The following is a 71,887-nucleotide window of genomic DNA, read 5'->3' as shown; positions in this document are numbered from 1 at the left end:
GTAAAAAAATATAAAAAATAATTAAAATAAAAAAAAAGTAAAAAAAAAAAGAAAAAAACTTTAAAAATAAAAAAAAAAAGTAAAAACGTAAAAAAAAACTAAAAAACATAAAAAAGCAAACAAAATAAAAAAATAAAAAATATATATATAGAAATAAAGAAAAAGTAAAAAATAAATACAGAGTTTAAATAATAATAATAATAATAATAATAATAATATATTATTATGTATAGTTGGTTTTGTAACTAAGGGTAATATAGTAAAATATTAAACTAGGTTATTCATTAAAACCTTTAAACAAATAAGTTTTTGTTGCATTACCTAAATTGAACCAAACAACATTTGGTTATGTTTTATTCCCTATAATCTTGGTTATGTGATTACCTGGTAATCACATAACCAAGGTTATATATGATAACTTGAACCAAACATACCCTAAGATGTTTAATTGTAGGTGGTTTACCAAATTACAACTCATGAGGTGTTTTTCCTAGAAACCTATGTATTAATGTTCAATTTTGTACATAACAAGTCATATATATTGCTTCGGCCCATAAGTAGCTATGAAGTGAATATTCATTTAACATGCTCCTAGCGGCCTCTTGTAAAATCTTATTTTTCCTCTCAACAACTTCATTTTGTTATGGAGTCCTAGGAATGAAAAATTTATGTTTATAACCTTTTTCCATACACAAACTTGTGAACCTATCATTTTCAAATTCACCTCTATAATCACTTCTTATTTTGTTTATCTTGTGATTCTTTTCATTTTCTACCCTTTTATAAAAAGTAATCAAGGTATCTAAAGTTTGATCCTTATGTTTCAAAAAGAATACCCATGTATATCTAGTGTAATCTGATGGATCGAAAGCGCTAGAGGGGGGGTGAATAGCGCTCGTGGCTATTTTGTATGTTTATCGAAATCATAAAACACTCGAGTAAAAACGCAGCGGAAATGAAAGAAACACAAGAAGATGAACACAGTGGATTTACTTCGTTCGGAGCCTTGATCGACTCCTACTCGAAGGCCCGCGATCCTTGATCGCTTCCGGTGGGCAACAACTATAATTCGTAAAAGTTACAATCTGAATTACAATTAAAGCAATAAGTAAACTAATACCGACAACAACAGATCGAAGAGTCTGAGCTTTGGGTTGTCGACGTCGAGTAGTAGCACTTCAAGGTCGTCTCGTAGGCAGCACTTTACAAAAGAAAGCTTAGAAGATTGTTATTTTGAAGCTGCACCTCGACCCTCTTTTTATATGACATTCAGGGTGCCTGGACCCTTTCCGGGCGCCTGGAGTGTGACGTGGCCAACCAACCAGGATGCTCCACGTGGCAAAGTCGTACAGGGGATAAAACTTGGTCCCGGGCGCCCGGACCTCCCTTTTTCCAGCAGGTTCTTCACCTGCAAAACAAGGTTAGTCCGAGTAAAATACCCTGCAAGACAGCGTTAGAATCTGATAAAACATAGTAAAGAATAAACGACAGTCTTCGGACTGTCCGGGTTTGACTTCGGATTTCCTAACCGGAAACCCTAGGTCGACCCGACGCCTACTGTTCCCTCTATGGGGAACGCGTCCTCACCTACTCCTCTCAGGAGAGATTACCTGATGCCAGTCCGGTCCTCCAGACCGACTGGACTTTCCGCCTAGGGTTACCACCCCCTAGGACCTAGGGTTACCGCCCCCTAGGGTTTTTCTCCACCTAGGACCTAAGGTTACCGCCCCTTAGGGTTTTCCCTCACCTAGGGTTACCACCCCCTAGGACCTAAGGTTACCACCCCTTAGGGTTTTTCACCTGCCTAACCGCAGCTAGGACTTTCCTGAAACACTCATTAAACATGTTAGATCACACACTAACTTAACTTTGAATCCTTTGCCTTTATCAAAACTAAGGTTCGATCGTCGGATGCTTCCTGCACCAACAATCTCCCCCTTTTTGATAATGGCAACCGAAATTCAATGTTAAGTAAAAATATGCAGTTATATATAAGCACAAGAAACAAGATAGTCGTGATAGCAAAATAAGCATAAACATTGCTCCCCCTTAATACAAGCTCCCTTTAAAATAATTTCTCTACTCTTTCTTTGAATTTGAATTTCTATTTTTATTTCTTTTTTTGAATTTCTCTACTCTCCCCCTTTGCCATATATAAAAAATAAGCTAGTTTTGAAAAAAAAACTTGACTTTTCAATTTTTCAAACAAAATTTTCAACTTCAAGTTCAGAGTTTTTAAACAAAGTTTTCAACTTCAGAAATTTTTCAAACTAAATTTTCAAATTTAGAAATTTTATAACAAGATTCTCAACTTCAAAAATTTTCAAATTTAGAAATTTTCTAACAAGATTTTCAATTTCAACAATTTTCTTGAAAGAAAATAATCAGGTTTAAAGAAAATTTCCAAGGAAAAAAAAATTTAAAATTTTAAATAATACTGGTTTAGAAATTTTTAACTTAAAAGTAATACTTGAAAGTTTTAAATTTGGAGAAGATTTTTAAGAAAGCTGCTTAAGGAATGTTTTTGAAATGTATTTCAAAAATACTTAAGGCAAGGGAGAAGCGATAACCTTATTTCTTAACAGCTTGTTATTAAGTTTTAGTAAGGTATCAGAGCCTTAAAGTCCAAGCATGAGTAAAGATTTGTTTTGATCAGATATCAAATTCCTTAAGTACAGACATGCTTAAACTTATTATTTCCTTCACCAACTGTCTAACCGTTTAGCTACTTGCGGATTGCCTAGAGGGCAATAGTGTTCACTTGGTTAGTCAAGTCAAGTCAATTGATCCAGTTAGATTTGACTAAGGCTGGAAAACTTGATTTGATTACTGTTAATCACATATTTAACGCCCAGACTCATATTGATGCACAGAAATAAGCATTCTTGAGTCCAGGCTGTACCCTATGCATCTCACACCTTTCTATATTTTACAAACACAATCAAGGTGAACCTAGGTGTTTGTGAGATGCTCTGGCTGAGTCCTGGGGGAACATGATTTCTAGGGGGAAATCCTAGGCTAAATCCAACTTTTGAAAGTCTAGTAAAGTAGGGATTTTGTAAAATCAGTTTTGCCTAGAAGTTATAAAAAAAATGTGACTAAAAGACTAATCTATTAGATTAAGGTATAGTCAATCAAGCCTGAAGTAAATCAATCTATCAGATTAAAAAGTCGACATAGATAAAAGAGTCATAATAGAGCTGCTACAAGCTGTACTAGAGTCATAATAGAGCTACAGTAGAAGCTACTGAGATGATGAGGGAGGTGGTCCGGAACCCAGCGACCGGAGTAGTGTCAGGAGCTCAGTGTGATGAGCCCGATCGTCCTCTCGTAGATCTCGGCGTAGGTCGGAGAGCTCCTGACGTACGTCTCGTCGTAAGTCGGAGACCTCCTGTCGGACCTCTCGTCGAAGATCGGAGACCTCTCGCCGCATGGACTGATGAAACTCGGAGCTCTCGTGCTGGAGACTCGACATAGCCCTCTCTAGTCCGGAGACTCGATCAGCGAGAGTGCGGGGAGCTGGGTGTGGTGCTCGAGGTGGTGGTGGGGCTGGAGCAGCCTCCTCAGGAAATAGTGCCAACATGAACTCATCATGCTCCGCGTCCTCCGCCTGCTGGTGTTGTGCCCCCCTACGCCAGGACATGGTACCCTCATCGTCTATATGGATATTTGCTAGAGAAAAGTTCCTAGCTCCTATGATGTCAAACTCGGTCATGTGACGGATGTCACCTCCGGTGACATCAATGTGCAATGAGGACATGTAAGCTGTCATAGTAAGGCATATGGACTCGTCTGCTGGTCACGTATCCAGATGCGTAAATAATAGTGGAAAAGATGTGTAGGCTGATGTCTATGTCTAACCTATGACATATGGCATAGAGAAGAAAGGAGTGAAATTGACGCATCATCGCAATGTCGTGAGTGGTCAGCGGTAGAATGCAAAGTACTAGAACCCTATAAAGGGCGTAGTCCTGAATTCTAAGGTTAAGGGACCTAAACTGGGTCTCAGTGGGATCACGCTGGTCGTCAAAAAAATACGAATAGATCGTATCGAGGGTAATATGTGAGTAGGGATCTCCAAAAGGTAGTTCCCTAGGAGGATAGCATAAAAAGGTGCAGGGTGACTCTCGTAACCCTAGAAACTCACGAATGGTAGTGGGAGATAATGTGATATCCGTGCCAGCTGCTCTAGTGGTATAGGAGTAGTCGTCTACTTTCACGAGGTTGTTGTAAAATTCGGCACATAAACTTATGTTTACTGGGCTGGTGCACTCAACAAGGTTTCGCAACCTATAGTGGTTTATAGCCTCGGAGACTGGAATACAAGAGCGTAGAAAGAACGATCTATTTATACATTTGGTTCTAATGGCTATGTAATTAGTTGACATAAACTTGATCCTAAGCTCGTCGGTGGGAAACCTAGGGTCAATGCTAGGTGTAGAGGGCCCAGCTCCAGATTTTGAACGCTTCCTAAATTTCAAATTAATATTACACTAGGAAATAAACAAGTATTATAAGAAATAAAGTTTAGGAGGGGATAAAAATTTTACCGAGGAGCCATTGTAATAATTTTTAGAACTGACGACCTCGGTTGAGTCACGACTCCGTATCAACCGCGAAAAATTTTAATTTTGAAAGTCTTCACAGGTAAGCTAAGAAGCTTTAAGGAGGAAGACTTGGGTGCAAGGGTAAGGGGGCGCCTCCTGCCCCCTATATATAATTTTTTTTTTATGTTTTAATTAACTTAAAGATGCTTAAGTAAACTTGATGTTAAACATGTTTAATTGAGAATTATTTTAAATTAATTCAATTTTGAAATTGTTTAAGTTAATTTGCTTTGAAATTTAGTTTAAGTAATTTTGGAGGATTTTTTTTTTAAATTTTAATTTTGCTTAGTCATCTCACCCGATGTATGTTTTCAATCAGGGGCTCCTATTATTCTGTGAGATAAATTAGTTCAATTTATAGGATTTTGTTTAACTTTATGTTAGATTCGAGTTTAGCTTTGGGTTCAACAAGTAAGCATTCTTTGGATAAACTTCTAGGCTATGGTGAGTCACAAGGAGCTCATTAAAGTAACCATGCCTTCGAGGTTTCCCAAATAGTCCTACCCATTGAGCTTAATACTAAACCTTGGTCTAACTAGTTAGGATCCATTTAAGGGTAGCTTCGGTTAGTTCCACTTGGTCAAATGCACCAGGTCGAAGCCATATCTTCCTAGACATGCGATGCTCAAGTTTTCCCAACGTACTATCATCCAAAAATTTCACCAGTACTGTGCTTCAAGTTAAGCTTTAACCCTTTTTAATCTATCCTTATTTACCCATTTCGGGTAGATTAAGTTCGGTTACCCTGTCGGGTAAATAGATTTCGGAGTTGCCAGCTATTCTGGACCCTCCTTCTATTTGATTTTTGAATTTTAAATTTTAATTACGAATTTTGAATTAGAATTTTTAATTTAATTTCGAATTTTGAATTTTAGAATTTTGAATTTAATTTCGAATTTTGAATATAGAATTTTGAATTTAATTTCGAATTTTGAATTTTGAATTTAATTTCGAATTTAGAATTTTGAATTTGTTTTCGAATTTAATTTTGAGTTTAATTTTAAATTTTAATTTTTAATTTTGAATTTAAGAATTTTGAATTTAATTTCGAATTTAATTTTTAGTTGAATTTTGAATTTTAATTTTAAGTTTAATATTAATTTCAAATTTTTAAGTTTGATAATTAATTTTGAATTTTAATTATTTTAGCTCCCCCTGGATCATAGCCTCGATAAGGTCTATTGAGGTAATGTATTTGATCTTTAGGGACCCAATATTGTCCAAGTCCAACTTGATTGATCAGGTTGGATTTGGCAACCCATGCTTGGACCACTTTTCTATTTGATTTGTTTATTAAGGATAGGTAAGATTTATATTTCTTTTTATATGCTAGTCCAGTTCGATTGTAGATTGCCCTTTGTGTTCCAAGAATCAAGTCAAGATTCTTGGATCCTAAGGAAAATCGTTCTAGGGTAGTTTTTAAATCCTTTACTTGACTTTTCAAATTGGAATTCTCTTCCTCAAGTTTTTGGACTTGAGTTGAGGTTCCAATCTGAACTTGATCAGTTAAAGATTGGTTGTAATGCGTTTCTTTAAGAAGTGTTACCTCCTTCAGAAGCGCTTTAATTCGAATGTTGGACTTTGCTACTTTATGCATTAAATAATTGATTAAACTGTATAGACGACTTTTACTTACAGAGGGGTTCGGCCCTTCGGAAACGGATGCGGATCCGTGGCTTCTCTCGGACTCAGCTTCCGATTCGTCCTCACTTCCGGATCCGTTGTTGAAGTCCCGGGCTGTCAAGGCAAGAAAGTTCGTCTGTTCTTGTTCTTCGTCGTCGGATTCCTCGGAAGAAGACTCGTCCCATGTTGCCTTCAATGCCTTCTTTCTTTTGGGTTTCTTTGGATCCTTCTGGTTCGGGCAATTTGCCTTTATGTGACCCTTCTGATTGCACTCGTAGCAGGTCACTTCGAATTTAACCTTCGAGCTTGGCTGGGCTTCTTTAGACTGGATGACCTTTCTGAGATCCTTCTTGTTGAAGCTCTTCTTTTTGCAGAGCTTCTTAACTAAGTTGACTATCTCGATGGTAAATTCATCGTCGTCTTCTGAATCTGGTTCTTCTTCTGACTCAGGTTCGGTTCTCCGCTTGATTCTTGATTCACGAGATCTACCTGTTCCTGCAACCAAAGCCAACCCTTTCTCGGTCGGGCGTGCATTAGTCTGTTCGTGAAGTTCGAATTCTGCAAACAGTTCATCTAATTTAATGGTAGACAAGTCCTTGGAGACCTTGTAGGCATCTACCATGGATGCCCACAAGGTGTTCCTTGGAAAGGCGTTTAGAGAATACCTTATGATGTCATGATTGTCTACCTTCTGTCCAATCGCATGAAGACCATTGAGCAGATCTTGAATTCGGGCATGGAGTTGTGCAGCTGTCTCACCTTCCTGCAATTTGATGTTAAATAATTTATTAAAAATTAAGTCTCTTTTACTTACTTTGGTGTCGGATGTCCCTTCGTGAAGTTCAATTAGCTTCTCCCACAATTCTTTGGCGTTGTTGAAGGGGCCAACGCGGTTGAGTTCTTCCTTTGACAGGCCACACCGGAGGGTGCAGGTTGCCTTTGCATTAGCTTCCACTTTCTTGATCAAGGATGCATCCCAGTCCTCGTACGGTAGTGGTTTGCCGGTGGTGTCAGTTGCCAGTTTGAATCCGGTTTTGACAATCATCCAGACTTCAAAGTGAGTCTGGAGATATGCCTCCATCCGACCTTTCCAGTACCCGAAGTCGTCTCCGGTGAATAGTGGAGGGCGGGCAGTACTGTAACCTTCTTGAAGGGCCATTTCGGTTTTACCTAGAGCGAAAAATAACAAAAGAAATGTCCCAGGACTTGGTCCTGGATTAGTAGTGCGGTAATAAAAAATGGACCACGAACTCGGGTGTTGTTGCACCAATTCCGAGAAAAACCGATTCGAGGGAAAAAGAATTAGAATATAGCTATGAGGCTAAATTCTAATCGACCCCAAAAATTAAAAATACCACGAAAAATTATTTTGAATGGTGGTTGCACCGATTCAAAATGACCCTGCTCTGATACCAATTGATGGATCGAAAGCGCTAGAGGGGGGGGTGAATAGCGCTCGTGGCTATTTTGTACGTTTATCGAAATCGTAAAACAGTCGAGTAAAAACGCAGCGGAAATGAAAGAAACACAAGCAGATGAACACAGTGGATTTACTTCGTTCGGAGCCTTGATCGACTCCTACTCAAAGGCCCGCGATCCTTGATCGCTTCCGGTGGGCAACAACTATAATTCGTAAAAGTTACAATCTGAATTACAATTAAAGCAATAAGTAAACTAATACCGACAACAACAGATCGAAGAGTCTGAGCTTTGGGTTGTCAACGTCGAGTAGTAGCAATTCAAGGTCGTCTCGTAGGCAGCACTTCACAAAAGAAAGCTTAGAAGATTGTTATTTTGAAGCTGCACCTCGACCCTCTTTTTATATGACATTCAGGGCGCCTGGATCCTTTCCGGGCGCCTGGAGTGTGACGTGGCCAACCAACCAGGATGCTCCACGTGGCGAAGTCGTGCAGGGGATAAAACTTGGTCCCGGGCGCCCGGACCTCCCTTTTTCCAGCAGGTTCTTCACCTGCAAAACAAGGTTAGTCCGAGCAAAATACCCTGCAAGACAGCGTTAGAATCTGATAAAACATAGTAAAGAATAAACGACAGTCTTCAGACTGTCCGGGTCTGACTTCGGATTTCCTAACCAGAAACCCTAGGTCGACCCGACGCCTACTGTTCCCTCTACCGGGAACCCGTCCTCACCTACTCCTCTCAGGAGAGATTACCTGATGCTAGTTCGGTCCTCCAGACCGACTGAACTTTCCGCCTAGGGTTACCACCCCCTAGGACCTAGGGTTACCGCCCCCTAGGGTTTTTCTCCACCTAGGGTTACCACCCCCTAGGACCTAAGGTTACCGCCCCTTAGGGTTTTCCCTCACCTAGGGTTACCGCCCCCTAGGACCTAAGGTTACCACCCCTTAGGGTTTTTTACTTGCCTAACCGCAGCTAGGACTTTCCTGAAACACTCATTAAACATGTTAGGTCACACACTAACTTAACTTTGAATCCTTTGCCTTTATCAAAACTAAGGTTCGATCATCGGATGCTTCCTGCACCAACATAATCATCTACAATCACAAAGCAATACCTACTACCATTTAAATAAACATATCTACTACTATCAAACAAATCCATGTAAATGAATTCCAATGCATTTGAAGTACTTACAATATTTTTACCTTTATGGGTAGCTTTGATTTACTTACCCATTTGACATGCATAATATATTTTGTACTTTTGAGGTAAACTCAACTCTATAATCCAAAAACATAGTTGACTAACACTTAGAAGATTAAAAGTCATGCCTTTCACTAATAAAATCTTTTTATCACAAATTTTTCAGAAATTCTAATATCTCCAATTCCTATTACTTTTAATTCACCACTATTTCCAAAAGAAACGGTACCTGATCCGGGGATGACCTAGGGAGTACGCAGGGGGCCCACCTCCGAGGAAGTTCGGGGCTTCGGTAGGCGTCAAGGTCAGGGGGTCAACTAATTGACCAGCCGACCGAAAAGCTCTCTGATCCGGGGATGACCCAGGGAGTACGCAGGAGGGCCCACCTCTGAGGAAGTTCGGGGCTTCAGTAGGCGTCAAGGTCAGGGGGGTCAACTAATTGACCAGCCAACCAGAAAGCTCTCCATCGCCGATCGGCCGATAGAGTTCGGTGAGAGACGACCGAGCTTGCAGCGCACAAAGGAAAATGATACTCTAGCCGATCAGTCGCGACACACCGACCGAACCAGTCGAGGAGAGTCCGGTCAAACTAGTGGCCGAGAAACAAGAACAGTAGGGGCACGTGCCTACATCCTTTTGGGAGTTAGTGCCGCCGACGATCGGCGCAGATGGACAGAAAATCGAACGGCAAGACAGAGAATCGTACGGGAGAAGCTTCCGTCGCCGCTGCACAGATATGCCCGCCCCGTTATTGTAAGGTGTCAGGGACACCTTCTCGATGCTAACTTTTAGGGAAAGCTTGGGGAAGCATGTCCACTCGGGAAGTGTGCAATCTACTCATCGAGGCTCTATATAAGAAGGGAGATCGTCCTCCACGGAGGTACATAGAATACATCTCTGGAAGCTACTATTCATTACTTTCTTTTTGCTCCTATCTTCACTTGCCGATGTGTGACTTGGGCGTCGGAGGGCCGTCGTCGGGAACCCCCTCCCAGCTTGGCACTAACGACTTGTGGTTGCAGGAGCATAGGATCATCAGTGAAGACGAAGAACCACCTCAACGTTTCTTCCCCGCGGCCATCTCCTCAACTTTGGGGCAAGATCAAATTGGCGTCGTCTGTGGGAACTTCAACCTGAACCCGGAAGCAGAAGATGGAAGAAGTCGGACAACCTACGATCGTAACGCTGATGATAGAAGAATTGGAAAAGCTGATCCAGGTAGGAGTGACGAGGGTGATGGAGCAGCAGCAACGAGTTTTGGCCGAATGCCCGACACATGAGCCAGCCGTCTCAGGATCCGGCCAACCTAGAGATCAGGGTCGCAAGGCTAAACCCGTGGCCGACCAGGAGATCCGTAAAAAATCAAACACGTTCGGACCAACACCCAACGCGCCGATCCCCTTCCACCGAGCGTTCTTTCGGATGCCCTCGGAGGAAGGAGGCCGAGCCCGTCGAGACCGGGGCTCTTCGTCAGATGAGGCGCCCGAAAGGGATGCTCAGAAGGGAAAAGCGCCACGAGATGATGATTCGCCCGAGCGGGTCAACAATCAATTCTCGCGAGGAATTATTGAGGATCCCCTACCTCGCCATTACACCCCGTTGGCGATCGGAGAGTATAATGGGAGTGCTGACCCGGACGACCATTTGGCCAAGTTCGACAATGCGGCCACACTGCACCAATATACCGATGGGGTGAAGTGCGGGGTCTTCTTGACAACCCTATTAGGGCCTGCTCAGCGATGGTTCACCAGGCTGTCTATTGGGTCCATCCGTAGCTTCAAGGATTTTTGGGCTACCTTCCTACACCATTTTGCGAGCAGTTGCTGACATCAGAAGATGAGCGTCAACTTGTTCTCGATGAAGCAAGGCCCTTGAGAAACGCTCAGGACCTATATCCAGCGCTTTAACCAGGTGGCGATGGATATACAAGCAGTCTCCCCGGAGGTACTAGTGAACGCTTTCACACAGGGACTCGTAGAAGGCGAATTCTTTTGGTCACTCATCTGTAGGCCACCACGAGATTTCGCCCATCTGCAGAAGAAGGCCACGGAATATATCAACGTAGAGGAAGCACAGGCGGCCCGCAGAAAAGAAGCACCCGTCGAGCCCCACGCGCCATCCGAACGAAGGGTGCCCAGCAACCACCAACCCCTGCGCGGACCCCGGACCACAGGAGTACAACAGTATCCTGAGCCAAGGATGCATGCAGTGCATATGGAGGCTAATCTGCAGAAGAAGAGCAAAAAATGGACCCCAATGTTCTGTAAATTCCACCAGTCAGGAATGCACAACACCTGAGCTTCAAGGATTTTCGGGCTACCTTCCTGCAGCATTTTGCGAGCAGTCCCCGACATCAGAAGATGAGCGTCAACTTGTTCTCGATGAAGCAAGGCCCTCGAGAAACGCTCAGGACCTATATCCAGCACTTTAACCAGGTGGCGATGGATATACAAGCAGTCTCCCCGGAGGTACTAGTGAACGCTTTCACCCAGGGACTCATAGAAGGTGAATTCTTTTGGTCACTCATCCGTAGGCCACCACGAGATTTCGCCCATCTATAGAAGAAGGCCACGGAATATATCAACGTAGAGGAAGCACAGGCGGCCCGCAGAAAAGAAGCACCCGCCGAGCCCCACGCGCCATCCAAACGAAGGGTGCCCAGCAACCACCAACCCCTGCGTGGACCTCGGGCCACAGGAGTACAACAGTATCCCGAGCCAAGGATGCATGCAGTGCATATGGAGGCCAATCTGCAGAAGAAGAGCAAAAAATGGACCCCAATGTTCTGTAAATTCCACCAGTCAGGAATGCACAACACCTGGGAGTGCCGAGACGACCCTAATGTGCACCGACCAAAACTGGGGAATACTGACACCGGTCGCCCACCCCAGAGCAACGTCCCAAACGTAGAACCGAGCATAGGACCGATGCTCGGAAGGTGTGCGACCAACAAGGGCATCATCGGCGAGATCAGAGTCCTACTCACATTTCCACCGATCGGAATAGGCACCCTATACGAGAGGAAGAAAATAAAAGAAACGCCTCCCGCGGAGAAATCAGAATGATCTCAGGTGGCCTGACTGAAGGGCACTCCAACCGAGCTCGGAAGAGCCACGCTCGGTAGTTATCAATCTACGCGGTGGGTTGCAGTAAGGAGAAGGCGGAAGGGCCAGAGATCAGTTTCGACCCCAAGGACTTGGAGGGAGTGGAAGTCCCTCATGATGATGCACTGATCATCAAGGCAGTAATCGCCAACTACACCATCCGCCGGACTTTCGTCGACACGGGAAGTTCGGTAAATATTATTTTTAAGCAAGCATTTGATTTATTACAAATTGATCGAGCTGAGCTCCTACCCATGGCAACACCGCTATACGGTTTCACCGGCAACGAGGTCTTACCGATCGGGTAAGCGAGGTTAGTCATCTCGCTCGGAGAAGAGCCACTGGTTAGGACGCGCACCACGAATTTCATTGTGGTGGATGCGCCCTCAGCGTACAACATGATATTAGGCCGACCGACCCTTAACGAGTTTCGGGTAGTAGTGCCAACCTATTGCCAAAAAATTAAATTCCTTGTCGGGAAGCTGGTGGGCGAGGTCCGAGGGGACCAAGTGGCGGCCCGGCATTGCTACGTTGAAATGGTCAAGGAAGAAGCTAAAGTCGCCAGGAAATGCCCCCGGATGGAAGTGAACGTCATCAGGGAAAAGCCTCCTACACTGGTGTACGACGACAAGGAGGAGATACATATACACCCGAGTCGATCAGAAGCTACTACTTTTATAGCCTCTGATATGCTAGACCAGCAAAAGGGGGAGCTGATCGCCTGCCTGCGAAGGAACCATGACGTATTTGCTTGGTCGACGCACGAGCTGCCTGGAGTCGACCCGAGAGTGGCACAGCATGAACTGTACGTTCGGCCAGACGCTCGACCAGTCAAGCAAAGGAAGCACGACTTCAATGCCGAGCAGGATTTGATCATCCGAGCCGAGGTTGGCAAGCTGCTAGAGGCTGGACATATCAGGGAGATTCAATTTCCGACCTGGCTCGCCAATGTAGTGTTGGTCTCCAAGCCAGGTAATAAATGACGAGTATGTATCAACTTCAGAGACTTAAACAAGGCATGCCCCAAGGATTCCTACCCGTTACCACGGATCGACCAGATGGTGGACTCGACTGCCGGATGTGAGTTGATCTGCATGATTGATGTCTATCAAGGCTACCACCAGGTGCCACTCGCGCGTGAAGATTAGGAGAAGGTCAGCTTCGTCACTGCTGATGGGACGTTCTGCTACAAGGTCATGTCGTTCGGGCTAAAGAACGCTGGTGCCACCTATCAGAGGATGATGAACAAAGTGTTCCGAAAGCAGATCAGGAGAAATTTGGAGGTATATGTCGACGACATCCTCATTAAATCTCTCTGATCGGTCGATCTCTGTGTAGACATAGAAGAAACCTGCCGGACACTGATGACTTACGGGATCAAGCTCAACCCGACCAAGTGTTTGTTCGGTGCTAAGAGCGGGCGTTTTTTGGGCTATATCGTCACCGAGCGAGGAATTGAGGCGAATCCTGGCAAAGTAAAGGCGATCCAGGACATGCCACCGCCCCGTAATTTGAAAGAAGTGCATAGGCTGACCGGAAGAATCACGGCCCTATCAAGGTTCATCTCCAGGTTATCCGATCGGAGTCTGTCGTTCTTTAAGATATTACGACGGGCGACCAAGTTCCAATAGGACAATGAGTGTGATCGGGCCTTCGAGGTAGGGTTGACAATGGGTCGAGTTCGGGTCAGATTCTATATCCTCCGTCCCCATACCCATCGGGTATAGGATCTCCGATGGGTATACTCATACCCATTAAATGATCGGATATCTTCTATAGTTATAATTTTTCTTCTTTCTATCCAACTATTATCATTCAACAAAAATATATTAAAATTAACACCCTATTAAAAATTATATATATAATTTAAAAATAGATTAAACATCTATATAGTCTCCTCCTAATATCAACAAAAATAGTAAGTTAATTTTGGAAAAAGAAAATTTTCTTTAATATATGTATATATATTATTTAATCGGGTATTCGGGTCGAGTATCGGGTATTGATAATCCCTCCATACCCTCCTCCATTCGGGTCGGATGTCGGATCCTCCATCGGGTTCGGGTGAAATTGTCATCCCTACTTCGAGGAGCTTAAACAATATCTCAGCTCCCTGCCCATTCTGGCCAAACCAACTGTCGGGGAGCCGCTATGGATTTATCTATCATCCACTGAGTATGCGATCAGATTGGCGTTAGTTAAGCAAGAGGGGGGAGAACAGCAACCGGTGTATTTTCATGAGCCACATATTGAAAGATGTTGAGTCTCGCTATACTGGTCTCGAAAAGCTTGCTTATGCATTGATCCTCGCCGCTCGAAGGCTCCGACCTTATTTCCTGACCCACACCATAATTGTGATGATCAACAGCGCCTTGGGTAGAGTTTTGCTCAAACCCGAAGCCTTATGGAAGGTGTACGTGGATGGTTCGTCGGCTCGCCAAGGAAGTAAGATCGGTATATTACTCATCTCTCCTAGAGAGGACCGGGTGCAGTTATCCATTCGGCTGGATCACCGGGCCACCAACAACGAAGCTGAGTATGAAGTACTCATAGTTGGTCTGCAAGCTGCTCGACACGTTGAGGTCACCAAAGTACTCATACATTCAGATTCGCAGTTGACCGCGCAGTAGCTGAGCGGAACGTGTTGGTTGCTACTCGGAAAGCCTAGAGGTTCCACTGTACAAAAATTTTGTACAAAGGTCTAAACCTTTTCTTAGCTACCATGTGTTCTTTTAAATTAAATTTTGGATCGCCTGCGGAACTTAACACGTTTGATCCAAAACTTAATTTATTTGTTCTTTTAGGTTTTGACTTGGATCTCCTGCGGAACTTAACACGTTCGACCCAAATCACCTTAAGTTATTAATTTCATTAAATATTAATTTCCATAATCGGTTCCCAGTACTGACGTGGCGAGGCACATGGCCTTCTTGGATATGGGAGCAACCACCACCGACTAGACAAAACCTTTTATAGAAAGCTAATATTTAATTTCCTAAAATAACTTCAGGTTAACCGAAAAGAACAATCAAATCACAAGGAAAAGAAAAAACAAAAGAACACAACATCGAAAAACATATTCGAAATTCTAGAATCGTAAGCCTCTTGTATTTGGTATTATTTCCAAAAATAACTAGTATGATGCGGAAAGAAAAATTACTAGTTATACCTTTTAGAAAGACCTCTTGATCTTCTACCGTATTCCTCTTCTAACCTCGGACATTGTGTGGGCAACGATCTTCCGAGATGAGAAACCACCAACCACCTTCTTCTCCTCCTAGCTAGGTTCGGCCACAAAAGGTTAACCAAGGATGAAGAACAAAACACCAACCAAGCTCCAAGAGATGCTAGCTTTCTCTCCTTCTTCTTCTTCTTCTTCTCCAAGTAGTATCCGGCCGCCACAAGAGCTCCAAGCCTTTGAGAGTTTCGGCCACCACAAAGAGGAAGAGAGGAAAAGGATGGCCGGCCACTCCAAGGAATAAAAGAGGGAGAGAAATAATAGAGGTTGTCTCATGAAGGCACCCTCACCCCTTCTTTTATATTCCTTGGCCTAGGCAAATTAGAAAATTTATTTACAATAAAATTTCCTCAATTCCCTTGACATGATTTAATTGAGAAAAATAAAATAAAATTTTCCCAATTAATCTCTAATGGCCGGCCACATCAAACAAATAAATTAGACAAGTTTTAATCAACAAATTAAAACTTCCTAATTTGTTTCCGAAAATTTTAAAAATAAAATTTCTCTTCAAAAATCTCTTCATGGTTGATAAAAGGAAATTTCTATAATTTTAATTTAACAACATGTGAATAATTTTTTAAAGAGAAAATAAAATATCTCACCAATCTACAAATAAGGAAAGAGATTTAATCTCTTTCTTTAATCTTTTGTAGATCTTTTACAAGAGAGATATTTTAATTTTAATTCTCTTTAATAAATTATATCTTCCACATAATAAAAATTAAAATTAAAATTCCTTTTTAATTTAATTTGGTCGGCCCCTCTAGCTTGGGTTCAAGCTAGGGCCGGCCACCCCAATTTATACCTAGGACGGCCCTAGCTTGGTTCCCAAGCTAGATTGGCCGGCCCCCTATTGGTGGGTATAGAAGGTGGGTATAGGCGGGTATAGTACTCTATAAATAAGAGGCTACGATAGGGACCGAGAGGAGGAATTGGTTTTGGTCTCCCGATAAAATTAAGCATCCCGTGTTCGCCCCGAACACACAACTTAATTTTATCAATAATAATTCATTCCACTAGAGAACTATTATTGAACTACCGCACCAATCCCAAATTACATTTTTGGGCTCCTTCTTATTATGAGTGTGTTAGTCTCCCCGTGTTTAAGATATCGAATGTCCACTAATTAAGTGAGTTACTGACAACTCATTTAATTAATATCTTAGTCCAAGAGTAGTACCATTCAACCTTATCATCATGTCGGACTAAGTCCACCTGCAGGGTTTAACATGACAATCCTTATAAGCTCCTCTTGAGGACATTATCAACCTAGTATCTCTAGGACATAGTTTCCTTCTATAATCAACAACACACACTATAAGTGATATCATTTCCCAACTTATCGGGTTTATTGATTCATCGAACTAAATCTCACCCATTGATAAATTAAAGAAATAAATATCAAATATATGTGCTTGTTATTATATTAGGATTAAGAGCACACACTTCCATAATAACTAAGGTCTTTGTTCCTTTATAAAGTCAGTATAAAAGAAATGACCTCAAATGGTCCTACTCAATACACTCTGAGTGTACTAGTGTAATTATATAGTCAAGATAAACTAATACCTAATTACACTACGACATTCTAATGGTTTGTTTCTTTCCATTTTGGTCGTGAGCTACTGTTTATAATTTATAAGGTACTGATAACATTATCTTCTTCATGTGACACCACATACTATGTTATCTACAATATAAATTAATTGAACAACTACAACTAAATGTAGACAATTTGACCAAATGTGATTCTTTATTCATAATGAATGTTTACAAAGCTTAGGCTTTCAGTATACACTCCAACAATCTCCCACTTATACTAATGACTAAGCTGTCATATCTTCTACCATACATCTGATTCTTATTCCCTCCACATGCCGATCAAAAGCTTTCGCCGGAAGGGCCTTAGTGAAAGGCTCTGCCAGGTTATCTGCTGATGCAATCTTGGCGATGACAACTTCTCCTCGCTTCACGATATCTCGTATCAGGTGGTACTTGCGCTCTATATGTTTACTTGCCTTATGAGCTCGTGGTTCCTTCGAGTTTGCAACTGCACCGCTATTATCACAATAAATTGTGATAATTTTGGGCAAACCAGGAATCACATCTAAGTCAATTAGAAAGTTCCTGAGCCATACTGCTTCTTTAGCTGCCTCAGAGGCTGCTACATACTCAGCTTCCATGGTTGAGTCCGATACGCATTTCTGCTTAACACTCCTCCATGAAATGGCTCCACCTCCTAAAGTAAACACATAGCCTGATGTAGACTTACTCTTGTCCCTATCTGATTGGAAATCTGAATCCGTGTAACCCACAGGGAGCAAATCGTCTGCTTGGTAAATTAACATATAATCTCTAGTCCTTCTCAGGTACTTTAATATATGCTTTACCGCAGTCCAATGTCCTTGTCCAGGGTTACTCTGATATCCGCTGACCATGCCCACGGCAAAACAAATATCAGGTCTCGTACATAGCATTGCATACATAAGGCTTCCTATAGCCGAAGCATAAGGAACTGCTTTCATGTCTTCTATCTCCTTTGATGTCTTCGGAGACATCTCTTTAGATAGAGCTATTTCATGCCTAAAAGGTAAGAAACCTTTCTTGGAATCCTGCATACTAAAACGAGCAAGGATTGTATCTATATATGAAGCTTGGGACAGACACAACATTCTTTTCTTGCGATCCCTTATCACTTTGATCCCAAGAATGTGTGCACACTCTCCTAAGTCCTTCATATCAAATTGTTTGGACAACCATACCCTTACGTCTGATAATACCTTGACATTGTTGCCAATTAACAAAATATCATCTACGTATAGTACAAGAAATACCACCACGTTTCCGTTACACTTCTTGTATACACAAGACTCATCCGAACACTGAATAAATCCATACGACTGGATTACTTCATTAAACCGGATGTTCCAAGACCTTGAAACTTGCTTCAATCCATAAATGGACCGATTGAGCTTGCACACTAGATGCTCTTTGCCTTTTTCAATAAACCATTCTGGTTGCTTCATATGGATGTTCTCTTCAAGACTTCCATTAAGGAAAGCTGTCTTGACATCCATTTGCCAAATCTCGTAATCCATATGAGCAGCAATGGATAAGAGTATCCGGATAGACTTAAGCATGGCTACCGGTGAAAAGGTTTCCTCATAATCGATTCCCTCTTTCTGAGTGTATCCTTTCGCAACAAGCCTAGCTTTGAAGGTTTCTACCTTCCCGTCTGTCCCTCTTTTCCTTTTGTAGATCCACTTGCATCCAACGACTTTTACACCATCAGGTAGTTCTACAAGCTCCCAGACCTTATTAGAGTACATAGACTCTATTTCAGAATTCATTGCCTTTTGCCAAGATGCTGCATCTATATCTTGGAGTGCTTCGTCATATGTTCGTGGATCAGGTTCATGTTTACCCGGGATCAAGTCCGAAGACCCTCCCAAAAACATGAATCTTTCAGGCTGCCTTACAACCCTCCCACTACGACGAGGCACTGTCTGTGGTTGTGTATCATGTGTGACACGTGTTGCAGTCTCTTGTGGTACTTCATCTTGTACTGTTGGTACTGAAGTAGACGTGTCCTCTCTAAGTTCTTCTAAAACAACTTTGCTACTGGGCTTGTGATCCATTATATAGTCTTCTTCTAAAAACTGGGCATTGGTGCTAACAATGACCTTATGGTCTTTAGGACTATAAAGTAAACCACCTTTCGTTCCTTTGGGATATCCTACAAACACGCGAACTTCTGTACGGGATTCTAACTTATCAGCATCTGGTTTCAGCACATGTGCTGGACTACCCCAAATCCGAATATGTCTTAGACTGGGTTTTCGCCCATTCCACAATTCTATGGGAGTAGAAGAAACTGATTTAGAAGGTACTAAGTTCAGAACATACATCGTTTCCGAGCATATCCCCAAAACGAATTTGGTAATTCAATAACTCATCATCAATCTAACCATCTCCATAAGAGTCCTATTCCTTCGCTCTGCTACACCATTCCATTGGGGTGTTCCAGGTGCGAACAATTGGGATTGAATCCCTTCGATAAGTAATTCCTAAACTCTCCTAAGAGGTATTCGCCACCACGATCGTCAGTAGTGTCTTGATACTTTACCTAGTCGTTTTCCACATCACCTTGTATTCTTTGAACTTATCAAAGCACTCGGACTTATGCGCATTAGGTAAATGTATCCATATCTTGAATAATCGTCTATGAAAGAGACAAAATATTCAAAACCTCCTCTTGCCTGGACATACATAGGACCACACAAATCAGAGTGAACCAACTCTAACACTTCTTTGGCTCTATACCCCTTGGCCTTGAACGGCCTCTTGGTCATTTTACCTTCCAAGCAAGATTCACAAGTTGGAAAATTTTCCAACTCTAATGAACCCAAAAGTCCATCGGCTATAAGCCTCTGAATCCTACTTAAGTTAATATGACCAAGCCTTAGATGCCAAAGATATGCTTGGTTCATTTCCGAAGGTTCTTTTCTTTTATTTGAGTTAGAAGATGAGTTATAAATTTCCATGTTTTGCTTTGTGGAAGAAATTAGATTTAAAGTATACAAATTGCCAATTAATGTACCATAACAGATAATCACTTTATTTCTCTTAATAACTACATCGTTACTGAAAAAAACTGAATATCCATCTAAAAACAGTTTAGAAACTGAAATTAAATTCTTTCTAAAATTGGGTACATAAAGACAATTTCTTAAAACCAAATTTCTATTTCTATTAAAAGATAAGTAGACGTCTCCCACTGCAACAGCTGCCACCTTGGTAGCATTGCCCATGTAGACGGTAATTTCTCCTTCAGATAGTCGTCGGGTTTCCTGGAACCCCTGCAAGGAATTGCAGACATGATCAGTGGCTCCCGTATCTACACACCATGTGCTGGTAGATAACACCGCTAAACATGTTTCAACAACTAGAGCATGAGATATACCTTTGTTTTGGTTCCTACGAGGACAGCCCGCCTTCCAATGTCCTGCCTGCTTGCAGATGAAGCACTTGCCCTTCGGCTTCTTCACTCCAGCTTTAAATCCCGTACTCTGAGACTTATTCATTTTCTTTGCTGAACCGACTTGTTTCTTCTTCTTCTTTCCTCTCGGCTTAGAAGTAGAACCATTTTCAGCATAGTGAATTTGAGCATTGTGACGAAATAATCCTTCTGCTGCCTGAAGTTCTGTCAGTAGTTCCGCCAATGAATATACCCTTTTATTCATATTGTAATTCAGGCGGAATTGCTCAAAACTTCTAGGCAGTGTTTGGAGGATCATATCGATCTGGGTTTCCCCATCAATTTCTCCTCCAAGGATCTGTATCTCGTTCAGATAAGCCATCATCTTTAGGATATGATCCCTCACAGGAGTACCCTCTTGCATGGTGGCTGTCATTATCTTTCTCATGGCTTCTTGTCTAGAAGCCCTATCCTGATGACCAAAGAGTTCCTTGAGATTGTTCATAATATCATAAGCTGTTGGTAAGTCTTGATGCTGATGTTGCAATACATTTGACATTGAAGCCAAAATGTAACACCGCGCCATCTCATCTGCTTTTACCCATTTCCTATGATATTCAATCTCCTCTTGGGTAGATTCACCAGTAGGTGCTTCAGGGCAAGGCTCAGTCAGTACAAATTTATAGCTTTCAGCAGTAAGAACAATGTCCAGGTTCCTTTTCCAATCTATGTAATTAGGTCCAGTAAGTCTATTCTGTTGAAGTATGATGGACAGTGGATTGAAAGTCATCCTAAGAATCACAAATAACTTTTGATCAGAACTCTAAATTTAGAATAATATTGATTCCTCAAATAATACTATTTTAAATTAACCAACACCTCAAAACACCGTGAATTTTGTATGCCACGTTAGTGTGGATGTATACAAATTCAACATTTGTAAAAGGAGGGTTTTATCCCATTAATTTTATTATCTTGTCAACCTAACTTTTTGACAAATAAAATTAATAGTTGGTGTCTTTTGGTCACACAAATAATAGCAGTGACTCCGATGGGGAGGATACTATTAGATGTGTCTAAGTGTATACCATTACTTGACACTAAGTCCATTAATAAGATTATGCCCCTTCCGTTGGGGAAGATCACACGCTCTTAATTAACTTCCTATAGTCATCCAAAAATGGAAGTCTGTTCTAGTGATCCACAAACAAGCTCATCCGTTATGGAGGAAGGCACTCAGATCCAAGCTTGTTTGCATCACTTACAAACCAGTAATGGAGACCATGGGATTTATTTAAAAATCCCTCTCCCACTTAGTTATTTATAAATGAGGAATTTTAACTATGCTAGCCTACTAAACATGTAAACTAACATATACACACAGCATAATATAAAAGAATAAATAGAAAATCTAATTTTCAACTATTATGGCTTTTATATTTAGTTGTTCTCCGTGTGTTGTCATCCCAAGCTGCTGCCATATTTGGCCACCGCCACTGGGTCTAGCTGTCGCATCCATCTTGCTCCTAGTTCCGCTGCGCCTCTGGTCCTTAGAAGGTTCCACGCTTTGCAAGATTTGATCCGCAACATAAATAGAATTTTACATTTTTGATCCTATATTCCATAAAAGGAATGTACATGTATCTAGATCAAAAATAAAATCCTAATAAAACTAAATACAGCTCCTGCTGTATTTTAATACAATCATGCACACACATATAAATGCCCTTGACATGTCCAAGAGTCCAGTCACACACATAATAACTAAAAGTCATAATAGTTGGATCCTGCATCCACAAAGTTAGCACAACCTACTATTAACCTGACTAAATTATGTATAACATGTGCATAATTAAACTAATACCAAATACACAGAGGCAAAACCCTAGCTCTGATACCAATTGTTGGTTGCTATTCGGAAAGCCTAGAGGTTCCACTGTACAAAAATTTTGTACAAAGGTCTGAACCTTTTCCTAGCTACCATGTGTTCTTTTAAATTAAATTTTGGATCGCCTGCGGAACTTAACACGTTTGATCCAAAACTTAATCTATTTGTTCTTTTAGGTTTTGACTTAGATCTACTGCGGAACTTAACACGTTCGACCCAAATCACCTTAAGTTATTAATTCCATTAAATATTAATTTCCATAATCGGTTCCCAGTACTGACGTGGTGAGGCACATGACCTTCTTGGATATGGGAGCAACCACCACCGACTAGACAAAATCTTTTATAGAAAGCTAATATTTAATTTCCTAAAATAACTTTAGGTTAACCGAAAAAAACAATCAAATCACAAGGAAAAGAAAAAATAAAAGAACACAACATCGAAAAACATATTCGAAATTCTAGAATCGTAAGCCTCTTGTATTTGGTATTATTTCCAAAAATAACTAGTATGATGCAGAAAGAAAAATTACTAGTTATACCTTTTAGAAAGACCTCTTGATCTTCTACCGTATTCCTCTTCTAACCTCAGACGTTGTGTGGGCAACGATCTTCCGAGATGAGAAACCACCAACCACCTTCTTCTCCTCCTAGCTAGGTTCGGCCACAAAAGGTTAACCAAGGATGAAGAACAAAACACCAACCAAGCTCCAAGAGATGCTAGCTTTCTCTCCTTCTTCTTCTTCTTCTTCTCCAAGTAGTATCCGGCCGCCACAAGAGCTCCAAGCCTTTGAGAGTTTCGGCCACCACAAAGAGGAAGAGAGGAAAAGGATGGCCGGCCACTCCAAGGAATAAAAGAGGGAGAGAAATAATAGAGGTTGTCTCATGAAGGCACCCTCACCCCTTCTTTTATATTCCTTGGCCTAGGCAAATTAGAAAATTTATTTACAATAAAATTTCCTCAATTCCCTTGACATGATTTAATTGAGAAAAATAAAATAAAATTTTCCCAATTAATCTCTAATGGCCGGCCACATCAAACAAATAAATTAGACAAGTTTTAATCAACAAATTAAAACTTCCTAATTTGTTTCCGAAAATTTTAAAAATAAAATTTCTCTTCAAAAATCTCTTCATGGTTGATAAAAGGAAATTTCTATAATTTTAATTTAACAACATGTGAATAATTTTTTAAAGAGAAAATAAAATATCTCACCAATCTACAAATAAGGAAAGAGATTTAATCTCTTTCTTTAATCTTTTGTAGATCTTTTACAAGAGAGATATTTTAATTTTAATTCTCTTTAATAAATTATATCTTCCACATAATAAAAATTAAAATTAAAATTCCTTTTTAATTTAATTTAGCCGGCCCCTCTAGCTTGGGTTCAAGCTAGGGCCGACCACCCCAATTTATACCTAGGTCGGCCCTAGTTTGGTTCCCAAGCTAGATTGGTCGGCCCCCTATTGGTGAGTATAGAAGGTGGGTATAGGTGGGTATAGTACTCTATAAATAAGAGGCTACGATAGGGACCGAGAGGAGGAATTGGTTTTGGTCTCCCGATAAAATTAAGCATCCTGTGTTCGCCCCGAACACACAACTTAATTTTATCAATAATAATTCATTCCACTAGAGAACTATTATTGAACTACCGCACCAATCCCAAATTACATTTTTGGGCTCCTTCTTATTATGAGTGTGTTAGTCTCCCCGTGTTTAAGATATCGAATGTCCACTAATTAAGTGAGTTATTGACAACTCATTTAATTAATATTTTAGTCCAAGAGTAGTACCACTCAACCTTATCATCATGTCGGACTAAGTCCACCTGCAGGGTTTACATGACAATCCTTATGAGCTCCTCTTGAGGACATTATCAACCTAGTATCTCTAGGACACAGTTTCCTTCTATAATCAACAACACACACTATAAGTGATACTATTTCCCAACTTATCGGGTTTATTGATTCATCGAACTAAATCTCACCCATTGATAAATTAAAGAAATAAATATCAAATATATGTGCTTGTTATTATATTAGGATTAAGAGCACACACTTCCATAATAACTGAGGTCTTTGTTCTTTTATAAAGTCAGTATAAAAGAAACGACATCTAATGATCCTACTCAATACACTCTAAGTGTACTAGTGTAATTATATAGTCAAGATAAACTAATACCTAATTACACTACGACATTCTAATGGTTTGTTCCTTTCCATTTTGGTCGTGAGCTACTGTTTATAATTTATAAGGTACTGATAACATTATCTTCTGCATGTGACACCACATACTATGTTATCTACAATATAAATTAATTGAACAACTACAACTAAATGTAGACAATTTGACCAAATGTGATTCTTTATTCATAATGAATGTTTACAAAGCTTAGGCTTTCAGTATACACTCCAACAGAACGTTCGAGATCAATAGCGCTCGACTCATGCTATATGCGGAGGCCTTTGAGAGGCTCAAGGCGAGCTTCCAAGAGGTCATCATATGCAAGATTCTCTGATCGGAGAACCAAATAGTAGATGAGCTGGCAAAGTTGGCTAGTGCACTAACGTCGTTCGTCACTTATTGTCCGATTGAGCAGGTCTCCCTAGTGGCGCACGTGGACCGAGCGGGAGGAATACTATTTCCGGAGGATTGGAGGACACCCATCGTGAAGTTCCTCCAATCGGGAGTTCTGACTGGAAATCACGACGCCGATCAAAGTTTAAGGAGGTGAGCCGCCCGGTTCACACTGATAGGCGAGCAACTATACAAAAAGGCATTCTCCCGCCCTCTGCTCAAATGTGTGGGCCCGAAGGACGCCGAATACATTCTCCAAGTGGTACATCAAGGCTCCTGCAGGGGACATCCGGTCGGGCGGTCATTGGCCAGGAAAGTCATCATGGCAGAATATTTCCGGCCCACGCTCCAGGAAGATGCAAACCGAGCAGTGGCCACCTGCTTGTCCTGCCAAAGGTATCACAGTTTGACACACCGACCGACTACGGAGATGAAGGCATCCACTATGGCCTGCTCGTTCGACCAATGGGGTATGAATATAGTCGACCCTTTTCCTATGGCGACTGGTCAAAGAAAGTTCTTGCTGGTAGCGGTGGGTTACTTCTCCAAATGGGTGGAAGTCGAACCGCTAGCAAGGATAACAAAGAGTATGGTCAAGAAGTTCATATGGTAGAACATCATATGCTGGTTAGGCATTCCACGCTGGCTCGTTTCAGACAATGGGAGACAATTCGCTGGCCAAAAACTGAAAGAATGGTGCGAGGGCTATGACATACAGCAAGCCTTTACCTCCGTGGCCTACCCCCAAAGCAATGGACAAGCGGAGGTCACCAACCGAGAGATTCTCAGAATACTGCGCGTCTGGCTCGATCACATGGGAGACAGTTGGGTGGATGAGCTACCTAGTGTATTATGGGTGCTGCGTATGACACCCAAAGAGGGAACTGGTGTCACTCCGTTCCATCTGGTATACGGCGGAGAAGCGGTAGTCCCAATAGAAATCGGAGTCGAGTCCGATTGGATGTTGCATTATGACGAAGGAAATGCGAAGTGGAGGATGATGGAGCTCGACATGGTCGACGAGGTTCATGACAAGACAACTGCCCGGCTGATGGCGTATAGGCAAAGGATGCAGCGAAACTACAATCGACGGGTAATCCCTAGATCTTTTTAGCCGGGCGATCTCGTATGGAAGAAGGTCAAGCCAATCGACGATGTCAAGAAGTTGGAAGCTTCATGGGCAGGCTCATTCAAGGTGTTGGAAAAGCTACGCTCAGACGCCTACTATTTGGAAGACGCGGAGGGAAGAAAGTTGGATCGACCGTGGAGTGCGAACCACCTCCAACCCTATAAAGCTAGGTGAAGAGGTGCACGAATGAATTCATGTATTCCTTCATTTGTATATTCTTATTGAATGCAGGAAGAAAACAACTCATGAGTTTCCTCAAGTCCCCGTCTAACTAACGCTTCATCGGCGGTCGAGCGGCGACCTTAAACCCTCACGTCATCGGCGGTCGAGCGGCGACCTTAAACCCTCGCGTCATTGGCAGTCGAGCGGCGACCTTAAACCTTCGCGTCATCGACGGTTGAGCGGCGACCTTAAACCCTCGCGTCATCGACGGTCGAGCGGCGACCTTAAACCCTCGTGTCATCGGCGGTCGGATAAGTATGAGTCTAGACGATCACCTTGTCATATTCGAAAGCCACCGAAAAAATGGAGAAAGGCGTCGAATATGAAGCAAACCGGAGTTGTACCTTAAAGTTTCTGCCGACCGGATACTTACGGGGGCAGACAAAAGTACAGTTCAAATATTACATAGCAAGATGAGCAAAAGACAAGGTTTTTAAGGGCTCATTCCAAATAAGCCAGGGCGTCGTCAGGGATAGAGTCGTTAAGCTGATCGCGGTCCATGGTAGTGCCGGGTAGATCGACAGGCAGGTGCCCCTTCTTCTTGAGTTGATCAAAGATATTGTCCATGACGCAGCCGAAGAGTCTAAGAACCCGGGCAACGAACTTGTCAACGAAGGTGTCAGACCGGATGTAGGCCACCTTCATCTCCTCGAAGAAGCTATGCTCGCTTTCTTTATTCGCCTCTAAGACCGATCGGGCGCTCTCCAGGTCCGCCTTCACCACCGCGAGATCGGCATCCTTGTCGGACAACTGGCTCCTTAAAGAGGCTTCTTCAGACTCACGAGTTTGCCATTCGAACACCAAGAGATCCTCCGCCTTCTTCAGCTCGTCTTCTGTCTGTTTTAGCTTCTGCTCGAGAGCCTGGGCCTCCACATTCTTCTTCTCCAGATCATCAACGACCCTTTTCTTGCGGGAGGTGGCGAGCATGATTTTGCTCTCGAAGGTAGTGATCTCTTTTTTGAGTCGGTCGATGTACCCAGCCTGCTCGGTGCTCTTACCCCGCTCGGTGGTTAGCAACTCTTCGCTCTTGGCTAAGTCGGCCTGCAGTTGAGCCACTTGAGTGTCGTTCAGACCGTGAGTGGTCCCCGACTGGCCAGGAGCCTCCTTCAGCCATCTCATTTCCTCCTCCACAAAAGCGAGCCTCTGGCACATCGCCAGGTTGTCCATTCAAAACTACAGAAACAAGAACCTGGAGTAGAGCAGAGAAGAGTCCAAACTAGTGCAAGAGCTGAAAGAGAAACTCACGCTGGTGAGTTGCCTAGTATGGCTATCCGCCAGCACACCCGGGGGCGCGGTCGCCGCTCGGGCACGAGCATCCTCCCACACCTCGGCCAGGTGGCCTCGAATGATGATCCGGTGCTCAGCCTGATCTGCCAAGCCCCCCGGTTCCGAAAGCTCTTCAGTAGGAAGATGGAGGGTTGCAGTGACGCGTCTCCGGCCGGTAGGGGCTGAGTGAGAGGAAGCCGACCGGCCAGTGCGGGAAGAAGAGGGTGCGGGGTGAATGCTTAACCTTAAGACACGATCCTGACCTGATAGTGGTGGCAAGCTGGTGATTGGAGAGGCGACAAGAGGGTCGGAGGGTGTCCGGTCGAAGGAGACGTTGGCGGCCTCCGGCGCATCTGGTCCGGAAGTGCCAGTCCGATCGACTGTCCTTGCCGCTGAGGAAATTGAACGAGCATCTTTCTCCGATCGGCGCCTCTTGCACATATTTTTGAGCGGCGTCTCCGATAGTGAGCCTTCTTCTGGAGTGGACTGAGTGGTCGGGAGTTCTGCGGGCAACACACCAATCGCCGCTCCTTCGATAGGCGCCGGACCCGACTCCCCACCGGCCTCTTGAATGTCGACGAGCCCGCGCTCGATGGGTGTCTACTCTAGAAGATCATCCGGTCGGAATCCGCGCTCGGCCAAAACTTCGACCACTACTTTGTCGACGTCGGCGTTGGTAAGTTTCGATTGCCCAACCAAGCGTGCTCTCATCATGATGTCGCCTGCAAAATAAAGAAAGAAATCAGTTAGACAAAGAGAAAAGAAGCGGGTGAACAGTTTACCTAAGTTGACCGGCTCGGATGGGCTGATCAGGCTCAGACCGAAGAGTGCCAGAACTCCTTCCTCCAACAACTTATGAATGTTGAACTTCTGACCGGCCAACATGGAGGCTGCATGTAACTAGGCCGGAGTGCTCTTATAACAGGGCAGTGAAGGTTGGGGTCCCCAACGAAAGTTGACAAGTGGTCTGGAAGGGTGGCCGATCGGGAAAATGAACAAAAAATAAATACTCTCTCCAATGCTTATTGGAGGAAGGAACCCTGTCAAAAAAGATCAGGCCAGGGTGAGCCTGTAAGAGGAAGGTGTCTAGCTGATCGGAGAGCTTTAGGTAATAAAAGTAGTGAAAAATCGAAGGGGTCAGAGGGATGCGATGCAAGCAGAACAAGATAATTACCCCACACAAAAGGCGAAAAGAATTTGGGACTAATTGGGAAAGGGATAAGCCAAAATATTTACAAACATCTACGATAAAGGGATGGAGGGGATCTGCAGGCCGACAACAAACTAGTCCCAGAAGAAGCAGACACAGCCTCTCGGCGGAGCGGACGGTTGATCGGTGGCCAACGGAACGTGGATCTCATAGCCAGGAGAAAGTTCAAAGGTATTCACGAGAGCCCAAGCATCGTCCTCGTCGAACTTGGACTTCATGATGTCTTACCACGGACTTGATGCGGGGGTCGAAGGTTGCGAGGTACTGGCCATGGTCGAAGAAATAACTAAGAAGAGCCAGGGAAAAGCGAAGGAAATGGGGCAAAGGATGGGTAAAAGAGTTCGTCGGAGGGGTGTCGAAGATGGCAGAATAGAAGACGGTTACAGAAGGAAATAACGAACTCACGGGGGGCAGGAACAGCGAGAGAAGCAGAAGGATTCATCGAGAAATGCTGAGGAAGTCGTCGGAAATAAGAACGATGAGTAAAGGTGGGGGGAAGGCAACGACCGCGTTCTTATAGACGTCAAGAGGCAAGGCTAAGCCGTCCGATTGGTAGCACGAATACCTAGAGGAAAATCTGGACGTCAAAATTCAAAACGCCAAGGGTCACGTCCCATCCTGTCACCTCAGGCATTCGGTGACAGGCGGTGACACGTGGCGTGCGCTCGTAGGGTGGTTGTCAGAATGATTAAGGAGGCATGCTCAGCATTAACGCCTCAGATTGGTGCGGGTTCCAAGAGATTTTGCTGATAGGAAAGGGGAAGTGCCAAGACAATGGTTCTACGGGCCGAGCGAACAAGAATAGCAGACTCCTGGTCAGACGCCCCTCATACTGACTGATGAGCCCGCTGAAGGCATCGCCTCAAGAACAAAGAAGCATAGCCGACCGAAACATCGATCAGAGAGTAATACTTTCGCACCATTTCGTCCAGTCAGTCGGACTTGCAGCCTCCTTCGACTAGACTTAAAGGGGAGGCATGTGATCCGAGGATGACCCAGGGAGTACGCAGGAGGGCCCACCTTCGAGGAAGTTCGGGGCTTCGGTAGGCGTCAAGGTCAGGGGGGGTCAACTAATTGACCAGTCGACCGGAAAGCTCTCTGATCCAGGGATGACCCAGGGAGTACGCAGGAGGGCCCACCTCCGAGGAAGTTCGGGGCTTCGGTAGGCGTCAAGGTTAGGGGGGTCAATTAATTGACCAGCCAACCGGAAAGCTCTCCATCGCCGATCGGCCGATAGAGTTCGATGAGAGACGACCGAGCTTGCAGCGCACAAAGGAAAATGATACTCTAGCCGATTAGCCGCGACACACCGACCGAACCAGTCGAGGAGAGTCGGTCAAACTAGTGGCCGACAAACAGGAACAGTAGGGACACGTGCCTACATCCTTTTGGGAGTTAGTGCCGCCGACGATCAGCGCAGATGGACAGAAAATCGAACGACAAGACAGAGAATCGTATGAGGGAAGCTTCCGCCGCCGCTGCAGAGATATGTCTGCCCCGTTATGGTAAGGTGTCAGGGACACCTTCTCGATGCTAGCTTTTAGGAAAAGCTTGGGGAAGCATGTCCACTCAGGAAGCGTGCAATCTACTCATCGAGGCTCTATATAAGAAGGGAGATCGCCCTCCGCGGAGGTACATAGAATACATCTCTAGAAGCTACTATTCATCACTTTCTTTTTGCTCCTATCTTCACTTATCGGTGTGTGAGTTGGGTGTCGGAGGACCGTCGCCGGGAACCCCCTCCCGACTTGGCACTAACGACTTATGGTTGCAGGAGCATAGGATCATCAGCGAAGATGAAGAGCCACCTCAGCGTTACTTCCCGGCGGCCATCTCCTCAACTTCAGGGCAGGATCAATACCTTTACTTTTGTGTCTAATTGATGAGAATTTTGATGAATCTCCCGTTATATGCCTAGAGCATCCACTATCTATAAACCATGTTGTTGGATGCTCCCCCTCGACGCTTGCCTGTTTAAACACGATAAACCAAATATTTTGGTACCCAAATTTTAGGTCCGGTAGCATCAACAACAAATTGCTCGGGTACCCAAGCTTGCACAATCTTAACCCTTGAAATATGATTTCTACTAACTAAAGACATGAATTTGATTTCTTTATGTTGTGATTTAAAACCTAACCCCGCTTTATTGTAAACACCCCTTTGAGCTCCTAAAATCATATGTAAGCACCTCTAAAATCATCAACTTGCAATTTCAAAAATGCATTCTCATTCTTAAGGTCATCTAATTCAACCACGTCATTTTCATGATGCATGCAACTTTCACATGGCACAATTTCATTCTTAAATGATCTTAATTCATTTTGTAACTTTTTAACCTTATCTTTTGATTTTGCTAGAGCATTAGTTAAATATGCAATGGTAGCATACATCTTATCAAGCTTGGGAGAAGTTACCTCGTCATCACTAAATGATGACTCACTTGAAGATTCCTCATTCTCCCCATGACTATCTTCACCTTCACTATCTTCCACTTGGCTTAAGGTCATGAGTGTCACGTGCCTTGAGCTCTTCCTCTCTTCTTCTTCCGATGAGCATGAAGATGATTCATTCCATGTGGCTTTCAAGGTTTTCTTCTTCTTCTTAATCTTTTCTTCTTGCTTCTTCAATTTTTGACACTTCTTTTTGTAGTGCACCTTTTCTTGCATTCATAGTAAATTATATTAGTTTTAGAATTTGAATCCATAAGAGATTTACCTTTTCTTCTGTCATCATTGAAGATCTTCTTGACATCTTATCAAACTTCCTTGAGCATCTCATCATTCTTCAAACAAAATTTGTCATCTCTCTTTATGATAGCTCTTCATTACTACATTACTATCACTATCTTGCTCCAATTCTGAAGATGACTCCTCCTTCTTCTCCTTCTTCTTTTCTTTGTGCTTCTTTTTAGTATTTTCACCTGCAACTGATGTTATACCTTTCTCTTTATGGTTTGTGTTAGCTTGTTCATGCAATTCAAGTTCACAAAATAATTCATCTAACTTTACTATTGATAAATCCCTTGAAACCTTATAGACATCCACCATGGATGACCATAAGGAGTTTCTTGGAAAGATTTTAGTGTATACCTTATGAGTTCCCGGTTCTCCACACTTTTTCCAACTGAATGGAGACCGTTTAGGAGTTGCTTGAATCTCTCATGTAGTGAGCTTACTGTTTCTCCGTCCTTCATTGTGAAGTTTTGAAGTTGATTTATTAGAAGATCTCTCATTGCAATTCTCGAATCCTTGTTGCCTTCATTTAGCTCAATGAGCTTATCCCACACATCCTTGGCACTCTTGAAGGGTCCAACCTTGTTGAGTTGCTCCGAGCTCAACCCATATTGAAGAGTCACGATTGCCTTAACATTTACTTGGGTCTTCATCTTTTGTTTAATAGTCCATTTTAATGATTCAAGCACTTTTTCATTCTCGATTGGTGTCGTAAATCCCTCCATGATTGAGAACTACATGTCAATTTCGGTCCTGAGATAGTACTCCATGCGGCTCTTCCAGTAAACAAAGTTGTTGCCTTCATAGAATGGTGGTCGTGAAGTGTTGTATCCCTCTTCAATAATATCCTGTAGCTCTAAATTTAGGGTCCATCCGGCACGGGTCAACTGTCCAGGTGGAGGTCAAAGTCAAGGTGGTCTACGCTATGGTGTCAAAAGGCTTACCTACGGTGGTCGAGCGGAGGATGGCTACAGTGGCCGATCGAGGCAATTAGGGTCCAATCGGCAAGAGACTACAAAGGTTGGTCGAGTAATAAGTGTCCAGGCGGACCAACCATCTAGCTCGAATAATACGGTAAGACAGCTAGACGCTCAGTGTAGAGCAACAAGATGCTAAGGAGATTGGAGAGCTTGTCCGAACAGAAGGGGCATGCTACTACACTCAGCCACCACAAGGAAGAGCAGCTTAGGTCGACAGAGCGGAGGGATCTCGGCCGAGCGACTACCCCGCTCGGCTAAATAGTGGGACCTGGTCATGAACGGAGCAGAGGAGTCCCAGCCGAGCGGCTACCTCGCTTGACCAAGCAGCGGGACCTGACTATCAGCGGAGTGGAGGAGTTTCGACCGAACAGCTACCCCACTCAGTCAAGCAGCGGGACCATTGCCTTATCTCTCGATATCCTTCTGGGAGTTAGTATCGCTGACATGAGACATGGTTGACAGGCTGATCATACTACGGAAGCTTCTATTGTCTTGTCAAGGATATGCATACCCTGTTAAGATATGGTGTCAAAGGTACTTTCCTGACAAGTTCCATCATAGGACATATTAGAGAACATGCCTATGCCTCGAGGAGCATGCACGTCACCCACCAGGGCTCTATATAAAGGGAGTATATCACCAGCGGAGGTATGCGTGATTACTGTTTGCGCTTGCATTACTGTTACTCTATTTTCCTCTACATTTTCGGTGACTGAGTTGAGCGTCGGAGGGCTAACGTCGGGGACCCTTGCCCTGGCTCGACACTGACGTTACTTATTTTGCAGAGTATAGCATGTTTTACAGTCAGTCAGCGTAACAGCCACATCCCCAGTTTTCCACCCTCCCATTTTCGGATAGGATCATTTTGGCGCCGTCTGTGGGAACGTAGCCTCCATCTGAAACAAGAAGATGGAAGACGCTGGATGACTCACCATGATGACACTGACAAAGGAGGAGCTCGATATGATTATACAAGCCCGAGCGGCAAGGATAGTGGAGTGACAACAGCAACAAGCGCTGGCCGAGCGCCAAGCGCATAAGCCCATGGCATCAACGATGGGGCATCAAGCAGGATATGGAGATCGAGCAGAGAATGTATCCGCTCGGGGACAAAATAATAAGCCGGTTGGCACATATGGGGAGGTACGTAATGCGCCGATCCCTTTTCATTGAGCACTATTTCGGACTCCATCAGAGGAACGAGGCCGAGCGGGCAAGGACCAGGGATCTTCCTCGGATGACACACCCATTCGAGACGTGCGAAAAGGGAAGACGCCAAGGGACAATGATTCGCCCGAATGGATCAATCAACAATTCTCACAAAGGATTATAGATGTCCCTCTGCTGAGGCACTACACCCCGCTGGCAATCGGGGACTACAACGGAACTACCGATCCGGACAGCCACTTGGCCAAGCTTGACAATGCGACCACACTTCATCAGTATACGGACGGGGTGAAGTGTCGGGTCTTCCTCACTACCCTCTTTGGATCAACACAACGTTGGTTCAAGAGATTGTCGAACAGATTAATCCATAGTTTCAAGGACTTTCGAGCGGCGTTTCTACACCACTTTGCCAGTAGTCGCCGCCACCAAAAGACCAACATCAATCTATTCTCCTTGAAGTAAGGGTCTAGGGAGGCACTGAGAGCCTACATTCAACGCTTCAACTAAGTGGTCATGGACATTTCATCGATCTCCGCATAAGTGTTGGTGAACGCCTTCGCCCAAGGTCTCATCGAAGGAGAGTTCTTCCGGTCACTCATCCGGAAGCCACCGAGGGACTTTGACTATCTGCTCAAGAGGGTCACGGAATACATAAATGTGGAGGAAGCCCAAGCGGCCAAAAGAAAGGAGGCGCCTGTTGAGCCCATAGCAGCATCCGAGCAGTGACAATCGAGTAGCCATCAACCCCCAAAGAGGTCCCGATCAGGAGGAAAACAACCACACCATGAGCCCCGGACGCATGTCGTGCAATATGTGGCAGTTGTCACCCGAAGGCTGCAAAAGGAAAGGCATGGAAGCCACTATTATGCTCCTTCCATCAGTCGGCAACGCACAACATGAGCGACTGTTATTATCTGACTCTGATTGCAAGCCGACCGACACCACAAGGATATTGTTGACAGTCACCATTACCCAATCAGCATCATAGATATCGATCAACCGACCGGAAGGAGGAAGAGAGAGGGGAGTTTGAGCAGCGACATCATCATCCCCAATGAAGGAACAACATGAGTCCCGCCTGAGTTTCTATCGAGCGGAACAGACCCTCGGCTCGGGAAGAAGAAAATAAGAATAACACCGCTCAGGGAGAAATTGGAATGATTACTGGTGGGTCAACCGATGGTGATTCCAATCGAGCGAGGAAGTCACACGCTCGATGACTGGAGATCCATGCTATTGGATGCAGCAAAGAGAAGGCTGAAGGACCTGATATAAGCTTCAGCCTCTGAGACTTAGAGGGAGTGTTGATCCCTCATAATGACGCCTTGATCATCCGAGTGATAATCGCTAATTATACTATTCACCGAACATTTGTTGATACAGGGAGCTCAGTGAATATTATGTTTAAGGAGGCATTCGACCAGCTAAAAATCAATTGAAATGAGTTGCAGCAAATGACGACCCTGCTCTACGGATTCACAGGCAACGAGTATTGCCAATCGGCCAGGCATGGCTATCCATTTCGCTTGGAGAGAAACCGCTGAAGAGGACGAGGATGATGACAACGTCATACTAGACCGACCGACCCTCAATGAGTTTCGATAAGTGGTGTCCACCTTCTGCCAGAAGATTAAGTTTCTGGTGGACAACGAGGTGGGCAAAGTCAAGGGCGACTAGCTGGCCGCTTGGTGATGCTACGTTGAGATGGTTAAGTCTGAAGCAAGGGCCGCTCGGAAGAATCCACTCCTAGAGGTGAATGCCATCAGGGAGGAACCTCCTTCGCTGGTCTATGAAGAAAAGAAGGGGGTCCAGATCCACCCTAGCCAGTCGGAGGCAACTACGTTTATCGTCGTCGACCTGGAAAGTGAGAAGAAGGCAGAGTTGGTCACTTGCCTTAGACGAAACCATGATGTGTTCGCTTGGTCAACGCACGAGCTCCGAGGCATCTCGCTGAGTGTGTCTCATCATGAGCTTAATGTCCGACCGGACGCTCGGCCTGTGAAGTATAAGAAGAGAGACTTCAGCGCTGAGCAAAAAAATCAGATCATCCAGGTGGAGATAGAAAAATTGATGGAGACCGGTCACATCCGGGAAGTTCAATTCCCGAGTTGGTTCACAAATGTCGTGCTGGTCTCCAAGATGGGCAACAAGTGGCGGGTCTGCATCGACTTCCGCCATTTGAATAAGGCGTGCCCGAAGGATTTCTATCCGCTGCCCAGGATAGATCATATGGTAGACTCTACGGCGGGCTACGAGCTGATCTGCATGCTCAACGTGTACCAAGGATATCATCAAGTGCTGCTCGTCCGAGAGGATCAAGAGAAGGTTAACTTCATAACGGTCGATGGAACCTATTACTACAATGTCATGTCGTTCGGATTGAAGAACGTCAACGCCACTACCAAAGGCTAATGAACAAGACATTCTGACGATAGATCGACCGCAACATGGAGGTATATGTCGATGACATATTAATAAAATCCCTCCAAGCTGTTGATCTTTGTGCAGACGTCGAAGAAACTTACCAAACCTTGGGGGCCTATGGAATAAAGTTAAACCCAAACAAGTGCCTATTCGGCACAAGGAGTGGCCACTTCCTCGAATACATCGTCACTGAATGGGGCATCGAGGCGAATCCGAGCAAGGTGAAGGTGCTACATGACATGCCCTTGCCTCGTAACTTGAAGAAAGCCTAACAGCTAACCGGGCAGATCACTGCGTTGTCAAGGTTCATCTCCAAGTCATCTGATTGGAGTTATCCATTCTTCAAGGTGTTGTGCCGAGCGATAAAATTTCAATGGGACGCAAAGTGAGATAAGGCGCTGGAGGAACTCAAAGAGTACCTTAACTCTTTGCCTGTACTAGCCAAGCCGAGCGCTGGTGAACCGCTCTAGATCTACACTTGCCGGTCAGGAGGAAGCTCGCTTACTGAAGAAGAGGGTCAAACGGTTCACCCTGATCTGGGACCAGCTGTTAGAGTGTATACTGAAAGCCTAAGCTTTTGTAAACATTTATTTTAAATAAAGAATCACATTTGGTCAAATTGTCTACATTTAGTTGTAGTCGTTCAATTAATTTATATTGTAGATAACATAGTATGTGGTGCCACATACAGAAGATGATATTATTAGTACCTTATAAATTATAAATAGTAGCTCACGACCAAAATGGAAAGGAACAAACCATTGAAAGGTCGTAGTGTAATTAGGAATTAGTTTATCTTGACTATATGATTACACTGGTACACTTAGAGTGTATTGAGTAGGATCATTAGAGGTCGTTTCTTTTATACTGACTTTATAGAGGAACAAAGACCTCAGTTATTATGGAAGTGTGTGCTCTTAATCCTAATATAATAACAAGCACATATATTTGATATTTATTTCTTTAATTTATCAATGGGTGAGATTTAGTTCGATAAATCAATACGCCCGATAAGTTAGGAAATGATATCACTTATAGTGTGTGTTGTTGATTATAGAAGGAAACTGTGTCCTAGAAATCTAGGTTGATAATGTCCCCAAGATGAGCTCATAAGGATTGTCATGTTAAACCCTGCAAGTGGACTCAGTCCGACATGATGATAAGGTTGAGTGGTACTATTCTTGGATTAAGATATTAATTAAATGAGTTGTCAGTAACTCACTTAATTAGTGGACATTCGACATCTTAAACACAGGGAGACTAACACACTCATAATAAGAAGGAGCCCAAAAATATAATTTGGGATTGATGCGGTAGTTCAATAATAGCTCTCTAGTGGAATGAATTATTATTGATAAAATTAAGTTGTGTGTTCGGGGCGAACACGGGATGCTTAATTTTATCGGGAGACCAAAACCAATTCCTCCTCTCGGTCCCTATCGTAGCCTCTTATTTATAGAGTACTATACCCAACTATACCCACCTTCGTCCCCATGATGTAGGGGCCGGTCAAGTTAGATTGTGGTTCAAGCTAGGGATGGCCAAGCCTTGGTTCATGGGTGGTCGGCCCTAGCTTGAACCCAAGCTTAGGTGGTCGGCTCCCATTAAATTAAAAGAATTTTAATTTTAAAATTTTCTTATGTGAAAGATATAATTTATTAGAGAGATTTAAAATTAAAATATATCTTTTAAAAGGATCTACAAAAGATTAAAGAAAAAGATTAGATCTCTTTCCTTATTTGTAGATTGGAAAGATATTTTATTTTTCTTCTTTATAAATTATTCATATATTGAAAAATTAAAATTATAGAAATTTCTTTTTATCAACCATGAAGGGATTTTAACGGGAAATTTTATTTTTTAAAATTTCCGAAGACAAATAAGGAATTTTTAATTGTTGATTGAAAATTGTCTTGTTTGCTCTCCATGAGGTGGTCGGCCATGATAAATTGATTAGAAAATTTTATTTAATTTTTCTTAATTAATTGTTGTCAAGAAAAGTTAAGAAAATTTTATTGTAATTAAATTTCCTTATTTTCCAAAGCTAAGGAATATAAAAGAGGAGGTTGGGGTGCCTTCATGAGACACAACCTCTATTATTCTCTCCCTCTTTTTCCTTGGTGTTGTGGCCGGCCATCCTCTCTCACTCTCTTCCTCTTTGTGGTGGCCGAAACTCTTCCTTGCTTGGAGCTTTTGTGGTGGCCGGATACTACTTGGAGAAGAAGAAGAAGAAGGAGAGAAAGCTTGCATCCCTTGGAGCTTAGTTGGTGGAAAAAGTTCTTCATCCTTGGATTTTTGGTGCTTGGCCGAAACATGAAGGAAGAAGAAAAAGGTACTAGGTGGTCCTCATCTTGGAAAATCGTTGCCCACACAATGTCCGAGGTTAGAAGAGGAATACGGTAGAAGATCAAGAGGTCTTTCTAAAAGGTATAACTAGTATTTTTCCTTTCCGCATCATACTAGTTATTTTTGGAAATAATACCAAATACAAGAGGCATGCGATTCTAGTATTTCGAATTTGTTTTCGATGTTGTGTTCTTTTGTTTTCTTTTCCTTGTGATTTGATTGTTCTTTTCGGTTGACCTAAAGTTATTTAAATAAATTAAATATTAGCTTTCCTTAAAAGGCTTTGTCTAGTCGGTGGTAGTTGCTCCCATATCCAAGAAGGTCATGTGCCTCACCACGTCAGTACTGGAAGCCAATTTTGGAAATTAATATTTAATGAAATTAATAACTTAGGTGATTTGGATCGAACGTGTTAAGTTCCGCAGGAGATCCAAGTCTAAATCTAAAAGAACAAATAGATTAAACTTTGGATCAAACGTGTTAAGTTCCGCAGGTGATTCAAGTTTAATCTAAAAGAACACATGGTAGCTAGGAAAAGGTTCAGACCTTTGTACAAAATTTTTGTACAGTGGAACCATTAGGTTTTCCGAGTAGCAACCAACACCAGCTGTATAAAAGCCTTCTCCAGACCCCTACTCAAGTGTGTTGGACCGGAGGACGCGGAATATATCCTTCAGGAAGTACACCAAGGCTCATGCGGAAGTCATCCGGGCGATCGATTACTGGCCCGAAAGATCCTCCTCGTCAGATATTTCTAGCCCACACTTCAAGATAATGCCACTCAAACAGTAGCCACCTGTCTGTCATGCCAAAAATATCACAACATCCCATATCAACCGACCGAGGAGATGAAGGCATCCACAATGTCTTACCCGTTTGACCAATGAGGCATGGGCATCGTCGAATCGTTTCTAATGGCGACCAGTCAGTGAAGATTCTTACTTGTCATGGTGGATTATGTTGGATCGAGACGTGCTAGAGGGGGGTGAATAGCACTCGTGGCTAAATCGTTCGATTTGTAAAACACTCGATTAATTAAGACGCAGCGGAATAAAAAGCAAACACACAAACACAGAGGAATTTACTTCGTTCGGAGCCTAAGGCGACTCCTACTCGAAGGCCCGCGATCCTTGATCGCTTCCGGTGGGCAACAACTATAAGCTCGATTATTACAGACTAAGTATTACAGGAGATGTGATAAAAGAAATCTATACCGACGACGAAAAAGAGGAATCTTGGAGCTCTGGGTCGTCGTAGACGTGTAGCAGCACTCAGGAGTCTTGAGCAGAACACGTAGAAAAGAAGGCTTGGAACTTGTTGTACTGGTGCTGCTGCTCGAGATCCCTTATAAAGGGTGTTCAAGGCGCCTTGAAGCCCTTCAAGGCGCCTTAAACAGGCCGAGTCACCCGCGGAGATCAGCACAGACTTGGTCGAACTTCATCCAGTTCAAGGCGCCTTCAGCCTACCCAAGGCGCCTTCAACCTTCGACCCAAGGCGCCTTGAATCTTCATCTAAGGCGCCTCCAACCTTCTGCGCTGGCTTTTCCTGGTTTGCACCCGAGGCGCCTCCAAGCTCCATGGAGGCGCCTCGGACACTGTTCATCCGAGTTGTAACTTGCTCCTTTGTTCCTGCAAAATGTGTTAGTCTCAAACACATACCCTGCAAAACAAAGTTAGCACAGAAACATAATAGAAGTGATAATGATAGTCTCCGGACTATCCGAGCCTGACTTCGGGTTTCCAACCGGAAACCCTAGGTCGACTCGACGCCTACTGTTCCCTCTACGGGGAACGCGTCCTCACCTACTCCACTCAGGAGATTTACCTGTTGCCAGTGCGATCCTCCAGATCGACTGGACTTTTGCTCAGCATTCGACGCTTCCGGACTTTCTGCTGGACATCCGCTTCCCGGCTAGTCCAGACTTTCACCTGGTTCGTGACACCAGGACTTTCCACCTAGGGTTACCACCCCCTAGGACTTTTGCGTGAAGCCACCGACCTGCCAAGACTTTCCGCATAGGGTTACCACCCCCTATGACCTAGGGTTACCACCTCCTAGGGTTTTTCCCTTTGCCTAACCGCAGCTAGGACTTTTCTCCACCTAGGGTTTCCACCCCCTAGGACCTAGGGTTACCACCCCCTAGGGTTTTTCACCTGTCTAACCGCAGTTAGGACTTTTCCTGAAATACTCATTCAACATGTTAGATCACAACACACCTTAACTTTGAATCCTTTGTCATTATCAAAACTCAGGTTCGATCGTTAGATGCTTCCCGCACCAACAGATTATTTTTCAAAATGTTCGGAGGCTGAGCCGCTAGTAAAGATAACCGAACAGATGGTCATTAAGTTTATCTGGTAAAACATCTTGTGCCAGTTGGGTATCCCTCATCAGCTTGTCTCAGACAACGAGAGGCAGTTCGTCGGACATAGACTCAGGGAGTGGTGTGAAGGCTATGACATTCAGCAAGCCTTCACCTCAGTAGCCTACCTCCAGAGAAATGGTCAGGCGGAAGTCACCAACCAGGAGATCCTCAGAGGCTTATGGGCTCGGCTCGACCACGCAGGAGGCAACTGGGTCGATGAACTCTCCAATGTCCTGTGGGCTCTTCCCCAGCGTCACACCATTCCAACTGGTATATAACAACGAGGCAGTGGTCCCCGTCGAGGTCGGAATAGAATCCGACCGAGTGCAACTCTACGACGAGGGGAACGCCAAACGGAGGCTCATGGAGCTCGATTTGGTGGATAAAGCTTGGGATAAGGTCGCTGTCTGACTCATGGCGTACATGCAGCGAATAAAGTAAAACTACAACCGGAGGGTGATCCTGAGGTCCTTCCAGGTCGACGATCTGGTATGGAAAAGAATAAAGCTGGTCAGCGACGTCACCAAGCTTGAAGCCCTGTGGGTGGAACCTTACAAGGTCGTGCAGAAGCTCAGCTCGAGAACCTACTACCTGTAGGACGAGGAAGGAAAAAAGCTTGATCGGCCTTAGAGCGCGAACCATCTCCAACCCTATAGGCCCGGTTGAGAGGTACGTGGTAAAATATAAATAATATTGTAATAGAGTATATCTTATAAATGAATGTAAACGATGAATAAAATTCACAAGTATCCAAGACTCTTGTGTCGATCGGCTAAGTTAAAAGTCGAGCGGGCAACTATAAACCCTAGTCTACACCAACAATTGAGCGGTGACCTTAACCCATGTTTTCGTCAACGGTCGAGCGGCGACCTTAGACCCATGTCTTCGCCAACAGTCGAGTGGCGACTTTAAATCCAAGTCTTCGTCAACGGTGGAGCGGCGACCTTAAACCCCTGTCTACGTTAGCAGTCGAGCAACGACCTTAAACCCCTATCTATGTCAGTGGTCGAGTGATGACCTTAAAGCCCTATCTTCGTCAGCGGTCGAACGGTGACCTTAAACCCTATCATTGCCAACGGTCGAGCAGTGACCTTAAACCCCTATCGTCATCAATGGTCGAGCTGCGACCTTCAACCCCTGTCGTCATCAACGGTCAAGCGGCTACCTTAAACTCCTATCTTCGTCAACTATATAGCGCCGACTTTAAACTCATGTCTTTATCAACGGTTAAGCGGCGACCTTAAACCCAAGTCTTTGTTAATAGTCGAGTAGCGACTATAAACCCAAGTCTATAATGAATAACGGCTGATCGGTCACTCTAAAAATAAAGTCTATGACAAGTGAAGAGGATCGACGAATAAAATATATAAGTCGAGAGTCAGGTTAACCAGGAAACGTGCCACTCCAAGAAGTAGTTTTCACTAAAATAAGGTCGCTTAGCAGTTTTGGATTGATCGCTCGGACATCCTAGTGACTAGTTACATTGACGATCGCATGAATATGGAACCACACTTAGAAATTTTTCACAAAACGTAAGTGGTTCTTAGTCCTACTTGAGTCGAGTGATGATGCATGAAAAGATGTGATGACAAACAAAGCAAATAAATGCAGAACGACGATGCATGATGAAATATAGAATCAAATAAATAAGAATACACCAAACGGGTGATCATGCATTAAGACTTAGAAAATTTTTACAAGCTTGAGAGGGGCAGTACAAAAAGAGGTGAGCTTTGAATGGGACAGGTTCACTCCAAGTAGTCTAGGACATCATCGGGCAACAACTAGATCAGCTTGTCCCAACTGATGACCTTGTTGGTAAAGGAGGTTGGGATGTAGCCACCACCCTTCAGCTGGTCGAACGTCCTGTCAATGACGAGGTTGAAGAGGTGGAGCACCCGGTCGGTGAGTTGGTCGTTGAAAAGGTCCCAGCGGAGGTAGTCATGTTTCATAATCTCAAATTGGTTGGACTCGGTGCTTTGATAGACCTCCAATGCCATTCGGGAGGCATCTAGTTCGGCCTTCATGGAAGCCAACTCGGCATCCTTAGCGGCCAGTTGCTCCTGCGCCACCGCCTTCTCAACCAATTGGCTCTCTCACTCGGCATTTAGAGCTACGACTGTCTCTTTCAGGTCTTGATCCAGGACCCGAGCCACTTTGTTCTTGATTTCCAGGTCCTCAATGGCTCAAAGCTTCCTAGTATTGGCCGAAAAAATCTTCGCCTTGAAGGAGCTGGCCTACTTATTGAGCCCCGCCAATTGCAAAGCCTACTCAGTGCTCTTTCCCCTCTCTGCCTCCAGCAGTTCAGCGCTCGTTTATAGATCGACCTGTTGGTTGCTATGCAGAATATCATACCGGTTCCCCTGTACAAAAATTTTATACAAATCCTAAACATTTACTAATAACCTATTATGTTCTTTAGAAATTAAATTAGGAATCGCAAACGGTACTTAACATTATTGATTTCAAATTTAACTTATCTGTTCTTAATGGTTTAGACTTGGATCGCAAACGATGCTTAACATTATTGATCCAAATCCACCCATGTTATAAATTCAATTAAATATTAATTTCTAAAATTGACTTCCAGGACTGCATGGCGAGGTATTAGACCTTCTTGGGTATGGGATCATCCACCACCGCCTAGACAAAGCCATTTAAAGAAATCTAATATTTAATTTCCTTATATAACCCTAGGTTTAACCAAATAGAACAATCGAATCACAAATTAGAAAAACAAAAAAAACACAAACTCGAATCACAAATTTGAAACCTAGAATCATATGCTTCTTGTGTTTGGTATTTCAAAAAGTATACAAAGAAAACTAGTATGATGCGAAATAAAATTACTAGTTATACATTTCTTTGTAAACAACAACCTCTTGATCTTCTACCGTATTTCTCTTTTTATCTCGGACGTCGTGTGGGCGACGATCTACCGAGACGAGAACCACCCAAGCTACCTTCTTCTCCAAGCAAGTTTTGGCCACCACAAGAACTCCAAGAGAAGATGAGGTTCGACCACCATCAAGCTCCAAGGGATGCTAAGAAACAAAACCTCCTATCTCTCCTTCTTCCTTAAGCAAGATCCGGCCACCAACCAAGCTCCTTGAGATGAAGATGCCACCGGCCAAGGAAGAAGAATAGGAGAGGGAGAGGATGTGAAGGGCCGACCACCAACCAAGGAAATAGAATAGAAGAAAACTAGAACATAAGTTATGAGGTGAGGCACCTCTACCCTCTCTTTTATATTCCTTGGTCTTGGCAAATAAGGAAAATTTTATAAAAAACTTCCTTATTCTCTTAGCCAATGAAAAGAAAGTTTAATAAAAAATTTCCCTTTCAAACTCAATGTGGTCGGCCACCTCTTAATCATCCAAGCAAGGAAAGTTTTAAACACAAAATTAAAACTTCCTAATTTGTTTCCGGAAATTTTTAAAATAAAAAATTTATCTATTAATTTTCCCTTCATGATTGGTTATAAAAGGAAATTTTATAAATTAAAATCTCTCTATTAAAACATGTGGATGATTTCCAAAAAGGAAAGTTATCTTAAAATTAAAATCTTCCTCTCAATCTACAAATAAAGAAAGATATCAAATCTTTTCTTAATCTTTTGTAGAAATTATAAAAGGAAAGATTTAATTTTAAAACTCTCTTTTAAATCATGAGGATGGTTAAAAAAGGAAAGTTTTATCAAAAATTAAAATCTTCCTTTCAACTACAAATAAGGAAAGATATCAAACATTTCACTTAATCTTTTATAGAAAGCTATAAAAGGAAAGATTTAAATTTTTAAACTCTCTTTTAAAACCATGGAATCCAGGTAAGAAAAATTTTTAAAAATAAAATCCTTTTAATTTTATTGTGGTCGTCCACCTAAGCTTGGACTCAAGCTAAGGTCGACCACACTTCAACCAATCCAAGCCATGTCTTGGTCGGCCCTTGCTTGGGCTCCAAGCTTGACCGGCCACATAAGGATGGGTAAATAGGTGGGTATGGGTGAGTATAATACTTTATAAATAAGAGGTTATGATAGGGACCGAGAGGAGGAATTGGTTTTGGTCTCCCGATGAAATTAAGATTCCCATGTTCGCCCCGAACACCCAAATTAATTTCATCAATAATAATTCATACCACTAAAGAATTATTATTGAACTACCGCACCAATCCCAAATTATATTTTGGGCTTCTTCTTATTATGAGTGTATTAGTCTCCCTGTGTTTAAGATATAAAATATTCACTAATTAAATGAGTTACTGACAACTCACTTAATTAATATCTAGCTCCAAGAGTAGTACCACTCAACTTTATTATCATGTCAGACTAAGTCCACATACAGGGTTTACATGACAATCCTTATAAGCTCCTCTTGGGGGCATCATCAACCTAGATTACTAGGGCATAGTTTTCTTCTATAATCAACAACACACACTATAAATAATATCATTTCTCAACTTATCGGGTCTCTTGATTTATCAAACTAAATCTCACCCACTAATAAGTTAAAGAAATAAATACTAGATATATGTGTTTGTTATTATATCAAGATTAAGAGCACACACTTCCATAATAACAAAGGTCTTGTTCTTTTATTCAGTCAGTATAAAAAGAACTTACCTTAAATGGTCCAGCTCAATACACTCAGAGTGTACTAGTGTAATTTTATAGTTAAGATAAACTAATATCAAATTACACTATGACTACTCTAATGGTTTGTTCCTTTCCATCTTAGTCGTGAGCTACTGTTTATAATTTATAAGGAATTGATAACATGATCTTCTGTGTGTGACACCACACACCATGTTATCTACAATATAAATTAATTGAACAACTACACTTAATATATAAATGTAGACATTTGACCGGTGTGATTCCTATATGTTTATACAAAAAGCTAGACTTTTAGTATACACTCTAACACGACCTTCAATTGAACGACCTCAGCAGTTAGTTGCTCCAATCGCGCCTCAGAAGCCGCTGACTGGCTGCTCGGAGCGCGTAGTTACTAGACTTCATGCTCCAAAAATGCGAGCCTCTGGCACATGGCCAAGCTCTCCACCCAGTACTACAGTAACAGAGAAATTGTAAGAGCCGAGCGAATAAAAAGAATTAAGTACGAAGGCAATGTACATACCCCAATGGAGATCTGAGTATAGCTATTCGTGAGCTCCCCTGGAGAGATAACCGCCGCACGGGCCTAGACATCAGTCGATATTTGTGCAAGCGACCCTTGGATCTGTATCTGGTACTTGGGGGTTGTGAGACGCAATGTTGTCCGGACTGTGCCACTCGTCGATTGGCAAATTGATAATTGTCGTTATCTGTCTCTGGTTGCTCGAACCAGAGAATTCCAAGATACCTCTAACCGTACACTAGGGTGTGGGGACTGGTCGGATGCGGGACACTTGGCTCGCTGGGAAAGATTGGGGTGGCATGAAGGCGACCGATGGTGCGTAAATTGTCCCCAGCGTCAACCCGGACAACGACGACGTCTAGTCGGATGACAGTGAGGTGTGGAGATCCACGGCTCCTTGCTCTAGAAGAGCAGACGTGGACGTCTCACCTCGCTCAGAAGAGGGTCGTGAGCTGGATGGGGCGGTAGTCTACAGGGCGGAAGTAGCGGAACAAGAGGACGCTTTCGTGCGACACTTCTTGCGTTGATACAGGGGTTCGTCGGAAATGGCCGACTCAGAAGCTATCGCAGTCGGCAACATTGAGGGTCGTTCGAGGGGAAGGTCCACTGTAGCAGCCGCCCCGCTAGCCGTAGTTTGACATCTTCCACCCTCGCTGGCCGGCGCTTCCGCTCCTTCAGCCTTGCTGAGAGGATCCTTACGGGACTTGACTAGATGAAGGCCTCAACTCTCTAGTTTGGCCACCGTGGTAGCATTGATCTCGACGTCCGCAAGCTTTCTCTTGTCGGCTAGATGTGCCTTTAACATGATGCGAGCTACAAAAAAGAAAGTAAAATCAGTTAAATTCAAGGATGAAGGGAAGAAAGAGCATACATAGGCTGGACAGAAGCCATGTGCGGATTGGGCTCAAGCTGAACACGTAAAGAAGGCCCTCTAACAACAACCGGTGAATATGATACCTTTGATCGACCAAACTGGAAGTTGCTTGGAGAAAGTCCAATCAACTTTTGTACTTTACGAGTGATGGGGGATTCATTACCTCTATCTGCCAATCGGTCGGAAAGTCGGACCGCTCGGGAAAATGGAGAAAAAAGTAGGGGTCACTCCAATGCTTATTGGAGGATGACATCTTATCAAAAAAGACCAAGCTCACTTGGGCTTGGAACAAGAAGGTCCCCGGCTCGGACAATTTAGGGTAATAAAAATAATGGAAGAGCCGAGAAGTCAAAGGAATGTCATGCAGATGGAACAAGACAACGATCCCGCACAGAAGCCTAAAGGAGTTCGGCACTAACTGGTTAAGGGAAATATGAAAAATATTTGCATACAGTGGAGAAGAACGGATGAATGGGGAACCACAGGCTGGCGGTAAACTAGTCCTTGAAAAAAACAAAAAAAACTTCGGGTGGTTCGTGTAGCCGGTCGTACGCAGAAGGAATAGCAACTTGGTAGTCGGATGGAAATTCATAGGCGGATTTCAGACTTTCAATATCGTCCCCGTCGAACCTGGACTCAGTGGACGTATACCAGAGCCCAGGGATAGGAACCAGGGGGTGTTGCAAAGAACTGGCCATTGAAAATAAAAGATGCGAGAAGGAGCATCGAATGGATTCAGATAAGGAAAATGTGAAGAAGCTTACAGAAAAGATCGTCGGAGAAGAAGAAAAGGTGAAGTGTTGCAGAAGGCTCAAAGACGAAGGCACATGGAGTGAAGAAGATGGTGACGCAAATGAGGTTTATAAACCTTGCAGTCGATCGCCCTGAGTTATCCGATCCAGGATTCGAAAAACCAGGAGAAGATCCGGTCGTAGAATTTGAAAAGGCATCTATCACATCACCAACGGATATCCGCCTATCATGTAAAACGTGTGGCGGTAGAAAGTGGGGTATGTGGTGTTAGATAGCGGAAGACATTAATGAGGCTTAATTAAAAGGTATGGTCGCGTGCTCGACCATAATAATCAGAGATTTGCACAGTCTTCAAGAAATTTGGATGATGTCAGCTACTGTGAAACGGCGCTCATTCGAGGGAGCGTAGGGAAAAGAAAGATTTCGCCAAGTGTTATCGTCCATCATCCTGATCGACATAAAAAGATGGTTATCACACTACCGTGCACCCGATTCACTATCTGCTTTGGTAGATATGATCCGAGCAGCGTAAACTCTTGTTCCGAGCAGAAAGTTGGGAGCGTATCTAGTCTGATCAGACATGGAAGCTACCAAAGACTCTACTGGTCTAGTCAGTCGGACTTGCAGCCTCCTTCGACTAGACTTGAGGGGGAGACTTGTGATGTGGTGATAAAGGGGGCCCACCCGGCACGGGTCAACTGCCGAGGTGGAAGTCAAAGTCAAGGTGGTCAACGCCAAGGTATTAAAAGGCTCACCTACAGTGGTCGAGCGGAGGATGACTACAGCGGTCGGTTAGGGTAATCAGGGTCCGATCGACAAGAGACTACAACGGCCAGTCAGGTAATAAGTGTTCGGGCGAGCCAACCGTCTAGTTTGGATAATACTGTAAGACAGTCAGATTCTCAGTGTGGAGCAACATGATACTAAAGAGACTGGAGAGCTTGTCCAAATGAGAGGGGCATGCTAATACACTCAGCCACTGTAGGGAAGAGCAGCTGAGGTCGACAGAGCGGAGGAATCTCGGCCGAGCGGCTACCCCGTTCGGCCAAACAGCGGAACCTGGTTATCAACGGAGTGGAGGAGTCTTGGCCAAACGGTTATCCCTCTCAGACAAGCAGCGAGACCTGGCTATCAACGGAGCGGAGGATTTTCGACCGAGCGGCTACCCCGCTGGGCCAAGCAACAGGACTATTGTCATATCTCTCGATATCTTTCTGGGAGATAGTGCTGCTGACACGAGGTATGGTCGACAGGCGGATCATACAATAGAAGATTCTACTGTCTTATCAAGGATATGCATGCCCTATTAAGGTATGGTGTCAGAGGTACTTTTCTGACAGGTCGTTTCAGAGGACATATTGGAGAACATGCTCATGCCTCGAGGAGCATGCATGCCCCTTGAGAGGTACGCGTGATTACTGTTTGCGCTTGTGTTATGTTGCTCCGTTTTCCTCTACATTTCCGGTGACTGACTTGAGCGTCAGAGGGCTAACGCCGGGGACCCCTTCCCTGGCTCGGCACTGACGTTACTTGTTTTGCATAGCAGAACGCGTTCTACAGTCAGTCAGCGTAGCAGCCACATCCCCAGGTTTCCACCTTCCCGTTTTCGGACAGGATCTGCTACCAAGCTCTAATACCACTTGTTAGGTCCAGTTGAGCTAGGGGGGTTGAATGACTCACTTCGATTACTTGATTAACTTGATTTTGAACAGCGAAAACTTGAAGGCAATGCTAACTCCTTGTATTTATTTGGTATCCACCTCCTTGAGTTGATTAATCCAAGGTTCCACACTATGGTCACACTTTGTACTATGAAACTTCTCCATCTTAGATCAACATCAAAGGTGGAGAAACCTTACACAATCATCTACAACTCTCCCTCTCAACAAAATACCTCACAAGGAAGAAGGAGTCAAGAGATTAGGGTTTTGAGTACACCTTCTTCTTCTTCTTCTTTGAGTGGCTTGAGATTGTAGTACTAGTAAGAGCTTGAGCACTTGAAGTTGAACTTGAGTTTAAGCTTGAGCACTGAGAGCAATGGAGAACACTTGATCGCAATAGAACAGTTCCTTCAAAATAGGCGCTTCAGATCTTCTTAAACCATGGAGAAAGAGCCATTTTCTTGTCGTTTTGTAAGTCTTAATTGATTAAGAAGTGATCTTAGTCAATTACCAGACATTAATCGATTAAAGTAGTCGATTCGGTGTGTGTTTCATTTACATGACTCTTCTAAATCGCCTACCCTAATTGATTAAGATTAGGGTAATCGACTAGCTTAAGCGATTAGGAGTTATTCTGTTTTCGAATAGAATGTCTCTTAATCGACTGTACCAATCGCTTAAGCTTCGAACAGAAGCATTTTGTTCGAAGCAAAATGACACCGTAAGCAAAACGGTTATGGTTTCTTAGTTGATTACTGTAATCGCTTGATAAATCTTCTGTTTCAAACAAAAAGTTTGTTAAGCGATTGACTCAATCGCTTAATACCCTCTTAATCGATTAAGAAAAACACACTTTGCTTTAGCTGATTATCAATTGTCTCGCCAAGAATCTTGTTCTCGACCTCCCTATACTTCTTTTGCCTTACATCCGATCTTCCGACTTGCAAGTGTTGGATCGTGATAGTTCGATAGAGGGGGGGGTGAATATCGAATATAAAAATTTTGATAAGAGTAAGCGCAGCAAAAAAATAAAACAATGCTAACACATAACCTTTTTACTTGGTTCGGAGCCTGTGTCGACTTCTACTCCAAGGCCCGTACTCATTGAGTACTTTCGTTGGGCAATCACTATCAATTCGAAAAATGGAATTACAAATTTAGTACAAGAATTGATAGAAAAGAAAATACCGACAAAATGAAAAGAATTAAATGGAAGAGGGCGCTTTGTCGGAGTGGCCTCGCGGCGTTACAGGAGCACAAGAGAGCAGTTCTTCAGTTCTGAGTTGTTGTATTGAGCTCCGCCTTTGACCCTCCTTATATAGGAGGCTCGGGGCGCCCCGGATCCCTTCCGGGCGCCCTGGTGTGACGTGGTAGTCCCAACCAACAAGCTCCACGTGTCAAAGCTGCGTCCTGGATAATTTTTGCCTCCGGGCGCCCGGATCCCTTCCGAGCGCCCGGACCTTCGGGCGTCCGGACCACCTTTCTCCAGAAAGAGTCCTTCTCCTGCAAGACAAGGTTAGTCCAAGGCAAATATAATGAATTTCCTGCAAAACAAAGTGTTAGCACAGTTTATAAGTTCAACATAGAGAGTATGACTTAGATTTCGTCTTTCTGAGACCGGAATCTAGTCACGATCTCGACTTAGATATCCGAAATGGATCTAAGTTGGATCAACGCCTAATGTTCCCTTCCCGGGAACGTGTCCTCACAGTCACTCCCTTTCAATGACTTACCTTTACTCACCTGCCAAATGTCCGGTCAGCCCTTCGACCCGTTTGGACTTCTCGCCAGCTATCCGGTCAGCCCTTCGACCTAGCTGGACTTCGTGCCAAGCGTCTGGTCAGCCCGTCGACCTGCTTGGACTTCGTGCCAAATGTCCGGTCAGCCCGTCGACCCATTTGGACTTCGTGCCAAGCGTCCGGTCAGCCCGTCGACCCGCTTGGACTTCGTGTCAGACATCCGGTCAGCTCGTCGACCTATCTGGACTTCGTGCCAGACATCCGGTCAGCCCGTCGACCTGTCTGGACTTCCCTGCACACTCGATCAGAGTGTTAGACAACGACAAACCTAACTTAACCTAATTTGTCATTTATCAAAACCTGAGTTAGACCGTTAATGCTAACCACACCAACAGCAAGGACTTCTTCTGTGCTAAAGATATGGTCCCCTGACTATTGGTACCCCAAGGTTATTTTGATGTGATCAAATAAGTTAAGTTAAGTTATGTTGTGTTTAACCTTGTGTCTAAGTGTGCAGGAGTTTAGGAGCACAGGAAGTCGAGCAAAAGATGCAGTTAGCGAGAAGGATGACACGGGAGAGAGCCGACGAGCTCGGTGCATTCGAGGGACGAGGTGTTGCGGAAGAGTACGCGGGCGAACAAGAAGGAGGCGTAAGGCATTTCCGAGGGACGAGAAGCCAGAGCGGAAGGTTACTCGAGAAGGCCGGAAGTTGGGTTCGGGTGAGCCCTATTCCGGATGGCCGAAATCACTCAAGCAAGCGGAACCAAAGCGAAAGACTCGGATCGAGGCGAGCAGCACAGGAGCAGAGGGCCCAGACCGGAAAAAGTCGACATTGTTGACTTTAAGGGTCCAGGAGCCCGGAATCAGTCTGGGCTCCCGGACTAGTCCGGGCGCTCGGAATATGATATTATCCATATCACGTTTGTCTGTGATCCGTTGTGGGATAAAATTTTATCCCCTTCTAGGTGCCCCGACCAAGGCTATAAATACAGTCTTGGTCTAGAAGCTAAACAACAACAATCAATTTGAGTTCCAACACTTGTGAATTTCACTTTGTTAGTTTAGTTTCATCTTTTTGTGCTTTCACTGCTGTAAGAAGCTTCTCCACTTGAAAGAGATACTTAGTGTGATTCATTTCCTTGGATTAACAACCTCCCCGGTTATAATCAAGTAAAAACTATAAGTCTCGTCTTTTAGTTTATTTCTTTATTTTATTTTATACAAGTGTTCTTTTAAGTTCGAGAAGGGTTTGTTTTTTATTTTGTGCAGGGATATTCAACCCCCCTTCTAGCCAGTGAATGGGTCACAACACTGACATTCTTGGACTTCTCTTGCCTTGCATCTGGTCTTCTGACCTGCAAGGACTTCTTTTGCCAGGTATCTAGTGCTCAATCTTCTTGGTCTGTAAACTCAAACTCATATTAGATCTAATGTATTAGCTTAAACTTAGAAAATTGTCAATCATAAAAATTTCTTCCTAGGGTATGATTGCACCAATAATGATCATGAACTAATTCTAGTTTTTTTAGATATATATACCAACTCTAACTCTACAAATCGACTAATTTTAGAGGTGATTGATCATGTCCATAGAAATTTTCCACTAGTCACCAGGGTAAATCGGAAAACGCTTATAAAAGCACTTCATAAGAATGACAATTTTTCCAACGAGACTTTTCCCCACGAGTTCGGGGCTCGTGGAAAAAACTTGAAATGCGAGCGGATTTGAGTAGTCTTTTCGGGTATGAGTTCGGGTTGAAAGATTTTTTAGATCCCTATAGTTGAACAGAGGCAAGCATATGGATACCTAATCCGTCCCGATAATAATAATGATGAAATTTGATTTATTTTTTTTATTTATTAAATGATTGATTATTAATGTTATTATATATTTATTGTTTAATTAATATTAGTATTTATTGAACTCTCGTATTAATATTTTATGAAAAGGGTTAAAAATTAAAAAATTTATTGGCTTATTAAATCATGAATTATTAAGATTATTATATATGTATTATTTAATTAATATTAGTATTTATTGAATTCTTATATTAATACTTTACACAAGGTGTTGAAAATTTTAAAAAAAAAATATTGGCAAATAGACATTTCATATGAGAATGAGGATGAAAATAAGACAACATAATTATTAGATCCCTTAATTATCCATTAGAGGGCATAATCATAACACAATTGCCCTTAGTTATCCATTAGAGGACATAACCATAACACAATTGCCCTGGTACAATTTTAGTAATTTTGATATTAATGAAAACAAAGTTATTTTAATTAAGTACTTTGGGATACCCTCCATTTCGTTTGTAATTGAACTTCAACAGAACAGTTAAGCTCTAACTCCATTGGATTCAGAAAAGTTTCAATAACTTCGCAAACAAAAAACAAATTAGCAAAATTCAAAATATTCGTCGAGGATAGTCTTATCTAATAAAATTAAGAACGAGATTTCTTCTTCGATTTGCCGGAAGCTTTTGGACGTTCAGAGGCAGCTGCTGGCTTTTGGGATCCCCCTTTGGATGCAGCAGTTGATCCTTGGCTTGGTTTCGAAGTCGGGCCATTGGTAGATGAAGCTGTAGTTGCCGGAGTGAGTGCATCATGTTTCTCTCTAACCACAGCTCCCTGAGAACCCCTAATCTGGCTTCTCTTATCCTTCCTCTTGGGCCTATAGCTTGACCTCTCTCTCTTTGGTAGCCATCTCTCAGGATCTGGAGGTGGCCCTGGATTAGCCGGATCGAATCCCTTCGGGTACCTAGGCTTTCGCTTTCTTTTCTTGGACTTTGCTTTCTTTACGTCCTCGGAAACTTCGACCTTCACTATCTGTGGGCCTTCAACATGTTTTGCACCAGAAGTTTTCTCCAGGTTCTCCACATTCAACCCTTTCAGACCAGAAAGTTGCTTCAACTGCTTCTCGTATAACTCGGCCTTCTCAAGATCAGTCCGAGCAGCAGTCATCACAAGTCCTACTAGAGCCTCAATGTTTCCATGGCTCTTGACGAGTTTCTCGTATAACTGGGAGGCCTCATCTTCGCGTCCATGATTAAGCTTAAAATTTGCAGCTTCGTGAATGATCAAATCGAGTTTGTTTTCTTCCGTCATGGCATTCTTCCACCACTGGATTGCAGAGTCCAGAACTGCAGCGGCACCATTATAATCACCCATGCGCTCTTGCAACGAAACCAGTGTCGCGACAGTGGCAGCCATATGTTGAATATCACGAACCTTTAACAGGGATTCAGTTGATATCTGATAGTGGCCGGCAGCAGCAGCAATCTGAGCTCGAGCAAGGAGGACTGGCATGGATTTCTCCGGAAACTTGTTTGCGTACTGAATGAGGACTTCCTCGGCCTTAGCCACTTTTTTCTCCCTAACATGCAAAGCAGCTTGAAGTAGAACAGGCATTACACTATCAGGGAACATATCTGGCAGCACAGCGACTAGTTCTTGAGCCTGCAATCAGAAAACAACCAAATGACTAAGAACACAATCTTCCCCTAGATTTCAATTGCTGTTGACCTAAATAACCTAATACCTCCACAGAGAGCAACCAGTTAATAAACAAAGCATGATGGTCCGTATCATAATTATATCAACAGCACACAACAAAAGATGCATACCGATATGCTAGCATGCAGAAAATACCTTTGCACTCGGTTATGTGCAATATATGAGTTAGGTTAAAGAAAGAAGAGACTAAAAATCTATGGTACATCAGGAATCAAATTACTCCAACTAGGCAGAGATGACTGAGCTAAAATGTTTTAATGTTATTTGGAGGTCTATCCCTTCATCATTCTATTGCTTTGTCGAGATGAAACAAAGCAAAGGGAAAAAGTCTTCACACAGCAAAATGTCATATATGCCTCTGGAAGTTCCATATATGCCTATAGTTTCATTAAGGAAAAAGGATAAAATGATATATAACTAAACCTGATCCATCTTATTTGCCTGAAGAAGTAAAAGCAGTCTGTTTGAATATAGTGATTCTTTTTGCCTTGAAGACAACTTGAAATCCAATCCATTAGCAAGTTGGAATTGCTTTCCACCAGAGCCCTTCTCTATTAGACGATCAAGCCTCCGCAGACTATCTGAAACATCCTTTGTACCCCGTAGAGAAACAAGATTATTTGTAGCCACTGCAAGTGATGGATAATCAGACGGATTACGGTTTAGTATAGCCGTATAAGCTTCTATTGCTTCTTGAGTGCGTCCTTGTAACTGAAAGAGGAAAGATATCCACCTTAGAAAACAAATTGCATTATCTACATTTGCAAAACCTTTGTTTATTGCTCACCTGATGGGCATAGGCCAGCTGCACGGCAATTGGAGCTAGCTCCGATTCTATCTCATCATCTGCATAGTCTTCCTCCATTAGCATTTCCTGCCCAATTCTGGCATAACCACCAAGATTACATCCCCAACACTTATAAATAAATAAATAAAATACTCCATATGCAAAAACTAGGGAGTAGCCATACTCAGGTTGAATTTTGCAAAATCCCACCCCTAGTGGTGGTTGCAGTATCGTGAGAAAATTATATAAACACTAAATTAGTAGATATAAAACACATAGGGAAAGGCATAAAATACTCTTTCCGTAGTCTTTTGCGCCTATCCCTGTCTCAACAACTAGGGAGTAGTCATACTCAGGTTGAATTTTGTGTCCGCATGGGTGTGTCTCAAATTTGCCACGCTTAATTGATAGGTAAACACTAATTGCTATATGGAAGTTAAAGGGCACGTGACTAAACATTGAATAAAGTAAAAAGTTAATGTTAGTTCAGATAATCTCACCTTCGAGCTGAAAGTAATTGTTGCTCAGCCTCTGCATATTTTTTCTTTTCAATCAAGGAGCAGGCGTAGTTGTATGCAAGTTCAAAGCTACTTGCAGCTTTCACTTTAAGTGCCTCCATGGTTCCTTGAACTTCAGCAGACCTTCCAGCTGCCACTAAAGCAGCAATAATGTTTGCCTTTAAATCTAAGGAGTCAATCTTGAATCTTTGGATTTTTTCATAACTATCCATGCAAGCTTCCATTTTTCCTAAACGATAAAGAATCTGAGATTCCAATTGCAGGATCACAGAGTTTCTTTCTTGTCCATCTAACAACTTCATGGCTTCATATAGTTTATTCTGCCTATATAAGCAGTATGCCTAAATGAAAGAAATCAATTAGTAAGACCAAAAAAATGGTGAATGACAAATGTATATGGAGAAACTTTTGGTTATTACATTAGTTACCAGCCTTAGTATCCGGTCCAAAAGGTTAATCCATTACTCTTTTTTGAAATTGAGTTGGAGCCTTTTCTTTACCTTATTTATAGTAGATTCAGACTCAATTTTAAAGTTGTTAGAAATTTCTTGTAATTCTTCCACAGGAATTCAATAGTACAAGACACAGATACCTAACTCCGTTGGAGGTTTACCATATAGCATGGTAGGTAACCTGTATGTATATCTCAACTCTTGTTCCTTAACACAATATTCTTGTCACAAGAATCTCATTTGGGCTTTGAGGCCTAACACTCTTGCATCACCTAAAGAGCAGTTGGATTTTGAGCAATGACAATTACTAGCAAAGAAAATAGCAATATGGCATAAACATAGCCACAATTGTCAATTATTTTTATTCAGAGATTTGAAAACATTAAACAATATATAATTATATTTTCTGGATTGATTTCCAGGTGTCCTTTGAAAATGAAAAAAAAAAAAAAACAATAAATTGTAAACAAGGCATCACACGTGAACCTCTAAGCCAGGATAATAAATAGGAAAATAAAATATTTTCAACAAGACAATTTGTTAATAAAAAATAATCTTCAATCGAAAAAAAAGATTTCCTACTAAAGATATTGTGACGAGACAGTCAATGTACAGTCAACTAACATCTATGGTTAATAAAAACAACAAAGCAGCAAGTTCTGAATATCTATTCAAAACAATGAAGATTAAATTTAAAATAGGAGTACGAATGTGTACAAAGTATTCAATAGAGAAAATATTATTTGAATGAAATGAAATCATGATATCAAAACTTTAAGAAGCTTAAAAAGAGAATGCAACGGACAAAGGACAGCTTTCACCCATAGTTCATAAGATCAGTAACCAAATTGATATGACTACGAAAGATATAATTGTGCTTCATGAGGTTGGTGGTAACAACAAAGTAACTTGAAAGGGCACAATCTGAAGAAGCAATTTAAAATACTAGAGGAAGAATGACAAATTTGGGCTAATACATATACTATGTACATTTTCATTCGAGTATCATTTTTTTACAGTTTATTGAACTTTTAAAAGATTTTTTGGAGTAAAATACATCCATCCAAGCGGAACCTAATTTTCACCGACTAAAGATGAAGTTCGCATCTTTTCAAATTAATAGCTTCATCAATTCACATGTGCGTGTAGCATAATGCATCAGAAAGACATCCAGAGATGAGAATGATGGACAACAAGTCTATTACTATCCACTCATCATGAAAGTCCGAGAAAAAAAAGAAGGATCAAGCGCTAACTTTAGATCCTACAGCAATATGAAAAATCAACCTCATAAAATTTGAGATCCACTGGCAGATGACGCGAACCCTGAATCGTGGAGAGAGCCATTTCGATCGCATCGGACTTGATCAAAGCCACGACTTTGCATCGCAACGCATCCTCGTCCCCGGGCGCGACCGCGAGAACTGGAAAAATATATCAAGGAGCACAAAATGAGCCCCAAACCCGAACGATTCAAGAGACAGATCGACAGATCGCGCAGGACCTTGATCGGCGACCTTGGCAGCCTGCTCGTACTCGAAGTCGCGGACATGGCGATGGAGGGAGGTGAAGAGGTCCTCGATCGGCACAGCGGGAGTCGGCTGGGCAGGCGAGGCCTTGGGGCTCGCCTTGGCTTTAGGCGGCATGGAGGCGAGGTGGGGCGGCGCGGCGCGGCTTCTCTGGGGAGAGGAATCGTGGGGAAAATGGGCGAGGCGAGGGGGCTTGCAACCTTTGTCGAGAACTGATCCGTCGGATCCCACGAAGCTTATCGGATTCCTCAAACGGTTAGCGAATCCGAAACCGAACGGGTAGACGGGCTGAGAAGCCCATGTAAGTCTGATCGGCTCAGTGAACCAAATCACTAGAATAAACCGAGTGAATCGAACATCGTAACTGAGATTCGAATGCGGTCTAAAGATATCAAAAATCAAATGTTTATTTGGCTGATAGAAAGCATACTATCCGCTGTCTCAGTCTTGTGGATACGCTTTATGTGCCTTGACTTAAAAGGCCGACAAAAACAGAGTTTTAAGGAAAAAGTGCTTGCTTCTAGCTGTTTTTGTGTAGGCAGAGTGAGAATTTCCCAAGTGAATGGTGGAAGTTCTCGTCGTGATCTCGCATTCTACTTCAGCTTTGCGCGTCAAAACACTGTTCTTTGTTCATACTATGTTTTGTTTTCTTAGAAAACGGAATTTCTCGAATTCTCTTTTACAAAAATGTTTAGATTTAAAATAAACTCTTTTTAATGAAATCATTAAAAAAAAAAAAAAAAAAAAAAGTAGAGCTCATGTAGTAATTATTGAGGTGCGTTGTCGTATGAATATCATAACAAAAGTCAACGGAGACTTTTGTTATGATATTCATAATTGTAGTGAGAAAAATTATAAATATTTCATTCTGAAATAATTTTAGTTAAAATAAGAAAATTTAAAGTGAGATGCTCTTTATAAAAAATTCCTAGTTAATGGGGGCAAATGCAATTTAATTAGTTAATTTTAGTATCCAGTTTGTTTAATGGCACATGGTTTACAAAATTCTTTTGTGAATTGTTTTTGCGCTCGCGATTCGCTTTTTTTTTCACCTTGATCCAGAGAAAGCTGGAAGAGGATAGGAATGGAAGAAGTTTTCCATGCTTATAAAATGCTTCGTCTTGGTTTCCAGCTAGTTGTAGCTCATAATGCGGCGTCGGGAACTACTACTGCCATTACTGTCTGCACCTCACACTCTATCAACCCCTAAATCCAAACTAATATATTGCGATTACGCCAAAGTCGTCGTCCTCACGTTCTCCGCCTTCCGATTCAGTGCTGCCAGGACGCGTAGAAGCAGCAAAGGTCGGTATATTTCTCCCACCTGTTCTTCCGCCGTGGCTTCTTCTTCTTCCGCCGACAGTGTCCTTGCATTGCGAGATTGAACTCTTTGTTGATCCGGAATCTGGTTCGCCTGGGTGTCTGGAGATGAATCATTTGGGAAAGGTTGAATCTTGATGAGTTTCTAGGGCAAAAGCTTGAATTTTTTGGAGGGTAATTAGTAATCTGTTCTGAGAGTCTGGATCGGTTGAGAAATTTTACTAAGCCGAAGAATTTTTGCAGATGGTCGGATTTCGTTCGTTATTTTTTTTTCTGGATTATGGGTCGCGCAAATAGGTGTTCATTTTTTTATGGCGGAAATTAGGTTTCTGAAAGGTTTGGAACCTCGTGTGCTCATATTTGCGAATTAATTTGGCTGCATTGGTGTCGTGGAAACGTAAGTAGAAGCAGCTGCATTCTTGGAGATGTAAAGAAGTTTGTTTGACTGCCAAATTTGTATCTTGGATTTGAAAAGTTCTCAGTGATTGAAGCTCTGGGAAATGGTGGCTGTGTTGCTGATGCTCTTGTGAGCTTTCTTTAAGGCGTCAGGTGATTATGAGGGTTATCCTGTGGAAGAAAAAGATGGAAGCTTTTTACTACACATCGCCGCCGCCGCCTCCACTAGATGCCCTATCACCGCCGCCATCTCTTGAAAGCGGGTATTCCATCCCCTCTACTCCACCTTCATCCCCTCCCCTCTCACCACCGACCCATGCTTCACGCCCACCAAGTGCTCTACCGGATGACTATTTTTCACCTCCATCATTGTCAACACCTCCTCCACCGGCAATTGCAGCTCCGCCACCAGCACTGCTTTTGTCACCTCCACCAGCTGTCATTCCTCCTATGACACCAATCTATTATCAGTCACCGCCACCACCGCCGCTGTCTTTTGCCCCACCACCATCTTCGCCACCACCTTCCCATACTAATTCTTCTCCCTTTTCATCTAGAAGCAATGCTACCTCACCAGTATCTTCTAATATGACCCGTAGGAGCCCACCATCACGATTTTTACCTCCACCAGGAATGACGCATCATGTACCATGGAACAATGCCTCCTCAAGAAGCAGCATGAGTACTGCTGCAACTGTTGTTACATTCGCCATTGTTGCTGGTATTGTGATGCTTAGTTTTGTTGGAGCAGCTGTGTGGCTTGTGAAAAAGCGTAAGAAACCACTCCAACCTACCAGTCATGGTGGAGATATCACTATGGCACCATCAGTGTCTACACTTACACCAGGTAAGGTATATTTCCATCTTGCTGATTCATGAATCAGCAATCTCAAATCCAAAATTAGGTATTTATAACTCCTAGATGTATTAGTTTCTTCATTATGGATCAGTATTTGGATCAATAAATAATGTAAATTTTGGCTTCTCTCTTTAGAGGTATACCCTCATGCAAGATCTCCACCATATCCTCTTGTAAGGTATAGTCCTGAAGCAGGCTCTGGAATCCCTTTCTCACTATTGGAGTCGGGGTTAGGACATACAAAATTATGGTTTACACTGGACGAGCTATCAATGATTACAGATAACTTCTCACCTCAGAACCTTTTAGGTGAAGGTGGCTCTGGTTGTGTGTATAAAGGATACTTAATCGATGGAAGAGAAGTGGCTGTGAAGCAGCTTAAAGTTAGCGGCGCACAAGGAGAGCTTCACTTCAGAGCTGAAGTTGACACTATCAGCCGTGCACACCATCGCCATTTGGTTTCTCTTGTGGGATATTGTGTATCAGAGAACGAGAGATTGCTCGTCTATGACTATGTGCCCAATAGAACTCTTTATTACCATCTCCATGGTGAGAAATGATCTTTTTCCTTCTCAGTTAACCTTTTCTCTTTCTTGGGACGACCAAGTTAACTCACACATACTTGAAAGTTGATATGTCAAATTGTATAAGCCATACATATATTCTCATATGGAGCTGCTTTTGCAGCTAAAGGAAGACCAGTAATGCAATGGTCTAAGAGGCTTAAGGTTGCTGCTGGGGCAGCTCGTGGAATAGCATACCTTCATGAGGATTGTAATCTCTAATTTTCTTGTTCCATTCTTTTTCAACTTGAAAAACATACACTGAATCTGAATATTTTGTTAATTTTATTTTCTCGTGTCAGGTCATCCTCGGATAATTCATAGAGATATCAAGTCCTCAAACATTCTATTAGATTATAACTTTGAGGCTAAGGTTACCTACCATATATTTCATTTGGTGGATTGAATGTCTTAACCTTTTCAATTGTAACTGATTTATTCTGATATATTAGGTTTCTGACTTCGGTCTTGCAAGGTCAGCTATGGACGAAAACACACACGTGTCCACACGTGTAATGGGGACTTTTGGGTATGTTCCAGCATGAAATTTTGATATCACCCTACGAGACTGGATATCTTTTGTAGAACATGCTAACCATTTCTTTTGCAGATACTTGGCTCCGGAGTATGCAACAAGTGGAAAGTTAACTGCTAAATCTGATGTATATTCATTTGGGGTGGTTCTTTTGGAACTTATTACCGGACGGAAACCTGTTGATTCATCTCAACCTTTAGGAGATGAATGTCTTGCTGAATGGGTAGGCTTTCTCTAACTACAATCTGGCAATGTTTTCTCTAGCGTCACTAACTGCATTGCATGTTGAATTAAAAAAATAAACCTATGATGTTTGTCGCGATGAAATTACATCCTTTTCAAGTTGTTTTTGCTTTGGTGTGTGTAAAGTTTGTGGGCTGTGATTGAGATGATGGTACTAAAGAGTTGGTTAGATTTTGCATATCAACAGAATTAAAGGAAAAATAACTTGAGAAACTAGGATCTTGTTCATAATGTACTAGTTTATATCACATATCCATTTTTTTCCTTTGTACTTTACATGCTCAAGTATATTAGGTAGAAACTCCCATTGCCTTGCAGAAATCGTTCCTCCAATCCAGACTTCCAATTGCTCTTCCATTTCTTTGCATTCTCTTCATCTCTTTAAGTTTGCCTTTTCTCTTTCATTGTCCTCTAGTTCTTTTGATTAACTCTCATGCATCCCTTTTTAGGGCACTTCAATGGATTGTTCCCACCAAACACATGTGAAAAACAAGTGAGTTTTTATTTTGGTGGCCCTAGCAAAAAAATCAATTGATCAGAGTGGATTATGACAATGTTCTTGGTTCAGTCAACAACACGTAGGTCGCAAAGACATTTTTATCCTCAGTTTCCCTCCCTAGTCTTTGTGATAAACACTGTTAGACTGATGTGTATCTGAGTAATCTCAAAATCTTCATACTCAGCTCGTGTAAATGCAGTGGGTTATGATTCTCCTCTTTATGGCACCAGTCATCATATCGACAAAATTCTGAGATCTTTTAGCTCAGAAAAGTCTATAAGCATGAAAATTTACACAATCACAATCAAGATTCTTGGAGGGTTTCACTTCCAATGTCTGTTCTTTATTCTATGGTCATACCGTTATAGGTTTAGAGTACCTTCTGTGGGCTTCAACGAACCATTAGATGAAGGATTGCAATTGATAATTTGCTATCTTGGATCTCAACAACGGTTTGTGATCATGTTATTCAACAATCTACATCTCAAAACAAACTCAGTCATATATGAACCCTAAGGGTTCATTTAAGCAGGATAAATAGTTAAGGTTATTGTAAGCAAACAGTTATTACCGACACTGAGGTGCAACTTTACACTTGGCCCAAGACTCACCCTTGATAACTTTAGCTGTTGCACTTAAACATTTTTCATCCATATGATGAAGCACTGTGATCTGAAAAGTTCATTTGATATTCGTCAAGATGGAAACTGACTGATATCTCATCTCAGGCTCGGCCATTGCTAATCCAAGCTCTTGAAAATGGAGATTTCAGATGCCTACCAGATCCAAGGCTCGACGGGAACTATGACAACGATGAGATGTTTCAGATCATTGAAGTAGCAGCTGCTTGCATTCGCCATTCTTCTACCATGAGGCCTCGAATGACTCAGGTAAAGTCCAAGCACTACATTCTTCAGCCAAGTGATCTACTTCAGTTCACATAGATCTTCAAATACAAATGCAGCTACACTGTTTCGAAGTAGAACTAACTTTCTTGATCATTATCTCATGGTTTTGTTCAGGTGGTGAGAGCTCTTGATGGCTTAACTGACTTTGACATAAACAATGGTGTACCACCAGGCCAAAGTGACAGCTTTAATTCACCAAAATCTGAAGAAATCAGAATGTTTCAGAGGATGGGATTTGGCAGTGAAGACTACAACAGTGATCATAGTCGAAAGAGTTAAACAGATCGGGGAGCATAGAATTGTAGGCAATTTTTTCTTTTCCCTCAATCATTTTATATACATCAATTAAATTTTTTGATGTAATTACTTCCACAATGTAATCCAGACAGTGAAAATAATCTCACCAATTTTTGAATAAAATCATACATCTTTAGAACTTTTTTTTTGTCCTTCCAAAGTCTTATTTCATCAAAATAGCTCAAGTTTTAACTACTGATTTTTTCAACATTTTTCTATTTTATTGCGAAGATGTTCCTCTTAAATATTAAAAATTTATCAAAATGATTAGAGTTTATTATTATTATTATTATTATTATTATTCTGTTAAATCGTTTAACAGTGATATTTTCCCTTTAAAATTTGTGCTCGGACGGACCAGACCGGACCGGACCGATTTTTGATGCAGCAGCATTCGTACTTATTGGGCAAGAAACAAGCGTATTATTACTTCTGGCGGCCGTTCTCCGTCGACTCGATCGTTCGCTCTCCGCGAAGTCCTCCCTCGCGAACAAGAGTAGAGGGCGACGAAGAAGAGGGTTCGGATCTGCGGGCAGGTGGACGACTATGGGTGAGGAGCAGGATCCACAGCGACTGAAGAGGATCGCTGCGGCGGCGTACGACTACGACATGGATCCCCGATGGGCGGAGTACTGGTCCAATATCTTGATCCCGCCTCACAAGGCCTCTCGATCCGACGTCGTTGACCACTTCAAGCGCAAGTTCTATCAGCGTTTCATCGTGCGTCTCACCTATCTCTTGCTCCTTTTTTTTTTTTTTTGAAAACTTTGTCGGTTCCATTTCTTTTATTTTTGTAAATTGAAGAATTTTTCATTCGAATGATTATAAATTTCCATTTTTCAATAATTTTGAATTTTTGTAATATTTTTCTTTGTTATTCATCTATTACCTTGCTTTTTGTCGTTTTTAGTTTCTCCAAGTTGTTAGTAATGATGAAGGTTTTCCAAGATAGCAATCATGCACACTATGCTTCTGAGTTTTGATAATTTATCAAACTTCATAGGATCCTGAGCTTGTTGTGGAGGCAATGGCTTCAACTAGTGCTTCTAAGTCATCAAGAGCAGCAGAGAGACCTTCAGCACAAACAACAGAGTCATCAAGAGCATCAGAGAGACACTCCTCACAGTCAAGTGCTCAAAATGTGAGGCCACAAAATTCAGGTGGGTCTGGATCCAAAAACATTTTGGTTGCTTATTCTAGGACATATGCTCCCGCACAAATTACATATTTTGACAGATGTTTTTGTTAACCATCCTTTTAGAGAAGGAAAGTTCCTTTAAAACTCATTTTGTTGTGATAGGTTCTAGTGGTGGAGCTGCTGGAACAGCTGCATCAACAGGCAGGAGTGCCAGTTCATTGAGGCTAGATCAACGGTCTATACATTTTTCTCTCGAAGCTTGGGTATAGAGTAAATCTCCTTATGTATATTTAATTTCCTTGTAGTATTTGATTGTTAAGAATTGGTAAGCATCTTTTTAGTTTTTCATGCTGGATTATGGTTTCCTTAATCGTTTATTTTTTTTGGGCTTCATAGTAAGTATCATACCATACCAAGTGGAAAAATTGTTGTTCATTTGAATCTAGGAAGTAGCCTATGTATCATTGGATTTAAATACAGTCCTCTGGTACTAGGGATAGAAATATTTCATATTTGTCCAAGATTATGCCATGCTGATAATTTATTGATAAATTAATATCCTGAATCATTCATAAAATCTTCAATGAATGTTTTTGTTAAATTATTCTTTGCTGATCTACTTTGCTATGCAAATTGGGAAACAATGTTAGTGGTGGAACCTGTGTTGTTCTTTTTCCCATTGACCTGGGTTGATTATGCCAAGTCAATACTGAATTTGGATGTATTTTATTGATTCTTGTTCAAACTAACTTGATTGATCAATTGACCTAGTGACTCAATTGATCAAGGCAGTTAAACTATGTTGACCTGACTAACCATACCTGTCAAATCAAGCATAGGTAGTTGAATGAATCAGTATCAGACTATTAGAAAACTTAAAGTATCATCTGTATAGGATCAGGATGATTGGTGGGATTGTAATTAAAAAGGAAAAATAAAGTACTAATTTCAAAGTTAAATAAACATAGAAAGTTAAAGCAAAGAAAATATCTTATCATATCAAAGAAATACAAATTTCCATATTAATACTGATATCATCAAAACTATGTTATATTATTCAAAAAATTAAATATTAGTCTTCACCGTATTAGTTAGTTTATCAAGTTGATGTTTTTTAAATATATTTGATTGCATTAGTTTATAATTAATATAATCATATTATAATTTGATATTATATTACTGAAATCTTATTAAATAATCATAGACAATATTTTGTAGTTAATGATATTCTTTATTTTATTTATCCTATATTATTTTTAAATCACTAAAACTATCACTGATAGTTTATTTAGTTTACTTAATATTATCGTGAAAATATCATTATTCATATTATTAATAATGTAATATTTTATTCATGAGTTCATGATGATAATGATAAATTGTAAAATTTAGCTTAGATTATTATTTGATAAGTATTAATAATTAAATTGATTAATAACAATATTTATTTAAACTAGTTAGTGATATGTTGATAAATCTGTAGATTTTCTAATTGGTATTAAACTGTAAATGTTTTGATTGATTAATTTTTCCAAGATTTTTTAAATGATAGATCTAAATAAAGTTTATATTAATTCTTAATTAAATCATATTGTTAATTTATCATTTAACTAAATATTTAATATCTATTCTTTAAATAATTTTTAAATAATAATATAACTAATCCCCTAAATTTAATAGTGCTATATATTCTTACCTCGTGTGAAATAACAATTCACGAACACCTCCCTCCTTAGCATTTTCGCTTTCAAAGCCATGCTGCCCTCACCTATCACAAGCTGGAGACCATGCTCTCTGCGTTGCATGGTTTAGCGACATCCTACACTCCTCACACTATCTTCATTGTTGTTATAGTGACGTCCTACACTTACACTATCTTCATTGTTGTTATGCTATAATACGTGTTTTTCTGTCTCCTTCCTTTGGATTTCATACAACTTCGTTTTGAGTCCACCATAAACCATTTGATTTCCATTTAATCTTTTGTTTATGTTTTGCTGTCTGAGAAATCAGACAATCTCGGATCGTCATTGGCCAATTATCCAACTCAGCTTATATAAATCAGAATCGGCTAGAAAAATTTAATCTAGGAAATCAAGTTTTCCTGATTAACACAGTTGACTGGAGTAGTTTTCGACTTGATCAAATTGCTTTGGAGCTATGCCCAAATGTTATTGCGTTATTTTTATTTTATTTTATAATTTAGAATAACTCCACACATCCATAAATTTACAATCATACTTTTACCAGGTCTTAGTGGTTGCTGTGCTTGGGGTGCTGCCAGTTGTACCAAGAAATTTTTCAAACAAGGCATATCGTTTGTCTTTGCTTGGTACTGCATGCTCCTCGGTGTATTCACTATACACTCTCTATGGGGTAAGGTTTGAATAATAGTCATTCATTATTTAAAACTGATTGTGTAGATTTAATTTGTTTCTTGGTGGAACATGGTATTTGCATTTTACAGTTACGCTATATGTATTTTTTAAACTTATTACATATTGTTTTAATAGAAACCAAGGGCATGGAACCTCCCTGCTATCCAAACATGGTTTCAAACTTTGATTGGAGCAAAAGATTTTGTCCATTTAATATATTGTGTTACACTTGTTACAGCTCAGCTACACTTTAAATGTGAGTTATTCTGAGCATGCTAATTGAGCTTCTAAATCCCTGCTACCACATTATGATGCTGTATTACTGATTATTGCTGATGCAAATTTGCCCAACAGTTGCTCTCATCCCTGTATTTTGTTGGTCACTTGAGCACGTGGCAAAATTTCTAAGACGCAACTTTGCACATTCTTCTTTATACAGGTAAGTAAATTCAAGATTGACTTTACCATTTTTATTCTTGTGAACCAAGGATAGCTTTATGCTTCTTAAAATGATCTAAAAGAATACATGTCTACTAGAGGTAGTGATTTGGACTAATGGCCTGCCTCTTCTGAGAATTTAATTCTCAGACCAATATTGACATAGTCTAATGGTGGTGATTTGAGTCTGATCTTATAATCATTTCATAAGTCAGTGGATTTCAGTCCAAGGAGTGTGTGGTGTATTAGTAATGAGTAATGATAGGAGAATAGCTTGCTATAGTTGTTGATGAGCAATTGACAGTTGCTAGAGGTTATCTATTGAATGTTGGGCTGCTTTAACATTTTTCGATGCATGAATTTTCATAACACACTGAAGTTTAGCATGAGTTTGGTTTGTCCTGGACTTTCAAGCATACAATTTTACCTTGTACGTTTTTTGGTGGTAATCAAAATCATGAAGGCCAAAGTTTTATATAAAACTTTTGCATGATGGAAGTGTTTCAAATCAATCACTAAACTAAGATCAAGAGTCTTTTTGAATATAATATTCTATAGAAGTATGGATATATCCAGATATTGTAGCATCTATTGAACCTAAAATTTGTTTGGAATTGCTAAATTAACAAATATCGCTGCAACATTGATACCTTACAGCATGTTAATACAGTTTCTATATTGGTGTAAGATGTATGTTGAGTGTTTGGTCTCCAGACAACACTATACTACATAGCAGTTTCTGTGAAATACCAATGGAATGCATCTGCAACATATATCTAACAATAATCATAAGGTGGCAAGTATTGAGGTAAACATGTTTGAAATAATTATTAGAAAAAAAAATGATTAACCAGGTTGGGTAACGTCGAGCCTGGGGTGACCGGCTCGGCCCCACGGAAGTTTCCCATCGGCCACCAGGGTAAATTGGGAAGCGCTCGCAACGGGCAGCCCAGGAGCCCAGCATCATTTAGTTGAAATAATTATTAGAAAAGCACTTTCAGTAAGAGGTATCATTATTCTAGATCCAATCATCTAGAGTAACTGATATTATTGAAACAAATTAACCCTAAAAGAAACTGAATTAAATAACTAATACAGAACAAACAGGACACAAATCAACCGTTGAGTCTAAAATTGAAGATCAAGATCAGGTAAATTGAGTAGGATAAAATCCTAAACTTATTGAACTTGTACGAACTCAGTTGGCACAATAATAATCACTTGCAGAAATTGTGAAGGTGAATGGACCTATTCCCTTTAAACATGTTCCATATAACCAGCTGCAATCACCTAATAGTAAACTACCCTTCAATTGATTAAGACATCCAGGAGATTTTCTTCCATGGTCAACATTAAGGCTTGATAAAAATTCTAGGCTTGCAGAATTCTTGAGATGAGGATGAAGTGTAACAAATAACTGTAATTTCCACAGATGATGATGATGATGATGAATTATTATTAATAACTCAGCACAGATTTGTTGACTGTTTCACAATCTCATTTGCAGCTATTCTGTTGAAAGCTTTCCCAATGTTTGGTTAATTTTTTTACCGAGAGTTCTATCTTTAATTTCTTATTTTGTAAAAGAATCACAGAAACAAAACATTTTTTGTGCCTTTCAAGATAGTATTGTGAAGCTTTTAGTCATATGGAGTAGTATTACTATTTTTTTCATCATTTTACTAATTTCTCTGTCATTCAAAAGCATGCCTATTTTTTTAATTGTTTTCTTAGAGCAAATTCCATTGCATATTCCTTAAAATTGTCATAATTTATTTCATTTCATGAACAGGAAATACTTGGAGGAACCTTGTGTATGGGTAGAAGCAAATGGAACTACATTGACTATTCTAAGTTCAAATGCTGAGATTGGATTGGGCTTTCTTCTAATTTTATCTTTATTCTCGTTAGTCTATACACTATATTCATTTTTTTTTCTTCTCTCTGTTTTGCTCTTGTTAAATCCTACCCACATTGTTACTAATTTTGCTTGATTCAGGTGGCAACGCAACATAATTCAGACATTCATATACTGGCAGGTTAGTTCTGCTGGGCACAAACATTCATACATAGACTTTATGTTTACAATAATTATTTTTACCATTTACTTGCTTAGAGTTGAATGGAATAAGATCCAGTATCCACCACAAATAGTTGGGATTAAAAGAACCTTACATCAAAACAATTAAGTCCACTACTGGAGTTTGTGGCCATTTTGTTCAAGGAATTTGCCTTAGGACAACTGACATTTTATCGACACTCCTGTTAGTATCTTCTATATTCCAATTTGGGTTGACAAGTAGACAGATAACCAATGGTTCAGCATAACCATAATCATTTATTTCTGGCCAGCTGTTAGGTTCTAGTGAGGCGACTCTGAAATAGGCATATTAGATTAGGTGCAAATCATTTATTTCTGACAGCTATTCCCTGCCATTTCACTCTTCTAATATAATTAGCAAATGGCTAAGCAGTGAGACATTCTTTCCTTGAATGCAAGCTGTTCTGGCAAGCTAGGGATATAGCTAAAATTCAATTTGAACATGATAGCTCTTTATCCAATCGTGGAAGGCTGGTCAATCGATTCATGCCTATGGGTATTTTAAGGATGAGAATAAAAATCTTAAGCAGTAGAATAACTTCAAATGCTAAAAACCCAATAAGGATTAACACTAATGACGTTGCAGTAAGCATGGATATCAGATCTCAGTTTGGTTGATATCAAATAATAAAGGCAAGTCCACTTAATCATACATATTATGACGAATTATTTCAAATAACTATGTATTTAAAACAAGTACACGAAAATATGAGAGAATACCTTGTAATTAGTCAGTAATTTTGATTAAGTTGATAGAATTGTAAATTCAGCATTTTGATTCATTCAAATTTGGATCTGATGGTGAATATCTTGATCCAAATTCTGAGAGTTAAGATGCCCTCTGATGTGATCCATGTGGAACTGACAAATTTCATCCATTTTTTGTTTTTCTGCTTGAACTTCTCCAGACATTTAAGAATTTAGACTAATCCCTCTGAATTGCAACATTCCCGGTTAGAGTTCTTAGACTATCTTTTGCATTCTATCTGTTACTAATCCTCTCTCTGCTGTTGATACAGCTACTGAAGCTCATGTACCATGTTCCTGCTACTTCTGGTTATCACCAAAGCGTGTGGGCCAGGATTGGTCGTACTGTGAATCCGTATATCTATCGTTATGCACCCTTCTTAAACAGCCCCATATCTGCAGTTCAAAGATGGTGGTTCAGATAGAAGGGGGGAAAAAGATAAAAGAACCAGGAAAGTGAAGCTGTCTCTGGATTTTGGTAAGTCGATCTTTTGGTGAGATAGCCCAAACATTTCAGTGTTTTTGCGGTGGACAGTAGTCATTTAATGCTAGGGAAATCACTTTCGGGTAAGACGTAGCTACCTGTGGACAATTTATGGTAGGCAATCTTCTTTCCTTAATCTTAATTTTGCCCATGTGATCTATGGAAGAAAATGTTATTGTCATCAGCCGAATGTTCATTCTAGTTCTGAGCACATTCAACAAAAGGTCCATTTGATTTCGCTTTGTTTTTTTTCCTCTTTTCTTTTTCTTAGTCTTCTACAATAATGCCATTAGGATGTGTTCAAGCAGTGGAAATATGTTATTGGAAAAAAAACAAAAAATTAAAATAAAATGTATATATATATATGAATTATATATACTTTCTAAATATTTTTTTATTATATATTTAAAGTGTGTATGGCGAGCTTTGCATGCAGGTCATGCTCGGCTTGAGCCTATGTTGGGCTCAGTCGCATTGGATTCACTAGACTTGTATAATAACATTTTTACATATATACGATCATCCAGTACAAGCATTCACTTGATATATCAGTTAGCGATTGGTTATAAAGTGATTTACCATTTTTATATAATTTAAAGACGGATTACGAGAAATTGTCAAAGTGAGCACAATCACTTTTAACTACAAAAAATGAATAGAAATACACCTAGCTATAGATTACAAACAACATTCTCAAAGTGGATCTGGTACTAAGCGAAAGGAGTTTCCTTGGAGCCGGCAGCAGAGGCTTGTTTTGCTTCCAGACTTAGAGCATTTATTTGGTTGTGACGTGGATACCAATGAAAGAGCTCTCTCCTTGTTGATTTTGAGGAAGCGCTTCTTCATTTTTTTTTTTAATTTATTTTATTAAATATTTTTGTATTTCTATTTAAAGAAATAAAATATTAAAATATCAAAAACAAAATTGATGAGAAATATGAAGGAAAGAATATTATAAAAATTTAATTATATAGAATATAAAATATAAATGAGAGATGAGAAATATATAATAAAATTGTGAGATGTATGAAGTTGTTGAAAGATTTTTTTGATAGTGAAAAAATATGTAATGTTTTTTACTTTTTCATAGAGTAAGGATATGATAACAAAAGAGTTAAGATAGAGATTCTACGATTGTGAATACTCTTACCGTTGTGCTCCGTCTTTAGTTGTAGCTGGTCGGAGTGGAGAGGGCATCATGTGAGGTGGCATGGTGTGTTTCAGTCTCACTAAAATCTGACGCATTCGAGCGAGGTCAGTGGGTTTGCCAGGCTTGGGTCTCTGAATGACTATGATGGAGGGTTGCTTCTCCTGCTCTGTCTTCCCTTTCTTCCTCTCGATATTTGCTATCTCACGGGGGATCAGCTCCGAAATCGCTTATTGCTTGTCCGCGTTGGCGTGGACGCTCACCTGGTTGGCTAAGAAAAGCTGACTACTCATCTCCTTTTCCTTCTTTTCTTTCTCCTCGAGAAGAAAGGCATTTTGGCTGCATGGAATTCATTAGACAATTTGATCAATTTTCTC

At 41.7% G+C, this 71,887-nt stretch overlaps 3 protein-coding genes across 4 annotated transcripts; 2 read left to right on the top strand and 1 right to left on the bottom strand.

The window, feature by feature from the left end:
* Positions 1-52,987: 52,987 nt before the first annotated feature.
* LOC122002224 (signal recognition particle subunit SRP72-like) lies at positions 52,988-57,639 on the bottom strand. The gene is made up of 6 exons (XM_042557327.1): positions 57,433-57,639; positions 57,216-57,352; positions 55,459-55,817; positions 54,959-55,055; positions 54,595-54,882; positions 52,988-54,114 (listed from the first exon to the last, which is right to left on the bottom strand). Exons 1-6 carry the CDS (start codon positions 57,572-57,574, stop codon positions 53,101-53,103), a joined length of 2,037 nt encoding a protein of 678 aa, XP_042413261.1. The 5' UTR covers positions 57,575-57,639; the 3' UTR covers positions 52,988-53,100.
* An 876-nt stretch (positions 57,640-58,515) lies between these two features.
* Positions 58,516-63,575, top strand: LOC122002221 (proline-rich receptor-like protein kinase PERK8). 2 transcript variants are annotated; one of them, XM_042557325.1, is made up of 9 exons: positions 58,516-60,020; positions 60,168-60,581; positions 60,720-60,806; positions 60,898-60,968; positions 61,048-61,124; positions 61,206-61,353; positions 62,601-62,762; positions 62,895-63,081; positions 63,439-63,575. In XM_042557325.1, exons 1-8 carry the CDS (start codon positions 59,333-59,335, stop codon positions 63,057-63,059), a joined length of 1,812 nt encoding a protein of 603 aa, XP_042413259.1. In that variant the 5' UTR covers positions 58,516-59,332; the 3' UTR covers positions 63,060-63,081; positions 63,439-63,575. The 2 variants fall into 2 exon arrangements, with proteins under 2 accessions (XP_042413259.1, XP_042413258.1); XM_042557324.1 differs by lacking the exon at positions 63,439-63,575 and having other exon boundaries at positions 62,895-63,207.
* LOC122002222 lies at positions 63,480-70,309 on the top strand. Its single transcript, XM_042557326.1, has 9 exons — positions 63,480-63,797; positions 64,081-64,237; positions 64,378-64,478; positions 66,466-66,591; positions 66,729-66,849; positions 66,948-67,032; positions 68,824-68,937; positions 69,031-69,070; positions 70,152-70,309. Exons 1-9 carry the CDS (start codon positions 63,624-63,626, stop codon positions 70,302-70,304), a joined length of 1,071 nt encoding a protein of 356 aa, XP_042413260.1. The 5' UTR covers positions 63,480-63,623; the 3' UTR covers positions 70,305-70,309.
* Positions 70,310-71,887: the final 1,578 nt, after the last annotated feature.

The sequence above is a fragment of the Zingiber officinale genome, chromosome 7A (assembly GCF_018446385.1).
Source record: "Zingiber officinale cultivar Zhangliang chromosome 7A, Zo_v1.1, whole genome shotgun sequence".
Taxonomy (NCBI): domain Eukaryota; kingdom Viridiplantae; phylum Streptophyta; class Magnoliopsida; order Zingiberales; family Zingiberaceae; genus Zingiber; species Zingiber officinale.
The sequence above is the reverse complement of the archived record's forward strand: the minus strand, read 5'-3'. Positions and strand labels throughout refer to the sequence as shown.

Excerpts from the sequence above, each read along its gene's own strand:
- LOC122002224 (XM_042557327.1), bottom strand. The coding sequence starts at position 57,574 with ATGCCGCCTAAAGCCAAGGCGAGCCCCAAGGCCTCGCCTGCCCAGCCG. Across the intron at positions 54,883-54,958 it reads AGCTGGCCTATGCCCATCAG|TTACAAGGACGCACTCAAGA; the intron begins GTGAGCAATAAA and ends TTCCTCTTTCAG. Across the intron at positions 54,115-54,594 it reads AGGCAAATAAGATGGATCAG|GCTCAAGAACTAGTCGCTGT; the intron begins GTTTAGTTATAT and ends TTCTGATTGCAG.
- LOC122002221 (XM_042557325.1), top strand. The coding sequence starts at position 59,333 with ATGAGGGTTATCCTGTGGAAGAAAAAGATGGAAGCTTTTTACTACACA. Across the intron at positions 60,021-60,167 it reads AGTGTCTACACTTACACCAG|AGGTATACCCTCATGCAAGA; the intron begins GTAAGGTATATT and ends TTCTCTCTTTAG. Across the intron at positions 60,807-60,897 it reads AGCATACCTTCATGAGGATT|GTCATCCTCGGATAATTCAT; the intron begins GTAATCTCTAAT and ends TTCTCGTGTCAG.
- LOC122002222 (XM_042557326.1), top strand. The coding sequence starts at position 63,624 with ATGGGTGAGGAGCAGGATCCACAGCGACTGAAGAGGATCGCTGCGGCG. Across the intron at positions 66,592-66,728 it reads CACTATACACTCTCTATGGG|AAACCAAGGGCATGGAACCT; the intron begins GTAAGGTTTGAA and ends TTGTTTTAATAG. Across the intron at positions 66,850-66,947 it reads AGCTCAGCTACACTTTAAAT|TTGCTCTCATCCCTGTATTT; the intron begins GTGAGTTATTCT and ends TTTGCCCAACAG.